Source organism: Zingiber officinale, chromosome 4B (genome assembly GCF_018446385.1).
Source record: "Zingiber officinale cultivar Zhangliang chromosome 4B, Zo_v1.1, whole genome shotgun sequence".
In the NCBI taxonomy this organism is placed as follows: Eukaryota; Viridiplantae; Streptophyta; class Magnoliopsida; order Zingiberales; family Zingiberaceae; genus Zingiber; species Zingiber officinale.
This window is the reverse complement of record NC_055993.1, coordinates 137501898-137573986: the sequence shown is the minus strand read 5'-3', so window position 1 is coordinate 137573986 and position 72089 is coordinate 137501898. Positions and strand designations below refer to the sequence as shown.

The 72089-nt window shown below is 37.8% G+C and overlaps 1 protein-coding gene across 2 annotated transcripts; it reads left to right on the top strand.

Annotated features, from left to right (window-relative positions):
• The first annotated feature begins 27316 nt into the window (after positions 1 to 27316).
• On the top strand, positions 27317 to 67928 carry LOC121976979 (aminopeptidase P2-like). 2 transcript variants are annotated; one of them, XM_042529432.1, is made up of 13 exons: positions 27317 to 27751; positions 28977 to 29102; positions 29217 to 29336; positions 30885 to 31160; positions 39854 to 40026; positions 45026 to 45283; positions 46014 to 46165; positions 54045 to 54235; positions 54985 to 55093; positions 55194 to 55348; positions 59606 to 59698; positions 61335 to 61415; positions 67612 to 67928. In XM_042529432.1, exons 1-13 carry the CDS (start codon positions 27386 to 27388, stop codon positions 67681 to 67683), a joined length of 2172 nt encoding a protein of 723 aa, XP_042385366.1. In that variant the 5' UTR covers positions 27317 to 27385; the 3' UTR covers positions 67684 to 67928. The 2 variants fall into 2 exon arrangements, 1 of the variants encoding a protein (XP_042385366.1); XR_006110719.1 differs by lacking the exon at positions 67612 to 67928 and having other exon boundaries at positions 59619 to 59698; positions 61335 to 61395.
• The last annotated feature ends 4161 nt before the right edge of the window (positions 67929 to 72089 follow it).

The window sequence follows — 72089 nt, the reverse complement described above, 5'->3', positions numbered from 1 at the left end:
CTGGACTATAGACATTAACTATTGCATAACATGGTTTGGAATATGCTGAGTCTCTCGACTCGTAGATTATACCTTTCTTTTTTAGGAAATGAGATAAACGAGCAGAAGGCAATGACCCGTGAGCCAGCTTGGGGCAATAATAGTCAGCCTAAAGACCTTCTAGTTTAATTTTCACATAGCTAAATGTTTCTTTCGTAGAATAAATTCTGGGATCATATGACCAGTACCAAATGTTCTAATACTTATTTATTTTAAGCAATTCATTTAAATTGAGAACATGCATGGTTGTAAGCACAATTCTGATTCGGGATGTTCACATGCTTGGAGACGAACATATTAAAAAAAACTAGGGATGCCACATATTAAATAAAAATAAATAAATTAAAATTTAAAATAAAATACAAATATATATATTAAGATTAAAAAATAAAGAAAAATAAAATAGAAAAACATAGAGTATATAGATTTTTAAAATCATATAATGAAATAAAATATAAAATATATTTTTATAATATAAAAAAATAATATATAGTATAAATTAAATAGAAAATTAATTAATTAAAATTAAATAAAATAATAAAAATAAAAATATATATTAAGATTAAAAATAAAATAAAGAAAAATAAAATAGAAAAACAAAGAGTATATAGATTTTAAAAAAAAATCATATAATGAAATAAAAAATATATATATAATCTAAAATAAATTTTTATGATAAAAAAGAGTAATATATATAATAAATTAAATATATTAAATAGAAAATAAATAAAACAAAAGTAAAAAAAATAATTTTTCGATATTGGGCCTAATATGGGGGGATATCATACCAACGTTTGAATCACAGCACAAGCTCACACTCTCTTGCTTCGGAGTGTCATTGTCTTCTTCAAGACAACATTTTTTTCTCCATTAGAGGCGTGCCTCTAGCATCCCCATCATTCTACCAATAGTTTTGTATGTAGTTTTATTGCTCATTTAGTGTTTATTTCTATAATGGTTTCACTAAGGGTTTGCGTTAGTATTTAGGGCATGTTCGAATTAGTGCACACCATTTTTTATGGAATCTAAGAGTTTTTTCTATTTGTAATTGTTGATTTATGGTTGCTAAGTTTGGAATGGCTACAAAAGGATCATCATCAAGTGGAGGTGTTACTCAACCTAGTTATCCAAGTTATGCCAACAGAGGACGAACTAAAAGAATAAACTAAAAAAGTACCTTTATCTATTCAACCGATCATAGAACAAGAACAGATGATTTGAGGCACAACTTTTTTATGGATCTTCAACCTCTCTATTAGTTCTTTTGTAAGAGTTTAAGTCCATAATATGTTTCAAAATTGGGATAAGGAAGAACACAACTTCATCTTCCACGGGGAAAAACTAAAATTTACAAAGGTATATGTTGTATTGATTCTAGGTCTATCCGACAATGTAGAGATAGTTCGTCCTAATTTAAATGAGGCCTCCAACCCACTATACATGGAGTTTTTCTAAGAGTCTGATTATTCCGCCAAGCATTTGGAGAAACTCATAAGGAAATCAAGATCAAATGACAAGTTGTACTATTAGTTGTGTATCCTGTATTTTTTTGTAATTGTTCTGTTTTGTGGTAGTAATGACTTTCTTAGAATACTTATGCTATTCATAATTGATCGTGTATATGATTTTGATAACTTAGCCAGGTTTAACTGGTGCAATGCAATATGTAGTTTCATGGCTCCTCAATTGGAAGCTATTGGTTTGGAACTTACATTGAGACCAAAACCATTGATGATTCAACTCCCAAGGCCCCCTTGCTCAAGGGATTTCCAAAAATTTTTGTGTAAGTTAGATTATATTTATCTCACAATATTTGTTATGAATATTATTTAATTTTATAATCACTTTGTAGGTATAGGTGTGTGAGCACATCAGTATCATATCATTGTTCCAGATCATCTTGAATAATTTCCTAAAATCATTTAGTGGAGTTGACTTAACTATCATATTGACACAATCAAAAAGTTGATAGACCATGTGACTGAATCAAAGTTAGATTTGGTATCACACTGGGCTCCTCCAACTCAAGCCCTTGAGTTGGTTGGCCAAGGATCTTCGCATCAAGCTGAAGAAGGTATACTGTAGTGCCCAGAGATGGTAGACTGTAGTGAATGCAAGGAAAAGGAAAAACAAATTGAAATTTTAAAGTAATAATTATATAGAGTTGTTAAAAGTTTGGAGGGTGTTATAAGGGCATGACAATGATCATAAATGAAAAGGATAGTCTCTTAACAACAAAGGATATTTTAACTACTAAGATGGATTGCCAACTTAAAGATAAAGATCTTCAAATAAGTGAACTTCTTGAGTTATGGGATAGGAGTGCCAAAATTGCTAACAATAAGAATGTTGAGGTAGAAAACAAAATTTTAATTGCAAAAGATAAAATCATATCTGATGCTGAAATTAAAATCAAAGAGCTCCAAAAAGTACTATAAAAAAAGGTCTCAGAAGAGCCATGAGTATCCCCTACCACGGATAAATAAGGCATAAATCCTAATCTGCCAAGGCTACTAATAAAATTTGATTAGGCTACAAAAGAAAGAGAACTCAGAGAAAATAAATATTCGAGTGTAAAGAGAAAGACAAACAGATTGTTCAAGATGTAGATCTGGAAGCTCTTGGCCCATCAAAGACTAAAGACACATGTTCATCAAATATAGAAATAAAATGTACTTAAGAAGCTCAAAACCAAAATAATAAAGGTAGGGTTGATTGTAGGTAATTCGTTCTTTTTGTAATCCTTAATGTCATGTTTGTATATGAATTTGCTCAGCAAGTGAAGATATTTTTTTAAAAGAATAAAGATGGTGTGATAGTAGATGGATTATTAAAGTTGAGTTAGTTACAATGAGTTAGTTGGTAGCGTAGTAAACCAATGATGATTATTGGATTTGAATAATAATTAATAGTGCTATTTTTTTATTGATTATGTAGGTTACTATGCTTCTAATATCGTCCAACTATATTTTCTCATTAGATATCCAATTGTTTATGACAATATTTGATTGAACTCAATACACCAATAGGGATTGCATAAATGCTTATTGGACAATACTATCTAATGAAGCCAAAACCTCTAACTCACCGTACTACCCATCTATATTTTGTGGGGTTGGATTTGAAGTAAGTATTTGAGCATATAATCTTATTTTTTTTATTGGATGTAGTCCACTAAAAAATTATCTTGTTTAAATAGGGATTGTTGGATTGATGCACGTAGACGCATTGAAACAAAGTGCTAAAAATGATAAAGACAAGTGCATTAGATATATTTTTTGTCCTCTAAATAATGAAGATGATCATTAACATCTAATGGTCATAGAGCTGGAGGAAGGTCATATAATTCATTATAACTCTCTCAGCGTGACAGAAAATTACACTGCTATTGTTAATAAAACTGTAAGTATTAAGTTCTATATATAGAAAAATACAATAAGCATTGGATATGTATTAATTACTAATGTCATTTATGTGTAGGTGTCATTTTTTAAGGACCTAAATTAGTCATACTATCACATATGGTATCGTGATTTAGCACATTTCTCCAGGAGAGATTTTAAATCGATTCAAGTAAATGACACTATACAAAGTAAATAGTAAGTATTTGTTTATGTTCCATCATCTTTACTTGAAAATAGATTCTTACAAGTTAAATATTTTTTTCTTGTAGGTTAGATTGTTTTTTTTTTATGATGCACTATGTAGAGAGTTTGATATTTCAGAGATCAATAGACTTTATACAAGCTGAAATGAAAACTTATAGATTTAAGGTTGGACATAAAATAATGACAGCCAAAAACTGGACGGGAAAAGTGGGATTGTTGTATATAGACTCTAAAAAAAATAACTTTAAATTATAAATTGTATATTTGTAATTAAAAATAAGTGTAATATGATGTTCTTGTAATGATATACTATTTGTTTAATGTAGATTTTGTTGTATTAAATTTGAGTTGAATGGTTGTAAAATTTTTGCTAAAGTTCTCTAAATGTAAACACCTAGTTCATACCAAGTGCCCTTATTGTAATTCTATCCAAATATCATCCTCAATATAAAATATCTTTGAGACTAAAAGAATTTGAAGCATAAAATAATTGGTTCATGTTTGAGACAACCTCAACCTCAAGTTAGATTTCTAATTGTTGGAACCACAAGGTTATGTAACAAAAATCTTGTGGCATGCCGATTAGCATGGAACAGTGTAACTAATGAATTTCAATAAACAACACACACTGTCGAGTTTTATTTTACAAAAACATCAACAACCATTTTTTTAAAGTCATAAGTTAGTTAGAGATGAAAGCAAAATTACAATACTATTTGTAATTTCGAAGCACACGCTGTAGACTTCAATCCCACTGTTGGGCTTTGCCTATTTAAATTACATATCTATGTTTCAAAGTTTGATATTCAGAGATTAACCGACTTTCTAAAAAATTCACAAGCACTAGCAAGTTTTTAGTTTCTAGAAAGGAGATATAGTGTGAAGTTTTAGATATCGGGATCAAAATCTCAGTTGTGATGAATGAACAAAGCAACCAAGGTCTCAACGTATTAGACCCATGTTGGGCCTGATATGGGATAATACCAGACCTAATGTGGGTATGATATCATCCATATCATGCCCAACATGGGCCTGATATGATCCCATATCAGGTCTACATTCATATTGGAATTTATTATAAGGTTAGAGCACCTCTAGAGAGCTTTAAATAAGTAATGAATAGCACCATTGGAGCCTTTGTTGTAGGATCGGTGCACGCGTGAGAGGGGGGATTGATCACATGATTTTATAAAAACAAACTTTTTTTCTTTTAAAATGAGTACGTAATGGAAAACTAAGAAATAATGACGGAATAAAAAATAAAAACTTGAAGAGTTACTTAGTTTGAAGCCTTCAACGACTCTTATACTCCAAGACTCACGATTTATCGGATCGCATCGACAGGCAATCCACTAAAAACCTTTTATGGAACCGTCGGAAGAGAGAAATTAATATAAGATATTAAAGAAAGGGAAGTGTAATTGTAAGTACCCCGTGATAGTTTTAATGTGCTTAACCAAGTCAAGTTAAGTCCTGTTATATTTTAATCCTTGTGTCTAAGTGTGTAAGAACTTAGGAGCACAAGAAGTCGAGCGAGAGATGCAACTAACAAGAAGGATGACACGGAAAGGAGTCAACAGGCTCGGTTGCGTCTAGGGATGAAGTGTTGCGGAAGAGTACGCTAGCGGACGAGAAGGAAGTGCGCGGTGTTTCCGAGGGACGAGAAGCTAGAGTGGAAGATTACTTGAGAAGACCAGAAGATGGATTCGGGTGAAACCAATTATGGATGGCCCAAATCACCTAAGCGATCGGAAGCCCGGACAAAAAGTTGACTCTTGTCAAGGCACTCGGAGTCTGAGCGCCCAGAGCTACTCCGAGGGCTCGGATCACTTTGGTTTAGCAAGGGCACCTCAACTCCTTGGCACCGTGGATGAGCATCAGCCAGGGTTGAGCATTTAGAGCGGAGCGGGTTCGAGCGCCCAGAGCAGGTTCGGGGGCCCAGAGTGGGATAAAATTTTATCTCGCATTCGTTGCGTAGCTGTTTGTGACAAGATGAGATTTGCCACGCTGGGGGGGCCTGAACCGTTGCACGTCAACAAATGGTCAGTTTTAACTAGTGAGCTATAAATAGAGCCCCGGGTTTCTCCTTTTCGAATAATACACTTTGTACTTCAAGTTTCTTTCTGTCTTTCATTTCCAATCGTCATTTTCATGTACGAGGCATCTCTACCTCCAACATTTTGTTTGAGAAGGAGATCTTCTTACTCAGCCAACTTTCCTTAGAGTAGCAATCCTCTGATTGCAAACAAAGTAAAAAATTATGTGTCTCGTACTCTTTTAATTTTATTATATTTTGATTAAGTGTGTAGTTAATAAAACCTGATTGTTTGAGAAAGGTGCTTGCTGTTTTATTTTGTGTAAAGTAATTCCCTCTCTTGCTAACCGTAAGGGACCTACAATTTGTATCAGAGCTTAACTGCTTCAGAATGATTAATCGTCGAACGAAGCACAAATGACGATGGTCGAAACAAGCATCCACCCACCGAAGTTCGAGGGAGACTTTGTACACTGGAAAAAGAAAATAGAAATATATTTCAAAACTGATTTCGATATCTTTCTAATCTTAAAGAATGGTTTTGCAGTATTTACTGATAGCAATGGTGAGTTAAAGAAAGAAGAAAGCTAGACAAAGAAAGAACAAGTCAAGTTCGTAGCCAACGGAAAAGCAGAATTCTATCTGCTAAGCGTGCTGCCACCTTAAGAGGTAAATAGAATCGGTGTCTACGAATCTATAAAAGATCTCTAGAAAAAATTCCTAGAATTTCACAAAGGATCCTCCGAAGCTAAGCTTGTAAGAAGAGATTTACTTCAGAATCAACTGACGAATCTACGAATAAAGGAAGGTAAAACAGTTCCTCAATTGCATGCCAAGCTAAAGGAACTAGTCACCAAACTCAAGAATTTTAGAGAAAAGATAATCAACTAAGATTCGCTAAGGTATGCGCTTAACGCTTTTCCTAGAACACCCGAATGTCATATCTAGTAGATGCATATGACATATTTAGAGACTTAGAGGTAAGTAATTTAGAAGAATTATTTTTCACTCTTGAAATTTATAAGTCTAGATGTGCAGTTCTAAAGAAGGAGTCAAAGTAGAACACTATCTTAAAGGCAAAAATGGATGAACCATATTTAGAAACATCCCTTGACGATGACAAAACGACATTTATGGTAAGGAAGTTAAATTTTTTTTAAAGCTAATAAATTCAATCAAGTGTAGGCCAAAAGAAGAAAAAGGAAAATGAGATGCTATTATTGCAATGAAGAAGGGCATGTCAAAGACAACTGCTTAAAATTGAAAACCAAGGATAAAAGATTGACCTAGACAAAGCACAAAAATGTGGGACGAAACGTCGTCATCAGAGTCGGAGATTGAAGCTCACGCTAGACTTGAGTTGATGTCAAGTCATGAAGAAGATGATAAAGCAAGCTCATCAGAGCATCGATGAAGGGGAAGTAATGTTAGAAGGAAACAACACTACAGGAGGAGCTTCAAATAATGAGATCGACAATGTAAGTCATGTACGGTTTCTTCCTCCTGACCAGTTATATAAATTTATTAAAATATTATCAAAAAAATTTCCGTCAATTAGAAAATAAGAAAAAAGAATTATTAAAAGAAAACCAAGAGCTAAAAGAAACTTTAGCAAAATTTTGTCGACTAGAAGATTTCGACAAAATAAAAATAGAAAATGAAAAATGAAGAAACGAAAGAACAAACAATAAATTTCAAGAATTCTGCATATTTCAATTTTACTACTTTTAGAAATTATCAAAGACCTAATTGATATTTTAGATATAATAAGAGTCAAATTAGAAAATTATCACCATAATATGTTTTGAAAAAAATTCTAATTAATCCAGTAGGTGTGAACCTATATTGAGTTTCAAAATCATATTTAGATTAACAATTATTATGCATGCTTTATTTTTTTAATATTTTTCTAGCTTAAAATTGTTTAAAATTTTTTGTTTCGTATAATTTTTGTTCAAAATTAATTTGATATTAATTTTTCCGAGAAAGAGAATTTCATTACTTTTATGTAGAAATAAATTTTAAATTTTTTTGAGTATTGTATTATTTTTTATAATTTTTTTTAACAAAAATCATATTTTTTTAATTTAAAATTATTTTGTAGAGTTATTTTTATAAATTTTATTTTTTATGTGATAATTAATCATGTTTTTTGTTCAAATAAATTTTCAAAATTTTTTTCTGTTATTAAATTTTCTATGAATTATTTATCCAAATACTAATTTTTAATATTAAAAATTCTCAAAGATTCAATTTTAAAAAAATATTTTTTTTTACAAAATACTTATTCTATTACATTTTCAGAAAATATTTCAATTTTTTTGAGTTTAGAAACTATTTTAAATATTTTTAAAGAAAATATATTTTTCTATAGAAAATAATTTATTACTACTTAAATCAATTTCATTTATTCGTGAAAAATTTGTCACAACTTTTAATATATATGTTTAATTGCTATAAAATTTTTAAAAATTTTTAATAATTAAAAATAATTTTAAAATTATTTTATCCAAAACTACTTTATAACTTGTAAAAATTCAAATTTTTAAAATTTAAAGTTCATAATTTTTCTAATTGTTATAAAATTTTTCCCTTAAAGACTATTTCAGATTTATTTTATAGTTATTTTCAAAATTTTCTCCTATTTTTAATGTGATCAAAGGGGAGAATTAGACATTAAGTGTAGGGGAGGGTACATTTTATTTTTGCATTACATGTTATTAATTGTAAATTATGTACTTGCTATTTTACTATTATTTATTTTTTGTTTATCCTAACTTAACTTGGATTGCTCATATCAAAAAGGGAGAAATTGCAAGTACCCCGTGACAGTTTTGATGTATTCAAGTAAGTCAAGTTAGGTTCTGTTGTGTTTTGATCCTTGTGTCTAATTGTGCATGAACTTAAGAGCACAAGAAGTCGAGCGTGAGACGCCGCAGCTAACAAGAAGGATGGCACTGGAAGGAGTCTACGGGCTCGGTGCATCCGAGAGACTAGGTGCTACGAAAGAGTATGCTGGCGAACAAGAAGGAAGCGCGCGACGTTTCTGAAAGACGAGAAATCAGAGCGGAAGATTACTTGAGAAGGCCGGAAGATGAGTTCGGGTGAGCCAAATTCTGGATTGTCAAAATCACTCAAGTGAGCGAAAGCCAAGAAAAAAATCAATTGGAAGTTGACTCTTGTTCAAGCACCGACGCTCGGAGCTACTTTGGGCGCTCGGACCACTTTGGTCCAGCCGGGGTGCCTCAACTCCTCGATGCTGTGGATGAGCATCAACTAGGATCTGGGCACCCGGAGAATTTGTGTGTCTTGTACTCTTTTAATTCCATTATATTTTGATTAAGTGTGTAATTGATAAAGCTCGATTATTTAAGAAGGTGTTTGCTGTTTTATTTTGTGTAGGACAATTCACCCCCTCTTGTTGACCGCAAGGGACCTACAATAATAACCTACACTTTCTTTTTGCAAGTAATAAGAAAATGTAGTAATTAATTTTGTTACCAACTCACAAAAAGAGGATCTAGAAGCGCTCAGGAGTTGGTGTTAGTCAGCTGGCGGCAGTTGGAAGTTACGGAGCAATAGCACATCAACAGTCGGACATATTCACAACAGCAGAAAGGTCTTTGTAGCTCATAGAGATGATCTATCTTGAAGGCTGCTCGAACAAGGCTTATATAGACTATTGAAGGCGGCTCCTATTGGGATGTATACTAAAAGCCTAGTTTTTGTAAATATTTATTTTGAAATAAGAATCACATTGGTCAAATGTTTGCATTTATGTTAAATGGAGTTGTCCATTTAATTTATATTGTAGATAACATGGTGTGTGGTGCCACACAGAAGATCATGTTATCAGTTCCTTATAAATTATAAATAGTAGCTCACAACCAAGATGGAATGGGGCAAACCATTGGAGTGGTTGTAGTGTAATTTGATATTAGTTTATCTTGACTATAAAATTACACTAGTACACTATGTGTGTATTGAGCAGGACCATTTGAGGTTGTTTCTTTTTATACTGACTGCATAAAAGAACAAAACCTTTGTTATTATAGATGTGCGTACTCTTAATCCCGATATAATAACAAACACGTATACTTAGTATTTATTTATTTAATTTATCAATAGTTGAGATTTAGTTTGTTAAATCAATAGGCCCGATAAGTTGGGAAATGATATTATTTATATGATGTGTTATTGATTATAGAAGGAAATTGTGTCCTAGTAATTTAGGTTGATGATGCCCCCTTGAGGAGCTCATAAGGATTATCATGTAAACCTTGTAGGTGGATTTAGTCCGGCATGACAATGAAGTTGAGTGGTACTATTCTCGGAGCTAGATATTAATTAAGTGAGTTGTCAGTAACTCATTTAATTAGTGAGCATTCGATATCATAAACACAGGGGGATTAATGCACTCGTGATAAGAAGGAGCTCATAATGTAATTTGAGATTGGTGCGGTAGTTCAATAATAACTCTATAGTGGTATGAGTTATTATTGATGAACTTGAGTTGGATGTTCAGGACGAACACAGGAAGCTCAAGCTCATCGAGAGACCAAAATCAATTTCTCTTCTCGGTCCCTGTTGTAGCCTCTATAAATTCTTGTATCCACAAAGTCCACTTCTTACCCAAGTAATGGGTCAGACACATTCTTGCTTGGAGCAAGGGGGCCGACCAAGCATTATTTGGAGCCCAAGAGGTGGTCGACCCCAAGCACATCTTGGTATCCAAGATGTGGCCAACCACATAAGTTAAAAGGAAGTTTTAATTTTTGTTTAAAACTTTCCTTTTTAGCTGCCACATGAAGAATAAAAGAAGTTTTTAATTTTGTGTTAAAAATTTCCTTTTATAGTCATCCTCATAGTTTTTGATCCTGTCCGAACGCTGAATCAACGAACGCTGGGCACGTGGCGCTCTCCGGGTTGCTGATGTAGATCTCCAGCTAGTCTCACGAAGCTCCGGCGAACCTGCACAGAAGTCGGGCCGGGAAGGGGTTCCCGGCGGCGACCCTCCGACGCTCAAGTCAGGTAAGCAAGTGGTGGAAACAGTAGCTACAAAGCTTGTATCTTGCGTACCTCCGGCGAAGTCTGCGGCTCTTTATATAGAGTGGTGAAAGAGCTTCTACACGCCCACCGAGGCGCGTACGTGTCCGCAGCCCATACCTCGGTATGAGTTTGTCAGAAAGCTTACCTGACGCCATAGTTCAACAGTCCCATCGCGCCTTCGATGGGACAACAGGACACCCCGTTGTCAGTCTAGGAGTATGGGCTAGTCATATGACTTGACGGCTGTCAGCAGATGTTCCTGTCCCTATTTATCCACCGCCGGCCAGGACATCCGCCCGGCCGGCTAAACGAAGAGCGCCGTCCGGACGGCCCTAATTCCCTGCGCCGGCCGGGCGGCGCGCCCATTACGTCCTACCTTCTCTTAGGCCTTCCGCTCGGCCATTGTTTACTATTTCATTGAGCGTCGGAACCCCAATCCCTGTCAGGGCGCCTTTTACTATCAGATGTTTACTGGCAGACCGATTGACCTGCCCTTTTCTCATGAGTCCGGTCGGCTCATCCTTCTTCGACAGACCATCTGGCCTTTTGACCTCCACGTGGCGTTGACCCCTCGTTAGGGGTCCCGGTCTCTTACCACCGGATCACTTGCCTTCCCCTCGAGTCTAGTCGAAGGAGGCGAAGTCCGACTGACTGGACTGCCGATCTGACTGAGCAATGATCACTGCATTAGGCCGCTCGGCCAGGCATAGGTATACTCATCCGTTCGGCGGTATCTTGTCCGTGCCTTGTGTTCTCTTGGAATCCATGTCCGATGCTCTTCCCTACTACCCATCACGTGCGCTGCGCACGGTAAGGGGAGCTCATTAAATGCGACCAGTATCCTGCTGACACGTGATGATCGTGCGTTTGTCAGCGTATGGCGGTGGCATCACTTCCGATGGGACAGCCGCCGTTTGAAATGAACGGCTGGATGATGACCTCGTTATCGACGACCTGGATCGGACGGTGTAAATTGATCGCGGCCGCCCTTATAAAGCTCTCGACCTCAGCTCTTCGCCGCATTTCGACCTTATCGTCTCCAACCATCCCTCTGTTCCTTTTTTCCGGCGACCTTGCGTTTCAACTCTCCGACGAATCTACAGCCCCCTTCGATCGTCTTCTTTGCCCGTAAGGATTCCTTTTCCTTGCTGCCCCTCCTTTTTTCTCTCTATTAGCTATTTCTTTCATCATCCCGCATTCTTTCCCTATTTTTACTTCTCCCTCCTTCCATCGCGCGTCCATCCCTAGCCTTATACCATGACCAGCACCTCACAGCCGACCGGCGGTACTCCGGGTCTTTGGTATCCGACCATGGAAAGCCGGTTCGACGAGGAGGACGCCTTGCGCCTCACTCGAACCTATGATCTGCCGACCGACCACCAAATAGTGTTAGCCACACCGGCCGATCGGCCTCATGAACCACCGCCCGGCACCGTTCTTTTCTTCTGAGACCAATTTTTGGCCGGGCTACGTTTTCCACCCCACAAGTTCTTCTTGCAAATCTGCAATTATTTTCGCATTCCGCTCAGCCAGGTAGTCCCTAACTCCATCAGGCTGTTGAGCGGAGTGATAGTTCTTTTTAAGCTGAACAACATCCCCCTCGACCCTAAGATTTTTCACTACTTTTTCTATCCCAAGCAAGCCGAGTGGGGGTACCTTTATTTTCCAATCTAGGATAGGTTTCGTCTTTTTCGATAATATGCCGAGCTCTAATAAACATTGGAAGGAGCACTTCTTCTATGTGCGTTTTCCCGAGCGACCAACTTTTCGTACCAAGTGGCAGACGGCGATGCCGGCGCAACCAGAGTTCGGCAAATTTAGAGGTGATGCGGCCTACCTTCATGAGGCCGAGCGGTTGGTGGGCCAGCGCTATCATATTGACAAGCTACTCCTCCCAGGAGTAATGTATATATTCGGCCTGTCTTCTACCCCAGCCGATCTGCCCTGCAGCATGAGTAAGCGATTCTCATCCCTCCTTTTTCTTTTGTTCTAACTGATTTAATCTTTGCTTCTGCAGCTGAAGTTATGTGGCGTGCTAAGGCGACCGAGAAGCTCAAATTGAAAGCCGCTCAGATTGAGGCGGTGAAGAACAAGGAGGTCGCCGGGCGGGGCCTTGATCCAGCCGATCCGACCGGCGAATTAGGCGAGGGGACTCAGGATGCCCCTGAAGCCTTAGCAGCTACTACCTCTCCTGACGAGGCAGCGGGCGACGCAGAACCTTCTACCCAAGCCGAGGTAGAGGGTCGTTCGGCCGATGATGTTCCGCTAGTCACTCGGAAGCGCCGACGACCGGAATCTGCATCTGCCTCAACTCCACTTGATGAACCACAGCCCGAGCGGGGCGCGGATGCTCCGGTGTTGTCCGGGACGGTTTCCCTGGAGAGTACCCCGACCCCACATGACTCTCCAAGGGCAAGCTCTGAGGTGCCGCCGTCCAGCCCTTCAAGAACTCTGCGTCGTATCAGGCGTTTGGGCGAGCGTCCTTCCTCGTCCACCGGTGGGTCGTCCGGTAAGGCCGATGCTTCTCAGAGCGAGCCGAGCGGCTCAAATTTGATTAAAACCGTCCTGCGCCTCCCCTCAGAGGAATACATGGCTGCTGCTGATCGGCCAGTGGTCCCCGAGCAGCAGATCACTTTGACGGGCCCTCTTGCAAAAGCTTGGGAGGACGCTCGGCGCCGAATAAAAGCTATGACTCCCGGGCAGCTCGGCGACAGCAACCTTCAACAGGCCACCGGGGTATGCTCTTTTTCTTTGTTCGTGTATTTGAATTAAGTTTTTAACCTGTTCACTTTTGCTCGTAGAACTGGGTGGAGCAGATTGCCGTTAGCAATCGGCTGGCCGAGCTGGAGGACGAATTGAAAAAACTCAAGGTCGCGGGAGACAGCCGACAGTCGACGGCCGATCTGGAGAAGGCCAAAAAAGTATTGGAAGCCGAATGGAAACGAGCTTCCGATCTAGCTAGCAAGGTCGTTCGGCTCGAAGCGATGATCAAACAACGAGATAAGGAGATCATGACGGCGACCACCCGGAAGCGCCAGGCCATTGATGACATGGACCGCATGAAGGTGGAGATCAGAGGGCTGGAGCAACGCATCAAGGATCTGGATGCTCTTCTGGCCACCGAGAAGGAGAGCCGCTCGGCCGATCTTCAAAGATTTGATGGAGATTTGAAGGATCTCCAAGCCGCCAGCGACGCCGCCAGCGACGCCGCCCACGCCGCGCTTAAAGAGTATCAAGAGGGGGAGTCGGCCCGCTCCGATGAGGTGAGGAAGGCATTCGTCCGCTCGGATGCCTTTGGGGAGAAATTTACTGACAAGATCTCCCTCACCTTTGAAGAGGCGATCAAAGCGGCTGTGGATCACTTAAAGGCCAAAGGCCACCTGCCCGCCGAGCTGACCATCACTCCCGAGGACCTCGCGACCGTGATGGGCGCCATCCCTGATGCTCTTTTTGATTTCGACGCATGAGTGTTTCTTATGAACTTTTTTGTATCCCCGCCGTTCGGCCAAACTTATTTTTGCTGTAACTTCTTTGGCTAGCCCTGCACTTAATAGATAATCTTTTCCTTTCCTTCAACTTTTGTTTTGGCAAGAAATTTTTCTTTCGTCATGTGTGAAGTGTTCTTTAAAACTCCTCCGCTCGGCTTCACGCTCTAACGTGGACCCAAGCCGCTTGCCTTCAACAACGTCTTTCGCCGCGCGATTAAGCAGTCGCTCGGCGCGCGAACGTCACTCGTTCACTTGTTCGCATTTTTAATTCTAATTAACCCTCTTTTGCTTTGCGCCTTACCTCAAAGGGGTTTTCCATAGATTTTGCTATGCGAGCCGCTCGACTACTCAGGGGTCTTAAAGCTCCCGACCTTTGTCGTCGATCGGCTTCTTACCGCCGGAATATATTACATGGATGGCTCTCCCGCTCGGACGTTTATAGACGCCGGCTCGTCTCTCGATATTTAACGTCGGAGCTCGACGGTCTTCCGCTCGGACGTTTATAGACGCCGGCTCGTCTCTCGATATTTAACGTCGGAGCTCGACGGTCTTCCGCTCGGACGTTTATAGACGCCGGCTCGTCTCTCGATATTTAACGTCGGAGCTCGACGGCCTTCCGCTCGGACGTTTATAGACGCCGGCTCATCTCGATATTTAACGTCCGGGCTCGACGGTCTTCCGCTCGGACGTTTATAGACGCCGGCTCGTCTCGATATTTAACGTCGGAGCTCGGCGGTCTTCTTCGGACGTTTATAGACGCCGGCTCGTCTCGATATTTAACGTCGAGCTCGGCTCGCTCTCGGACGTTTATAGACGCCGGCTCGTCTCTCGATATTTAACGTCGGAGCTCGACGGCCTTTACGGCTAACTTCGATACTGCCGATCGGCGGAACCCTTGGCCATCCTTTGAATTAATTTCACTTCCTACATTACAAGGACACGGGCGACTAGCATACACACAAAAATGAGTTACATTCGTGCACCTTTCATCCAGCTCGATAAGGCTGGAGATGATTCGCACTCCATGGCCGATCCAGCTGCCGCCCGTCTTCATCCTCCAAATAATATGCACCCGAGCGGAGCTTTTCAATCACCTTGAAGGGGCCCGCCCACGGTGCCTCCAGTTTGCCGACGTCGCCGACTGGCTTGACTTTCTTCCAGACAAGATCGCCGACCTGGAATGATCTGGGGATTACGCGGCGGTTGTAATTTTGCTTCATCCGTTGCCAGTACGCCATCAACCGGACGGACGCCTTGGCTCTTTCTTCTTCGACCAGATCCAGCTCCATGTTCCTCCGCTCGGTGTTGTCCTCATCATAGCTTTGGATCCGAGCAGATTCGACTCCAACTTCAACAGGAATGACCGCTTCGCCGCCATACACCAGGTGGAAAGGCGTGACGCCAGTCCCTTCCTTTGGAGCCGTTCGGATGGCCCATAAGACGCCCGACACTTCATCTACCCAACTCCCTCCCAAATGGTCGAGCCGAGTGCGTAGAATGCGAAGAATTTTCCGATTGGCTACTTCGGCTTGACCATTGCTCTGGGGATAAGCCACGGACGTGAAGTGTTGCTCGATGCCGTAGCTTTTGCACCAATCCTCTAGCATCTTCCCTGTGAACTGCCGCCCGTTTCGGAAACCAATCGGCGAGGGATGCCGAACCGACAGATGATGTGTTGCCAGATAAATTTTTTGACCATCTGTTCGGTGATCTTGGCTAGCGGCTCGGCCTCCACCCACTTGGAAAAATAATCCACCGCTACTAGCAAAAATTTCTGCTGCCCGGTCGCCATCGGAAATGGATCGACAATATCCATTCCCCATTGATCGAACGGACATGACACTGTTGAGGCCTTCATTTCCTCTGCCGGTCGGTGGCTGAAGTTATGATACTTCTGGCATGAAAGGCACGTCGACACGGTCCGAGCGGCATCTGCTTGTAAAGTCGGCCAAAAGTATCCAGCTAGCAGGATCTTCTTAGCTAGTGCTCGTCCGCCCGGATGTCCCCCGCACGATCCTTGATGTACTTCTTGGATGATATAAGCCGAGTCCTCCGAGCTCACGCATTTCAACAGCGGGCGAGAGAAAGCTTTCTTGTAAAGCTGATCGCCGATGAGTGTGAACCGACCGGCTCTCCTTCTTAGCAGTCGGGCTTCATACTCATTGGATGGTGTGGCGCCCGAGCGGAGGAACTCTATGATGGGTGTCCGCCAGTCGCTTGGAAATGTGAGGCCTTCCATCCGGTCGACGTGCGCCACCAACAGTACTTTTTCAATTGTCTGCTGAATGACGACCGGCGTTATTGAGCTCGCGAGTTTGGCTAACTCATCGGCTGCTTGATTTTCTGCTCTGGGTATCTTCTGGACAATAACTTCTCTAAAATCTGCTTTCAGCTTCTCGAAGGCTTCAGCGTAGAGCTTAAGCCGAGCACTATTGATTTCGAAGGTGCCAGAGAGCTGCTGCGCTGTGAATCGAGTGGAGCGTTACCCAACTGGCTCCCACATGCCGGGCTGCAAAGCCGTATGAGGGCCTCATACTGCCTTCATTGTTGGTAGCTTTATAATCCAATAGGACGGATAAGTGCATCTTTTCTTCCCGAGGGAGAGCAACAATATTCCAATCCCGCTTGAGTGGACGACCCATCCACGTATATTCTCCAAATAGCTTCTGGTTCACTTCGATTACAAAATCGGCCAAGGATTGCGCTTTGATCGCCGGCGGGATGGTATTGGATGTCGAATTCACTTAACTCTGTCGTCCACTTGATGAGCCGCCCGGACGCTTCGGGTTTAGTAACACACGACCGAGCGGGCTATTTGTTTTGACAATGATGGTATGCGCCAGAAGTATGGACGAAGGCGCCGAGCGGCGAGGACCAGAAAGCCAGCTTCTCGAGCCCAGTGTAACGAGATTCAACATCTTTTAAAATGTGACTAAGGAAATACACAGGCTCTTCTCCGCTCGCCATCACTAAAGCCGAGCCATTGCGTGCTCGGTTGAAGACAAGTACATATAAAGTGGTTCACCCACGGTCGGCTTGGCCAATACCGGAGAGAGTTCAGATATGCCTTCAAGTCTAACGCCCGGTCGCATTCTTCATCCCAGTGAAACTTAGTGGCCTTGAATTTTGAAGAAAGGAGGCTCGGTCGGCTTTGGAATGAACTACACAACGCGAACGGAAGTCAAACGCTGCACTTCCTTTGTATTTCTTGGAGGCGCATGTCTTGGAGACCTTGCTGGGATTTGCTTCAATTTCCCGTTCGGTCACTATGTATCCCGTAAAATGCCCTCCTTTGGCTCGAACAGGCACTTACGGGATTTAGCTTGACTCCATATTTGCGCTCGGAAGGTTTCCTCCATATCTTTGAAGAGATCGGCCGCTCGGACGGACTTGATGAGAATATCGTCCACATACACTTCCAGATTTCTCCGCTCTCTGAATACTTTATTCATCAAGCGCGATATGTGGCTCTCGCATTCTTCAATCCGAAGCGGCATCACATTATAGCAATAGGTGCCACCTTTTCTTGATCTTATCGGGCGAGCGGCACTTGATGATAGCCTTGGTAAGTGTCGAGCATACATATTAATTCCATGACCGTAGAGTCCACCGTTGATCTATCCGGGGATAAAAGTCTTCGCAAGCTTTGTTGAGATCCACGAATCTATCATACTCTCCACTTGTTGCGGCTTGGAGACTAATACTCGTTCCAACCAGCGGAACCTGCACTTGGCAGATATGGCGGCTTAGAAGCTTCTCCACCTCACTTGGGATGACATTCTTCTCTGAAATCTCTTTTTCTCTGCTTGACTGGCCGAGCGTCCGGTCGGACGTGGAGCTCATGCTGCGCAATACTTGGTGAAATTCCGGGCAACTCATGTGTCGACCAGACAAAGACATCATGATTTCTCCGGAGGCATTGGATCAACTCCTCTTTCTGCTTCTCCTCCAGATCGGATGCAATAAAAGTCGTGGCCTCCGATTGGGTTGGGTGAATATGCACTTCCTCTTTTTCTTCATAAATTAAAGAGGGTGGCTTTTCAGTGATGGCGTTTACCTCGATCCGGGGCACCTTCCGAGCGGAATTGGCTTCCGCTCGGACCATCTCGATGTAGCATCGCCGAGCTGCTAGCTGATCTCCCCGTACTTCTCCCACTTCGTCCTCCATGGGGAACTTGATCTTCTGATGGAAGGTTGAGACGACCGCTCGGAATTCGTCCCAAAATGACGTTGTAGGACGAGGGAGAGTCGACCACCACGAAGTTTGTTGTCCTTGTCCTCCTGAGCGGCTCTTCTCCCAGCGAGGTAGCCAGCCGGATCTGTCCGACCGGCTGAACTTCGTTACCCGTAAACCCGTAGAGCGGAGTTGTCATGGGTAACAGCTCGGCTCGATCAATTTGCAGCTGATCGAACGCCTTCTTGAATATGATGTTGACTGAGCTCCCTGTGTCAACAAATACGCGGTGAATAGTGTAATTGGCTATTACCGCTTTGATGAGCAGAGCATCGTCGTGGGGTACTTCAACTCCTTCCAAGTCCCCGGGCCCGAAACTAATTTCGGGTCCTTCCGCTCGTTCTCGGCTACAGCCGACTGCATGAATCTGGAGCTGCCGGACGCTCGCCTTTCTAGCTCGGTTGGAGTCTCCTCCGGTCGGCCCGCCAGCAATAACGTTAATCTCACCTCGGGAAGTATTGCTTATATTTTCCTCTTCCCGAGCGGACGGTCGGGACCGTTCTCTGGACGCTCGGCGATTCTCCCGCCTTGGAGAACGATGCCGATCGGGAGTCTGTTGTTGTTGTGGCCTATCAGCTCGCGTCCGATCGGCTTCATGAATTCTCTGTCGCCTGTCGACTAAGGGAGACCGTCGTCCGGCATTCCGGGGCACAGGATGAGTCACGAAGGGAAGACTTCGACAATCCCTTGTGTTGTGCGTATCCGTCCGGTGGAAGGAGCAGAACATCGGGGTCCATATCTTCTTTGTCTTGGGCCGGGCGGCAGCTACCTCTTGCACATGGGACCTGGCGTGGGGGGATCGAATTGTTTCGGGCCTCGGTCCTCTAGGCGGCTGATGAGCGGCGTGCTATTTCCGCTCGGCAGGGGGAGCCTGCTCGGTTGGAGTTTCTTTTTTCCTGGCCGCTTGCGCTTCTTCCACGTTGATGTATTCGTTCGCCCGGTGTAGCATATGATCATAGTCTCGGGGCGGCTTTCGGATGAGTGATCGGAAAAAATCCCCATCCACTAGGCCTTGTGTGAAGGCATTCATCATGGTTTCCGGGTGGCCGTTGGAATGTCCATCGCCACTTTGTTGAACCGCTGGATGTAAGCTCGGAGTGATTCACGGGCTTCTTGCTTGATGGCGAACAGGCTCACGCTTGTTTTCTGGTAGCGTCGACTGCTCGTAAAATGGTGGAGGAAGGCCGTTCGGAACTCCTTGAAGCTAGTGATGGATCCGTCCGGCAACCTCCGAAACCACCGTTGAGCCGATCCCGAGAGAGTGGTAAGAAAAATTCGGCATTTTACTCCATCTGTGTATTGATGGAGCGTAGCTGTGTTATCAAACTTACCTAGATGATCATCTGGGTCGGTTGTCCCATTATACTCGCTGATCGTCGGAGGCACATAGTGCTTCGGCAGAGGATCTCGCAGAATAGCCTCTGAAAATTGGCGATTAATTCTCTCGGGTGATGCGTCCGCTCGGAGGGCTTTCCCCTTTCTGTCATCCCGTCTAGGTATTTCATCCGAAGAGGATTCCCTATTTCTATGAGCTGGTACGGCTTCAGGGGTGCGGAATAGGGCTCGATGAAATGCAACGGTGGCTGGTGGTGCTTCCGCTCGACCACCGGACGCTGATGTTGCTTGCTGCTCCGGCCGCTCGGCTGTGGCTTTCTGACTTATCACGAGCGAGTCATGACCTTATTGTCAATGTGATATTTCGTTTGATATTGAGATGAGATTGGTTCCCAATGCAATTTGATCCTGTCCGAACGCTGAATCAACGAACGCTGGGCACGTGGCGCTCTCCGGGTTGCTGATGTAGATCTCCAGCTAGTCTCACGAAGCTCCGGCGAACCTGCACAGAAGTCGGGTCGGGAAGGGGTTCCCGGCGGCGACCCTCCGACGCTCAAGTCAGGTAAGCAAGTGGTGGAAACAGTAGCTACAAAGCTTGTATCTTGCGTACCTCCGGCGAAGTCTGCGACTCTTTATATAGAGCGGTGAAAGAGCTTCTACACGCCCACCGAGGCGCGTACGTGTCCGCAGCCCATACCTCGGTATGGGTTTGTCAGAAAGCTTACCTGACGCCATAGTTCAACAGTCCCATCGCGCCTTCGATGGGACAACATGACACCCCGTTGTCAGTCTAGGAGTATGAGCTAGTCATATGACTTGACGGCTGTCAGCAGATGTTCCTGTCCCTATTTACCCACCGCCGGCCAGGACATCCGCCCGGCCGGCTAGACGAAGAGCGCCGTCCGGACGGCCCTAATTCCCTGCGCCGGCCGGGCGGCGCGCCCATTACGTCCTACCTTCTCTTAGGCCTTCTGCTCGGCCATTGTTTACTATTTCATTGAGCGTCGGAACCCCAATCCCTGTCAGGGCGCCTTTTACTATCAGATGTTTACTGGCAGACCGATCGGCCTGCCCTTTTCTCATGAGTCCGGTCGGCTCATCTTTCTTCGACAGACCATCTGGCCTTTTGACCTCCACGTGGCATTGACCCCTCGTTAGGGGTCCCGGTCTCTTACCACCGGATCAGTTTTAAAAGAGAGTTTTAAAATTTTAAAATCTTTTATTTTATAGTTATCTACAAAGGATTAAAGAGAGATTTTAATTTTGTTAAAATCTTTTCTTATTTGTAGTTATCTAAAAGAGAGATTTTAATTTTTGATAAAACTTTCTTTTTTTGTAACCATGATTTAAAAAGAGAAGTTTTAATTAATCTTTACTTTTTTGTAGTTGTCTACATGTTTTTAAAGAGAGAGATTAATTTTAAAACTTTCCTTTTTGCCATGTACTATAAGAAATTTAAAAGAGAGATATTTTAATTGTTGTTAAAATTTCTTTTTTTAAAGGGATGTCATAAATAAGGAAGTTTTAATTATGTTTAAAACTTTCCTTTTTTGCCATAACCAAGGATTATAAAAGAGAAGGAGAGAGTTTCTCATGAGACACACAACCTAAGCCTTGCCTCCTCTCTTCTCTTCCTTGTGGTCGACCCTCTCTCTTCTTCTTCTCACTTTGTTTCTTCTCTTAGGCCGGCGACACCATCTTCTTCTCTTCCCTTTCTTCTTTCTAAGGTCGACACCTATCTCATCTTGGTGGCCGAAACTTGAAAAGAAAAGAAGAGATCCTTGGTGGCCGGTTGTTTGGAGGGGAAGAAGAAGAAGAAGGAAATTTCCTATTTTGGCATCCCTTGGTGGCTCGAGTTTCTTGGAGGCAAAGAAGTGGTTCGGGTGGAGTTATTTTGGTAGATCGTTGCCCACACAACATCCAAGAGGAGGAGAGGAATACAACAGAAGATCAAAAGGTCATTAGCTACAAAGAAAGATATAACTAATTAATGGTTTCCGCTTCGAATTAATTAGTTAGTTTTCTTTGCATGGATTATGAAACACCAACACAAGAGGCTAGCGATTTTATGTTTCGATTTCATGCTATTACTTTGTATTCCAATTTAGCATTTCGATCTTGTGTTTCTATTGTGGTCTCTGTAGTTAAACCTAACGTTACTGTAAGAAGTTAAATATCCAGTTTCTTTGAAAGGCTTTGTCTAGAAAGTGGTGGATGATCCCATAACCAAGAAGGTCTAGTACCTCGCCATATTTAACCTGGAAGCCAATCTTTGACATAGATATTTAATCAACTTCTGTAATATGATTTAACTTAGGAAGATCACATCGGTTAAACTTGGAGTAAAAATGTTATATATCGTTTCCAATCTAAGTTTAACTTCTGAAGAGCAACTTGAGTTAATAATGTTAAGCATCGTTTGCAATCCAAGTTTAACTTCAGTAGAATAGATGAGTAGCTAAGTTAAGTTCTGTGCTTGTACAAATTTTTGTACAGGAAAAACAGAATTGAATCCAAGTGTAGCAACCAACAGCTCCAGCTTTGTCCGAGGCACCTCCAGAAGCAACTCTTATCCCCTTATCTTCGGAATCGATAAAACCCACAACCTGTAGTTTTTATGCTCTTGAGGGTGCCTTTAAAGCTCTCTAAAGCACATCCAATGCCAAGCTTCAAGGCGTCTCTATCTGCATGGGAGGCACCTCCATGTGGGGACTTCGACCAAAGGCTTTGAGGCACCTCGGGTTACTGTTCACTCAAGGCTTGAGTAACTTTTTGCTCCTTTCATCTTGCAAAATGTGTTAGTCTAAAAAAATAGTGTAACTTGTAAAATAAAGTTAGCATAATAATAAAATAAGATATTATTAATTAGATCATGTCTCTCAAAGACCAGGATCTAGCCAAGATATCAGTTTAAGGATCCAAAATAGACCTAAATTGGATATGCGTCTAAAGTCTCTAATTGGGACTCGTCCTCACTGGAACACTTTCCTATATTGACTTACCTTACCTACCATGCAGAATCAGTCGACTCTTTTTCGGCCCACCAAGTCTTCTCGCTAGTTGACAGGTTCGTAGACCTAATTGGACTTCAGCCAGCTGTTAGGTCCTACGAACCTAGCCGGACTTCCCACCAGATATTAGGTCACTCCTTGACCTATCTGGACTTTTACACCAGCTATTAGGTCCTCCAGACCTAGCTGAATTTTAGCCTGGCGTCAGGCCCATCAAGTCCTACACACTTAGTATAAATGTTAGATCACACATAATTTTAATTCATTTATCATTCATCAAAACTTAAATTTAATCATTGGTGCCAACTGCACTAGCAGTTGCAACACCGGAAACTCACAAGTCTTGAAATGAGTGTAATCATACCTATCTAGGTCCATCAATGAGTTTTGATCGAAATCTACTGATGGACCTAGAGTTTTTGGTTATCTGAAAATTCGCCATCACTAGGAAGGGTTGAGCGAGGAGAACATAGATATGATATTAAAACTTAGTTCTAATTACTAATCATGAAGTTCTTGTCGTATGTCAGTTGGCACAGAACAATGCAACTTATGAATTTCAACGAACAACACATCTGTTAAATTTTATTTTTCAAAAGCAACAAGAACCATTTTGTTTAAGTCATAACTTAATTTGAGCTTAAACCAAATTTACAAGACCTTTTTAAATTCCTAAGCACACCCTATAGACTTGAATCCAACTGTTGGACCTAGTCTATTTGAATTTATGAAAAAAATCGCAACCACTACCAAGTTTTTAATTTACAGAAAGAAGATATGGTGTAAAGTTTTAGATATCAGGATCAAAATTTTAGTTGTGATCAATGAACAAAGCAGCCAAGGTCGAATTATATAAGGTCCACGTTGGGCCTGATATGATCCCATATTAGATCCACATGTATACTGAAATTCATCGTAACATTGGAGCACCTTTGGAGAGTTTTAAATAAGTAATGGATAACACCATTTTAGTCCTTGCAACACTAGAAACTCATAAGACTTAACGAGTGCAATTAAACATGTTTAGTTCTATCAATGAGTTTTAGTCAAAATTCACTAATGGACCCACGATAATTGAATTTAAGCAAACTCCGAATCATTATGAAGGATTGAGTGAGGAGAAAGTAGATAGGATATTAAACCAAAGTTTTGATCAAAGAATAAAGTGAGCCTGATATGATTGCATATCAGACCCAACGTGCTAATATCTATCATATCAGCTAAACGTGCATGAGCAACATCTAGCTGAAATCTAGTATCACATTGGAGCACCTCACAAATCGATTAAGTAATGGAGGACATCATATTGAATGTGTTGTCCCATAATTCTTCCCTAGACATCCATTGACACCATAACACGATTTTTGTTATCACCTTTTGCTACAAAAGTGTACATTATTTTTTTACACTACAAATTAATTTTACAGTAGCAAATTGATACATACATCACTAAATCTTCATTCGTCTTCTTCTACCAATTTTACTCTTGCTTGAAATTTATCCATCAACGACAATGTTCTTCAATGATGTTGTTCTTGAATGTTGTCGCCCTTTGAAGTCTCCTCTTGAAACCCTTATGACAATATCCCAGTACTCTAATTACTCTTTTGCAATTCCGCTAAATTGTAGGAGGAGATTTGGTAACCGGAGGAGGTTCATGATGGTTTCGTGCTTATAAGAGAAGGAAGAAGATATGGACGAAGAGAGAGGGTGAGACCATGTGCATCCGAACTATAGAAATGATTTTCAAATAAAAATTTGATTCGGATGCCTTGGAAAATGGGATGGGGAAATAAGAGGTTGGCTGGAGGGGCAAAAGAAAATTTTCATATATTTTACTGTGCCTTTTAGTAGATATAAAATCATGATATACTTTTTGATAAATTCTATATTCAGCGTACGACATTTGGTAAATTATCACTCAAAATATGATAGCACAATCTAGTGCTAAAGCCAAATGTAAAGCAACGACAAATGCAAAATTATGAAAGGATATGAATATTTTTAGGCAAAAATCAAAAGATTTCTCATGGAATTATGTACCTATTTATTTTCAATAAAAGGATGTATCATCCACCCATCGGTATTATATATCCTTTTATCATCCACCCAGCGGTATTATGTACCTATTTATTTTCAATAAAAGGATGTATCATCCACCCATCCGTATATTGTTTCCACATTATTACCTATTTATTTTCATTGTTGTATGAACAATGATGGAGATAATTTGGGTGATTTACCAGGATTGATCCTAAGCTATGGGCTATAAACGTCGATGCTAACTCGGATTGTTTTTCTCTTTTTCTTATTGATATGAGTTATGATAAGTGGATCCTTTGTAAGAGAAGAAAAGGGGATAATAAGGATAGGGAAGATTGAAAAGGGCGAGACGAGGGACCGTCTGAAAAAAGTCTGACCAAGTAGGGGGGTCGCTACACATACGACAGACAGAGATCAGTCGAACATAATAAACCGACCGAGCATATAAGTTCGGCAGACAAAGGCCGGCCGAGGGAGGGTCGATCGGGCGAGAAGGCTTATATACGCCTGATTGATTAACTTCGGCCGATAAGGCATGACCGAGCGAGCTCCACAGACTGGTCGAGCATAGTGGATCTGCGGAGCATATGAGACCGGCAGACGGAGCCCAACCGAATATATAAGATCGACCAAGTAGGTATAGTCGGTCGGGTATAAAGGATTGACTCAGTGTAAAGAAAATTTATCCTTAGGCGGTCCGAGATATGGTAGAGTCATTTGAGCATATGAGTTTGGTAGGCAAAGACCGATCGAACATAAGTGCTTGGACCAGCATAAATAACCGACCGGGCATAGAGAGTCGGCCAAGCATAGAAGTTCTTAACCTTGTGCACAACAGACAGAGATTGGACAAACGTAATAGACCGACCAAGCATATGTGTTTGGTAGGCAAAAATCGGTCGAGCACAAAGACATTTAGTAACATACGACCGACTGAAGGAAAGACTACCGGGCAATAGTACTTTTATACGCCCGACTGATTAATCTCGGTCGATAAGGTGTAACCGATCGGGCTCAACAGACCGACCGAGTATGAAAAGTAGATCAAGCATAAAGGTCTTCAACCTTGCACGATTTCTGGCATCTTTATAATAGTAGAATCCTGGTCGGGTATAAACAACCGATCGAGTACAGAATATCGACTGAGACTAATACAAGAGAAGATATTTTTCATATATACAGAATGAACTTATGCGACTAACTAAATGTATGTAACAAGTTAACCATAAGAATATGTGATCATATGACAGCTTAATTAATTTGGCGGCAAATAGCTTCTAGAAGTCTTTACAGGTATGCTAAACGATAAAGAAGGTACATCTGGGGTAAGAAAAAAATTCCTTAAACTATTATGGCAGTTTCGACTTACGTCATCTCTTAACAAACTTTAACAAACCGGGGTTCACCTCATGACTGTGGAGGTTAGATGAGGTGGAATAAAAAGGAGAATCCTCTCCACTGGCAAGGTACGTAAACATACACATAGCATCAAAATCAAACCCTAATTTTCATCTTCTTCCACACTGCTTCCCTTTTTTCTTATCGAAAACTAACTTGAGCGTCGGAGGGCCTAGCCAGGGATTCTCACCCCGGTCTTAGGTCACTAACGCTTTGTTGGTTAGTTTCATTGTGCGTAGGAAGAGGAGATCATCCATTGGATTGCTGAGTCTTCACTGATCCACGGAGGCACCTCGTCGGAGTTCATTTCTGCGAGGTATTCTTCATAGATTTGTTTTGGTTTTCTCGGGTCTATCATTTCACTTTTAGGCTCTCGTGAGATTCGTTATGGTTTTCTTGGATCCTCTCTTGTTTATCGACATCAGGGTCATTATTTATTATCGCTCATCGTTACCCAGCGCTTCATCCCGCAAACTCTAAGACAGGAGCACTTATGTTTTTCCTTTCTCTCGCTATAAATCCGAGCTTATATCCTTCCTAACATCATCGGAAGCTTGGGTAGATGTTAATGTGACTCTACCCTTATGTATGAACAAGATAAACCTGTATTATAATAATTATAATAGTTATAACAGATACACTACTGATATATATATATATATATATATATATATATATATATATATATATATATATATATATATATATATATATATATATATAAATTCATAGTTACAATGTGAATATATATATATATATATATATATATATATATATATATATATATATATATATATATATATATATATATATATAATATAGTAAGAGGAAATAGTAATAATATTTTTTTTGAGTTATATGTCTATTTACATTTTAAACAAGTTATATTATAGTATTTATAAATATATAATTATTTTTCTTCACGATAAATGAAAATTTACAGAATAAATTTGTATGTGTATTTAAATCCAAAACTTATTACTAAATTACATAATTATTGCTGAGTTTAGATGGTGAATATTTAAATTAATATAAATTTCGGGATGTAGCTAAAATTGTGGATATCCGATCCAATCGACCGACCCAGCTGGCTGCCCCCTTAACGGTGGAAATTCTCCGGTGCTTTTATCCGGTTGACTGACCTGATGATCGTCCTTCAATCCAAGACCTTCGGCGTCCTGCGCCCCGTCCGTTCCGCCGCCATGCAAGCCACGGCCCTGTTCTCCTCACCTCTCTACTCCTTTTGCTTCCACGCCCGCGGCTTCCGGCTCTATCGGCCCTTCGGGACTGTCCCGCCGCCTCCACTCAGATCTTGGCGCCGCCGCTTCTCTGTCTCCTCTTCGAGCTCCGGCGATAGGGTCGTTTCCCGTCCTCCCTCCGAGCTGCGAAAAAAGCCCATCGGTGGCAGCAGCGGCGTTGGAGATGAGAAGCTTCGGGCTCTCCGGGAGTTGTTCACGAGACCAGATGTTGGTATAGATGCTTACATCATCCCCTCTCAGGATGCTCATCAGGTAAGTGTTCGCCAAGGCAAGCAGGATTCGGGTTTGAGTTTGTTTTACCATATGGTAGTGTAATTAGATTCAGTTCGAACCTCGAGTTGTGGAGAAAAACTTCAAAAACTAGAGATTTTAATATACGTGGAATAATACTGAATTCATTGATTGTAGCTTCAATAATAAGAAATAAACAATGGAAGAATTAAGGTCAATCAATATGAAATATCTGTAATAGGTTCAGGACAATGTATGTTGGTTATCTACTCATTCGAAAGGAGAATTGAGGATCTCATGCCAATTGTTAACATAGGAGTAGTATGTATGAAATTTCAAGCCTCATCGTAACATGAAATTTCAAGGCTTAGCGAAAGCAGCACTTTGATGAATTATTTTTGGTAATCTTCATGTTAAGAAAACAAAGAGTAGCATGATTTCTGGAAAGTTTGTCTCCACTCATACCTTGCATCCATTAGCTCTCCATTCTTCTCGTTTTGTCTATTTCATAGTTTCACCATCTCTCTTCTTTTCCTTGTCTTTTTTTTCTCTTTTCCTTTTTTGTGTGTGAGAAACAAACAAGGTCAGTGTTACACATGATTTGCTTAGTCTTGTACCAGTATGAATTAGTTTACTTTAGGTGCATAACTTAGTACTCTACATTTTTGGAGAGAGTATTTTAGTCAAAGCATTTGCAAAGAAGTGATTATTTCTTGCTATGCAATTAAATGAAACATGAATATTTCAAACTAAGCCTAAAATTTTGTTGTGCACACATCCAGTCCTTTGTTTAATGAACTTTCTTAAAGATTATGTTCCGAACACCAACATTCTAATCAGACAGTTCCACATTGGTTGGTACATACTAATTTAATTATCTTGTTCCGGAAGATATGAATTCATATCTCTTTGTTAACCATTCATTAGTTTGTTTGCTTACATACAGTAACGGATTCTACTTCTTCGATTGTGTACCACTTCCATACTTTATATGTTGTGTTGATATTTAAAAATTGGCATAGTTCCCTTGGAATTAGTTTCAATGTGAAGAGCATTGATTAACTCAGAGTCTCCATAGAGCATATCCAAGGTTCATTTTCATATTCACCGTATCTAGAATTACTGGAAACAATCAGTCAAGAAAGATAACACCAGTGTATTCCACTAATGATGTCATATCATCTGAAGTTGCTAACCAATTTCAATAAAACCCCCTTACAGTATCTATTTGTTTTGGAATTGGCAGAGCGAGTTTATCGCTGAATGTTTTGAACGACGGGCCTTCATAACTGGCTTTACTGGTAGTGCTGGTACTGCCGTGGTAACAAAAGAGAAGGCTGCTCTTTGGACTGATGGACGCTATTTTCTTCAGGTAGGTTATTCTTCATGCCACAATGCATGTATTATCTGCTCCTAGTTAAAATAGTGGGTGTTCACACTTAGACAAATACGTGCAAATTTCATAATCTGTTTTATCGACAAATAGGCTGAGCAGCAACTGAATCACAGTTGGGTCCTTATGAGAAGTGGCAATCATGGTGTTCCCACCACTAGCGAATGGCTTAATGATGTCTTGGCTCCTGGATGCAAGATTGGCATTGACCCTGTGAGTTCTCTTTTCAACCTCTACAAGGCTAATTTACAATTTAGAGAATTTGAATGTTAACTGATCATTTTTACCTTATCAATAACTACACAAGATTTATTTTTAAATATATGAAAGCTCTATGGGTTACATGATATAACCAAGGTACCAGGGTATTTGAAGCTATAGAAAGACATAAATCCTTTATTGTAGGCTTATTTATTAGTTGTTTCTCATGCTGTGTAACTAGGGTACTTAGGTATTCGACCAATAAAAAGACATAACCAGGGTACTAGGGCAAGACTGCTTACAATAGATCCAATATGGTGGTAGGAGTTTCGAGCTGCATTTTATTTTTAACCTTTCCTCTTTAGGTGGGGTACACCACAAGCAAGAACCTTCTTTATGATGAACAAGGCCACTTTTAGGTTAGGGATATAATGATGCAAATGGGTTGTTTCTCTTACTGATTGATGACATGCATTAGATTGTTGTGTTTTTTTGAGGGAAAACCTATCTTAGAAAATTTGAAAAGAAGAATGTAACGGCTAAATCAATTGTTGAATAAGGATATAGAGACTTGGCCTCCATATATTGGTCTCAAGCAATTGATAACAAAAGCCAATTAAACACTATGATAGTCAAGCTTCCATGCACCTTACCTCTAAGTCAATCTTCCATAGAAGAATGAGAGAACATAATATATAAATTACTATGTAAGAGAAAAGATGTATTCTATAGTGATTATTACATCATTTGTTAGTTTGAATAGCTAGTTGATAAATAAAGTTTTTGACATCTTAAATATGAAATAGTTTTAACATGTTTAATTCTATGATATTTTTTGAGCTAGAATCAGATGGAAATGTTGAGGAGCTGTTTGCAATTATGCAAATATGCAATAAACATCCTTAACCTAATACAGTATAGGTAGAAAGAGACTAAAGTTTACTTTATTTTACCCATTATCTAGTGGAGACTAAAGTGGGCTTTTACACTTTTCCCTACTTTTCAAAGCCTGTTGTTCCTAGTAAGATTCTATATGAGGTCAAGGAATGGAAAAAATTAGAACTCTAGACTTTACTAAAATATAATATACAACTATCAATTAATTGAATATCCAAAAATATTTATACTATTTATTTTGATTTTGTTAACATAACTGACTTTGTATTTCAGAAAATTCCGGAGAAATTCTTTCTGATAAATGCCTATGTGCATCTATGGCAGTCTTACTCTTATAAACCTGACCTAATATTTCATTTTGACCATTAGATTCAGATTGATTCACCGGTCCATATGCAACATCTATCATTATCATAGTATAATTGCATGTATGAATCTTTGCTCTAGCCACTTATCTTTTTTGTATTATGTTTCTTGATTATCACACTCATTTATTGCAAGGTGTTATAGTGTATTACTGTGTTTTTTTTTATTAATTTATGAAATCATTAATTTTGTTTTTTGTCAAATAATTTGTACTTTTGGTCATTGTAGTAGTATCTATTATTCTTTTGGCCTCGTGGTGTATAAAGTTTAATGTCTTTCACTTTTTGAAGGGAGCAGTTTCTTTTTTCGTCTACTGCAGCAAAAGAATTGAAAGAGGAAATAGCCAAGAAGGATCATCAGGTAGTTTTTCTCTATGATATCAACCTCGTTGATGAGATCTGGGGAGAATCAAGGCCAAAGCCTCCAAGTAATCCAACTAGAGTTCATGATGTTGAATATGCTGGGGTTGATGCCTTGTCAAAGCTTTCGTTCTTAAGATCTGAACTAATGGAATCTGGCTGTACAGCTATCACTATATCTATGCTTGACGAAGTTGCTTGGCTTTTGAACATGGTAATTTCTCTCACCTACTGAAAATTATTTAAGGAGTTACTTGCATTGGACGCATTAAACCAAAATCGAGATATATACCATGGCTTTTGTTAGAGTGTTCAGGCATGCTGTAGAAGATAGATAGTGTTAATTTCAATTCTCTGAATAATTGGAATAAGGCATGAATGCTAGCATAAAGGCATGCTGATATCTGATTACAGTTAAATATACATGCCAGGCTTTGATACCTCAATTGTCAATTAAATTAGGAAATAAGTCAAGTTAGAAACTAAGAAACAAAATTAAATTAAATTGAACTTCTACCAAAACTTCCCTGCAATCCTAGATAAGATAATTGCCAAATTTGAGATTTTCTTTAATTATAATTCTTGTAAAGAGAAGAACTTACCAAAAAAATGTCTTATAAATCTGAAAGCTTTTTGAACTCAAATTCCTAATTTGCATTACCTTCTTCATCTATCTCCTCAACTTCTTTCCTTCCTGTTGCTTGGTCCTAGTTGGCGCCACCTCGTATTGACACATGTATGTCAATTGGTACTTAAACCATCATCTTGTTCTGGCCATTAACCAAAACCTTATGGAACGAGATTCTAAGCATTGAGTTGAATCAATCTAAATAGCCATTTTATACGGTGGTCCATTAAAAGTTTTAGCATCTTGTTGGGTTACAAACAAAAACATAATATTCCATGGTAGTTCAAAACTATGGTTAAAGTTAGTCAATTGCGTCATTTTTTCTCTTATGTTTATATGATGTTATAATTTTCTTTAAACTAAAGTTTTATGCATTGTGCTATGTGTTGGTCTTGGTGCGGCTGACAAGAGGGGGGTGAATTGCCTGTAGAAATAAAACAACCTCTTTCTCATTCTTTGGGACTTTTATTAGTAAGCATAATTGATTTAAATAAAAATAAACTGAACAACTAAAATAAAGAAGAGGTGAGAAATTACTTGGTTACAACCTAGGTGGTTGTTAATCCAAGGCTTTGAAAATGCTCCACTAGAAAAACTCCTTTGTTGAAGGCGGAGTAGCCTCTTACAAACGTTGACAGCTCACAAGAAAGATTAGGAAGTGATTACAAGACTTGTAGTTCAGTTGGTGTTAAATTCCTAGTTTAGAGACCTTGAAAAAACCTATCCATAGCTCAGAGGCACCTCCAAGGCGCCTTCAACAAGATAAGTTTTATCCGCCGAAGATAAAATTTTATCTTCAGCTAATGGCTCTTGAAGGCGCCTCCAAAAGTCTTGAGGGCGCCTTCCATGAGCTCAAGAGCGCCTTCTATATCGTTGAAGGTGCCTTCTATGACCAGGTATTGAAGGCGCCTTCTATCCTCTTGAAGGCGCCTCCAGCAGCTACTGTCAGACTTTAAAATCAACTTCGGAGTTGACTTTTCTTCGTGCGGGTGATACTCTGGTCGTCCGAAGTTGAGCTCACCCGAACCCAACTTCGACCTTCTCCTCGAGCAGGCTTCCTCCCGGCTTCTCGTTTTTCAAACGTCGCGCACGTTCTTCTCGTCTATCGGTGTACTCTTTCGCTGCATCTCGTCCCTCGGATGTACCGCCGAGCTCATCAATTCGCTCCCCATGCCATCCTTCTCACTAGCTACGTTTTTTGTTCGACTTCTTGTGCTTTTAAGTTCCTGCACACTTATACACAAGACATCAAATACAAACATGACCTAACTTAACTTGATTGACCATATCAAAACTATCACGGGGTACTTACAATCTCTCCCTTTTTGATGTGCATCAACTTAAGTTAAAGTTTGGGTTAACCCAAAATAAAATAACTGGTTCTAAGGAAATGAATTTGCAATTATCCAGCGTCAAACTATGACAAATATTCAATGAATGAATCCATTAAACTATTGTGCTAATGCTAGGTTGTTCCCTGGAAGGAACGCGTTGCAGAGTCCGACTGTAACGTCTCGGCAAGGACCGCTACATCTCCAGAACTCGGGTGTAGTGCTAAATATGCAAGAGTTCGCGTTACAGAGTCCGACTGTAACATCTTAGCAAGGACCGTTACATCTCTATGAGAACTTGGGTGTAGTGTTAAATAGGCAAGAGTTCTCACACCATAGGTTGGATAAGAACAAATATGATAGGAAACCTAATAATCTAAGATTTGGAACATGGAACATAGGAACTCTCACTGGTAAATCAATGGAGGTAGTAGATATGATGATTAGGAGAAGAATTAGTATTTTGTGTGTACAAGAGACAAAATGGATAGGCGAGAAGGCAAAGATGATAGAGAACTCGGGTTTTAAGTTATGGTACACTGGAAAGAGTAAAGCAAGAAATGAAGTGGGTATTATTATAGATAGTTTGTTAAAGGATGAAGTTGTAGGAGTAGTTAGAAAAGGGGATAGAATTATAGCCCTTAAGATAATAGTGACAAAAGAAACTATGAACATAATTAGCGTATATGCACCACAGGTAGGATTAGATGAAGCTACCAAATCAAGGTTTTGGGAGGACTTAGATGAAATATTACAAAATATTTCACCAAATGAAATGATTTTAATAGGAGGTGATTTAAATGAGCATGTCGGAGTGAAAAATGAGGAATATGAGAGAGTACATGGGAATTATGGGTTTGGAACGAGGAATGAGGAAGGGAAATCTATATTAGATTTTGCGATAGTATATGACCTTATATTAGTTAATACGTTTTTTAAGAAAAGAGAACACTTAGTCACATTCAAAAGTGGGAATAATAAATCACAAATTGACTTTCTTATGATTAGGAAGAAGGATAGAAAGATTTGTAAAGATTGCAAAGTCATCCATGGAGAAAGCTTAACTACCCAACATAGGGTAGTAGTGTTGGATATACGCCTCAAACATAGTATCAACAGAAAGAAAATATATACAATTCTAGAATTAAATGGTGGAAGTTAAAGGATGAGATGTAAAATATATTTAAGGAGAAGGTAGAAGTACAAGTATTAGGTGAAATATACGATGACTTTAATACAACATGGGATAAGATGGTATCAAAGTTGAAAATAGTAGCTAAAAGTGTACTCGGTGAGTCAAAGGGACATGCACCACTAAGTAAAGAATCTTGGTGGTGGAATGAGAAAGTACAAGAGAAAGTAAAGGAAAAACGAATAGCTTATAAAGAATTATATATTTGTAAGAACGAAGAAAACTTAAAAAAATATACACTAGTCAAGAAAGAAGCTAAAAAAGTAGTGAGTGAAGCAAAAAATGAAACTTTTGAACGGTTATATAAAAAATTGGATACAAAAGAAGGAGAAAGAGACATTTATAGAATAGCTAAAGTGAGAGAAAGAAAAACAAGAGATCTTAGCCAAATAAAATGTATTAAAGATGAATGTAATAGGGTATTAGTAAATGATGGAGAAATAAAAGAGCGGTGGAAGAGGTATTTTCATCAACTTTTTAATGAAGGTTTAGGTGATCAACTTAACTTAGGTAATTTAAATAGATCAAATGAGCATAGAAATTTTAATTTTTATCGTAGAATTCAAACTTCAGAAGTAAAACAAATTTTAAATGATATGCACAATGGAAAAGTCGTTGGACCAGATGATATTCCGATAGAGGTATGGAAGTGCTTAGGGAAACAAGGTATTGAATGACTTACAAAATTATTTAACATGATATTGAAAACGAAAAAAATGCCTGATCAATGGAGGATAAGTACTCTAGTTCCCTTATATAAGAACAAGGGAGACGTACAAAATTGTGCAAACTATAGGGGTATTAAACTAATGAGTCATACTATGAAACTTTGGGAAAAAGTAATAGAAAAAAGATTAAGAAAGGAGACCACAGTGACAGAAAATCAATTTGGGTTCATGCTTGGAAGGTCGACAATAAAAGCTATACATCTTCTTAGACAATTAATTGAAAAATATCGGGAGCAAAAACAAGATCTACACATGGTATTCATTGACTTAGAAAAAGCTTATGATAGAGTCCCAAGAGAAATTATATGGAGAATTTTAGAAAAGAGAGGTGTTACCTTAACATATATTGGACTAATTAAGGATATGTATGAGGATGTAACGACCAGAGTAAAGCGTAGTAACTGAAGCATTTCCAATAAAAATAGGGTTACATCAAAGATCAGCTCTAAGTCCCTATCTTTTTCACATTAATTATGGACGAACTCACTGCGCACATTCAAGACACAGTACCGTGGTGCATGTTGTTTGCAGATGATATTATTTTGGTAGATGAAACACGTGAACGAGTAAATGCTAAACTAAAATCTTGGAGGGAAACACTGGAAGGGAAATGTTTTAAGCTTAGTAGATTAAAGACAGAATATATGGAATTTAAGTTTAGCAATATTAGAAGTAATGAAACAATTGTTAAGATCGGAGAGGATGAGTTGCCTGGAACCGAGAGATTTAAATATTTAGGGTTATTTTTGCAAAATGATAGAGGGATTGAGAGAGATGTCTTACATAGAATACAAGCAGGATGGGTGAAATGGAGGGGAGCGTCGAGTGTTTTATGTGACCGTAAAGTACCTCTTAAACTTAAAGGTAAGTTTTATAAAACCGAAGTTAGACCTGTTATGTTATATGAAGCTGAATGTTGGGCTATAACTCGAGCACATGAGCAGAAGATGAGAGTTGCAGAGATGAGGATGTTAAGGTGGATGTGCGAACATACTAGGATGGATAAAATAAGAAATGAGAGCATTAGAGAGAAAGTCGGAGTTGCATCTATTGAGGAAAAACTCCGAGAGACACGTTTAAGATGGTACGAACATGTATTTAGATGACCAATAAATGCTCCAGTTAGGCGATGTGAAACTATGATAAACATATATATCAAACGAGGAAGAGGAAGACCAAAAAAGACTTGGTTAACAACAATAAAACAAGATAAAATTTATTTAAATATAGATGATGATATAATAGGAGATAGAGCTCAATGGCTTAAAAGGATTCATACAGTCGACCCCACCTAGTGGGAAAAGGCTTTGTTGTTGTTGTTATTGTAACAAGAATTTGCAATTAAGTAAAAAACTCCTTAACTTACTTCCTATTTCTCCCACTTTGATCACATTAAAAAAATAGAAAAAAAATAGCAAAAACAGTTAGAAAAATTTGAAAAATTTTCTAGGGATTTGTGAATAGAATTAACAGTAAACTAATATTTTTCAAAAATAATTTTTAAAAACTTCTCAATTTTACTAATTAATTCTCTGTTTTAACAAAAAAAATTTAAAAATTATTTACGGTTTCAAAAAATTCTGAAAATTTTATCAAAGTTAAACGGAAGTAGTTAGATCAGTGGAAAAATTTTCCACGACAAAAAAAATTTAATTTTGATCAGAATAAAATTTTTGAGCAGAAATATTCATTGTAACAATTAAATGCTTAAAAATAGAATATAATTACAAAAAATTGTGATAATTTTTCTGAATATGTAAAATTTAATGTTTATCCACAGAAAAAATTAAAGTTTTCAAAAATAATATTTGATAATTTTTAATAATAAAAATTTTATTTTCAGCAAAAAAAATTTGTTATAATTCGGATAATTTTTGAAAAATGTTGAAATTTTTTATTATGATAGTGAACATCATGTTTTATTGCAGAAAAAGTTTTTAAAAATAAGTCTGCAAAATATTTTTAATTTTCAAAATACGATTTTCGTTGAAAATTCATAGAAAATAACTTAACAATAAAAAAATTTTGAAAATTTTTCTATTTGTAGATAATATTTTCATTTTGCACCGATAAAATTTTGAGCTAGAAAGTTGACAAAATAATTGATTTTACCAAAAAGAATAAATTAAGTAAATTAATTTTCTAGCATGCATAGAAATTAATTTATTGAGCTAAGCATGATTTTGATATCTAAAATAAATTATTTCCTACTGGATTAATCAAAAGATTTTGTAGTATATGATTTCTAGGGATTTTTCTAATTTAGCCCTTGGGAAATCTAAAATACCAATTAAGCCCTTCATAATTCTTAAAATTTGAATTTCGTAGAATATTCAAATTTTCACCATCATAGTTGTTTTTCAATTTTTCCTTTGTGCTTTCAATTTTTCATTTTCAATTTTCAAATTATCAAACATTACTAAAGGACATGAATTTGCTAAGTTTAATTTTAGCTTAGCATTTTCATTTTCTAATTTTAGCATGTTTTTGGAAGGCATTTTAATAAATTTAAAAGATTCTTCAGGCAATAAGACTTATACCTCACTTACCTCGTGGTCTGATGCTTCATCTTCATTGCTACTTTCTTCTAAAGATTCTTTCCCTTCGTCGATGCTCATTTCTGAGGAACTTTCATCGTTCCTTTGGTAGTCTGCCATCAGGGCTAATCCGGCGTACTCTTCTAACTTTGATTTTGATGACGACGAATCGTCTTATGTCACCTTCAGGTTCTTGTGTTTCGATCTTGTTTGTCTTTTACCCTTGTCTCTCTCCTTCCTCTTTAATTAAGGACAGTTGTAGCATTGAACTTTTCTTTTGCTCCGAAGGTGTTTTTCGCCAACAACTTATTAAATTTATTAGCTTTAAGAAATTTACTAAAATTTCTTACCATTAAGGCTGTCTCGTCTTCGTTGATTTATGATTCGGAGTTTGAATCGTCCGTTCTTGCCTTCAGGGCAATTGTCTGACTTGGCTTCTTCTTTAATTCTGCACATCTAGATTCGTGAAGTTCTAAAGTCGAAAACAAACTGTCTAATGAACTTACCTCTGAATCCTTAAAAATATAGTAGGAGTCAACTATAGACGTCCATTCTTGTGTTTTAGGGAAAGCATTCAAAGCATACCTTAATGAATCTCGGTTTGTTACCTTTTCTCCGAGACTCTCCTTCTAACCGGAGGTTCTTCAGTTGGTTTCGGAGTAGGTCCCATCTTGCGAGCTTTGCTTCGGACGTTCCTTTGTGTAGCTCCAGGAACTTCTCCCAAAGTTCCTTTGCTGATTTGTAGGTGTTAATCCTGCCAACTTCTTGAGGTGGTAGCACACTTAGCTGGTGGAATTTGGCTCATACATTTATCACAAAATCTGTTTGCTCTTTTGTCCAAAGCTACTCTTCTCTTTCTTCGCCTTTTTGATCTTTTGGAGCTACAAAATCGTATTTAATTACTAATAAAATCTCAAAGTCAGTTTTAAAAAATACCTCCATTCGCTTTTTCCATAGGGTGAACTTCCCCTTGAACTTTAGCGGGTAGATACTTGGTCCAGCTATCGTCTTGTTTGCTTCGGTTGTCTTTGCTCTGATACCACTTGTTGGTGTGTGACCGACAAGAGGGGGTGAATTGCCTGTAGAAATAAAACAACTCCTTTCTCGTTCTTTGGACTTTGATTAGTAAGCACAATTGACTTAAATAAAAATAAACTGAATAACTAAAATAAAGAAGAGATGAGGAATTACTTGCTTACAACCTAGGCGGTTGTTAATCCAAGACTTTGAAAATGCTCCACTAGAAAAACTCCTTGTTTAAAGGCGGAGTAGCCTCTTACAGACGTTGACAGCTCACAAGAAATATTAGGAAGTGATTACAAGACTTGTAGTTTAGTTGTTGTTAAATTTTTAACTCCAGGGGTTTTTTCTGGAGAAACCTATCCGTAGCTCGGAGGCGCTTTCAATGAGATAAGTTTTTTCTGCTGAAGATAAAACTTTATCTTCAGCTAACGGCTCTTGAAGGCACCTCCAACAGGCTTGAGGGCGCCTTCCATGAGCTTGAAGGCGCCTTCTATATCGTTGAAGGTGCCTTCTATGACCAGGTCTTGAAGGCGCCTTCTATGACCAGGTCTTGAAGGCGCCTTCTATCCTCTTGAAGGCGCCTCCAGCAGTTACTGTCAGACTTTAAAGTCAACTTCGGAGTTGACTTTTCTTCGTGTGGGTGATACTTCGTCCGTCTGGAGTTGAGCTCACTTGAACCCAACTCCGACCTTCTCTTCAAGTAGGCTTCCTCTCGGCTTCTTGTCCCTCGAACGTTGCACACGTCCTTGTCATCCACTAGTATACTCTTCCACAACACCTTGTCCCTTGGATGCACTGCCGAGTCCGTCAACTCACTCCCTGTGCCATCTTTTTCGCTAGCTACGTCTTCTGCTTGACTTGTTGTGCTCATAAGTTCCTGCACACTTAGACATAAGGCATCAAACACAAACAGAACCTAACTTAACTCGATTGATCATATCAAAACTACCATGAGGTACTTACGCTATATTGCCTTTGCTGGTAATTTGTATTCATTTGAAATTTGAAGGATCTAGCTGGCCAAATTCTTTTATTGTTCTGTATTATTGTTTTTTCTTAACCACTGGAAATGTCTCTATTTTTTCCTTTGTGAATCAATTGAATAAATTTTGAATCTGAAATCTTACACGGCTTAGTTTTTAACAATATAATTATACCAGAGCTCAACGGAATGCGTGGTTCTCACAGCAGCTAAATAGGTTAAGTTCCTTGTTCTTTTTCTTATAGAAAACTTTCATTTATTTTGCTTAAGATAATGCAATCTGTTCAAAATTTCACGGGTTAAGTAGGTTAAGTTCCTTTTTCTTATAGAAAACTTTCATTTATTTTGCTTAAGACAATGAAATCTGTTTGAAATTTCATGTATTGAATGTTTTTTTTTACTGCCTCTAACTTCAGTTTTTTCTGCTTCGACTTCAATAATGTTATAGTGCCTTGATTAGATGGACATCCTATTTTACCTTTGTAGAGGGGAAGTGATGTTCCACATTCACCTGTATTCTACGCCTACTTATTAGTGGAGCTTAGCAGCGCCAAATTGTTTATTGATAATTCTAAAATCACCAAGGAGGTGAAGGACCACTTGAGTAAATCTGGAGTAGATCTCAGACCATATGGAGCTATTCTTCCTGAAATAGAGAGGTAATCTGAAGCATTTAGGGACCTTTTTTTTTTAAAAAAAGCTATACATTGTCTGAGCATGTGCATATTTTCTCAAGATACTTTTAATTAAATTTTGCATTATTTTTAAATATTATTTTAAATTTAGAGTGCACTTAGGACCAAATATCCTGCTATTTAAATGGCCTACTTCTATAAATGAAAATGAATGGCTCAGATATTTATGATGCTTTGCTTTTATGTAATATTTTAAAATAAAGAATGAAAAGTTGAATTTGATATGATAGCTTATTCATATGTCAATTTAATTTATTATTCATGTGCATCCATATACTTGTGGTTTTCTTGACTCGTTGAGATGAATTAGTCACTACAGAAGTAGACATTCGTTTAGGAGACATTCATAGTGACGCTGGGCAGGATAAGGAGGATTTGAGGAGAAAATAAGAAGAGAACCCGCCATCCTCTCGATTTTGCCAAAACAAGGAAATTTTATTTAATAACTGAGGATAATCCCTTAAACAGCTAAACAAACTTCAAACCCTAAGACACACACAAAAAAAAGAAAAGAAATCCTAACATATAGACCCCAATTCCTTGTAAAAAATGAAAGAAATCAAGGAAATTTTTTAAAAAGATTTACAATCCTAAAATCCCTAAACGGACTCAAAATTCCAAAAATATAAAAAGATAAAAATTATCAAAAATACCTAAAATACAAAAAAATCCAAAAATTACAAAAAAGAATAATTTACTAAAAAGAATAAAAAGACCCAACAAATCCTCCTACATTCTTAGGTTGAAAGAATTCGTTCTTGAATTCAGAGTAGTGTCAGGTGGCAGCCCGAAGACGATCATTTGGTATCAACTCGACAAAACTCCCTAGCAACTGTTGCACTTATGTTGATAAGTTCTTATTATAGCTTTTTTGCAAAGTGAAAAGCTTCGGCTAGGCATATGCATAATAAAGATTTCTATTTGAGACCAACAAATATCTGTTAACTTTGCATAGTATACCACCATTAATAATGGCTTCGGAATACTCATCAAACATGGATATCTTCAACTGCGCCAAATGCTTCCTGCCACAGCTCTATCTCTTTCAGTTATTCCCGTTCATGAAGAATTTCCTTCTCCACCAAGCAATGTTTGAAGGTTTGCTCAATGAGTTGGGCCTCTTCTTCCCTCTTTGCCCGTTCCATGTAATCCAACGTTTTGGCAAGTTTCAACCACTTCTTCAACTCGTCTTTCCTTCAATTGCTCACTTATAGCCATCTTAGTCAATGTCTGCTTCGTGACCTCTTCCCCTTCAAGTAGAGGTTTCTTTCCTTTCTCCCAATCCCCACCTTTAGACTTGACATTGAATTCTCCCGTTGCCCGTAGCCAGGGCACCCGACCCTCCTCTGGACTGACTGTGCTCCTGTTGTATGAGCACTCGGCCAACTTCTCGTCTCCACTGGATGAAGGATCCGCCGTATCGTCATCTTCTCTGTCTCCGTCAATCGCCGTATCTGGCTTCAGACCATCCTCGTCGGGTTTTTCCTTTGGATCCGCTGAGTCGGACTGTTTGAACAAAGGGTCAGATTCACCGTCAGAGGAAGTCGACTCTCCGATGAGGCTTTCTGTCTTTAAACCTGGTGGGGCATCCTCCTTTCCGTCATATGTCTTCTCATCTTGAGTGTCAAAAGAGTAGGAGCTAAGATTGCTTTCGAGCAAAGGCAACTGAGTCTCATCTTGAGTGTCAAAAGAGCAGGAGCTGAGATTGCTTTCGAGCAAAGGCAACTGAGAAAAGTCATTTGTACCAATAATTGACGTGTCAAGTTTTGGTTTGTCAGAATTGTTTGTTGAAGCTAACTTTGTATTTTCCCCTCTATTGATTGACAAGCAATAGAACCACCACCAGCATTACCATGATCCCAGTGAATAGATGTTCTTGTGTCCATGTCAATTTTTGGATTGCCAAAGTTTGACACGACTTTTGATAGACTATCACCAGTATCTTGGTCAATCATCGGGATCAAATTCCTCCAAATCATCTTCAAATCCGTCCCGGTCATCTTGGGCGTCGAAGCTGTCGTCCTCTATAGCGAAACATGATTGTCCCTCGAACAAAGTTTGAGTGTAACTAAAGGGAAGAAAGCGACCTTTCGTCTTTTGCTTCATCTTTTCCCAATCAGATATTGGTTTTGCCCTATCTGTCTTGTGAATGCCGTAAGTGCTCCCACCACGTTGATGCTAGGCCCTTGAGTTTGACGACAACAAATTTCACTTTCATACGATTGGATACTTCCTCATAATAAAAAATTATTTCCACTTCGTTAATTCAATCAACAAAATTCTCAGTTTGTGACGTATTAAAAAATTTGGGTAGAGATCTCAATGTCGATCCTCTCGATCATGTACCTTACGATTTTCAAGATAAGTCATCACCGCTACACACGGTTAAATATGCTATTTGTCTCTGGAAATCCTCAACATCATGTCCTGAATGTTAAGATTGCGGTGCTCAGCTTCCTCAGTCAGAACTTGCTTGTTCCGACCACGATCATGATGACCTTTCCATTGGATCTGATGCTCGACTTCCTCAATTGAAATATGCCTGCTCTAATACCAACTGACGTAGAGCAGGATAGCGATTATCCTATGGGCTAACGAAAAGGAGGATTTGAGGAGAAAATAAGAAGAGAAATCATCTCTAGATTTTTTCCAAAAAAAAATAAATTATTTAATAACTGAGGATAATCTCTTAAATAACTAAACAAACACTTATTTAGACTTCAACCCCTAAGAAAAAAAAGAAAAATAAAATTTAACATATAGACCCCAATTTCTAACGTGCAAAGAAAGGCAAGAAATTCTAATAGAAAGGAAAAATTCTTAATAGACTTACAATCCTAAAATCCCTAACGGACTCCAAATCCAAAAATATAAAAGATAAAAATTATCAAAAATATCTAAAATATCAAAAAATATAAAAAAAATAATTTACTAAAAAAATTGAAAAGATCAATCCTCCTGCATCACATAATTACACTAGAGTGTCATGCCCTAATAAAACTGTTAGCTCAAATAGAGCTTGTTTTATCCTTTTTTTTAAAACTAGGCCTAAAAGCTTAATTATGTTGTTTGCTTCTTTTATCTCTTGTATATTCCTGTTGGTTAAAAAAAAAAGACAGCCCGGTGCATGAAGCTCCCGCCATGCGAGGTCCCGGGGAAGGATCCATTGTACACAGCCTTACCCTGTTTTTTGCAAGAGGCTGCTTCTAGGATTTGAACCACCTTTTGGTCACATGACAACAACTTTACCGTTGCAAGAGGCTGTCTCCATTGTATCTTCCTGTTGGCGATTTAAAAAATTAATATGTATATTCTTTTATTTAGTCACTTTCCCATTTGGTAAATTAGCTTTCGTACAATATAATACAGACTAGTTTAAGTATTTTTTTTTAAATTTATTTTTAAAAAAGAGAGTATTTCTTTAAGCTTTCAATGTTTATCTCCTCTTTCTCCAATGGTATCATGCTTATTCTCTCTCTCTCTTTTGAGTGGATCACGATAATCTTCCAATCCCACTTACCTTTGCTTGTGATCACCCACTAAGTGGTGCTTGGGCGCTTGGATATGCAACTGATGCTGGTGTGGCAAGGTGCAAGAAAGGTTTCAAGATTCTATCCTTGTTGCTTGAGACATGACATGCCAAGCATATGTGGAGGCATCATATGCTAGTTGGGTGCTAGATGGATCTTCTACCATGTGATATAACTAGCATGCCACTCTAGATGAGACTTCATGCTTCACGTGCTGATCAAGATTATTCCCAATAGCTCAGCATAGTGCTATGACTTACAAATTGTTATTTTGCAATTTTTTTCTCACCTTGCCTGCCTCTATTCAATCACCCAGCAACCTCCTCTCATTCCTTTGAGAGATTCTAATTCTGCACCTCTTTAATTCTGAAACAATTTAATTATGACATGATATAAAAAGGTGTTAACAATTTCATATTTATATGATAATTTAAGGTGATGTTTGATGGCAATAGATTACGCATTCTTTCTCATGTGGCCGCAGATATAGGTACACTTGCTGAATCATACAAAATGCATCACTCGTTAGATCCTATTTCTTTATTATTTTTGTCTTTTCTTCTTCATTGTTTTTGTTGTTTTTTTTTTTGCTTCCATGATTATTTGTTCCTAACAATCAGTGAGAATAACGCGCTAGATAATTTGGTGTTTAAGATTATTTCAAAGTTGTCTTAAAATTGTCAAAGGTTATTAGTGCTTTTATTGGGTATTATGAACTGGATAAAATTTAACCCAATCTTATACCTAATTTACCAATCTTAACCTGGCTTAGTTCAGCTCAATTGAACCACCTGGTTCACCTTATTTTGCCTTGGTTCAGCTCCTATTCAAATCTGTTTCAAGCCCAGATTGCATGAGAATCCAACACACGACAAACTTCGTTACAGATTAAATTTGCAAAAATAATGCGAGTTGAGCATCAATCCAGAAATTTTCAATCATCCCTAGTTTATTTTATTTAAGATTAAGGTATAACATCATCCTTGACCAAAAGAACCAAAATACTTCTATAACCACCCAATTTGAACTGATTCAATTCCAAAATTTAAATCATCAAATGAAGAGTGACTATTAACATGAGCTTGCCACGGAATTCATATCTCAACTCTCAACCTCTCTTTATATGGAATGATGCACTCCATTTCCTGTTTCATTAGTGTGTTGTATTACTATGCACTTGCTTCTCCATAGGAAAGTATGTGTGCAAATTTTACATTGACAAATATCCACGTAGAAAATTATAATAAACAAAACATTAAAAGATTGTTTTTTTTATTTCTGAAGGAGATTTGTACTAAATTCTTCTCAAAATGGACTAAAACATGGTTGTAATTCATTCCAGATCATATTTTGCCTATCAAATGTAGTCACTCATGGCAATAACCAGGATATCTTTTGCTTACTTGCCTTCTAATTCCATCTTTTTCTTGTAGGTTGGCTGGAAATGGTTCTAAGCTCTGGTTAGATCCATCAAGTATAAATGCTGCAATTGTTAGCATCTTTGAAGCAGCATGTGATAAACATAATAAAATGACTAGAAAAGGAGAAAAAACAAGAGATGGTTCATCAACAAACAGCCAGGATGTTTATAATAATGAGTCATGTGGAGTGTACAAGGTTTCACCAGTTACCATAGCTAAAGCAATAAAAAATAGAGCAGAGATAGAGGGGATGCAGAATGCACATTTAAGGTAAAGAGTATCTTGTTTTTGATGCAGCCACTTTATCAGTTTATTATCTTGACCAGCGAGAGCTATGCTGCAAAGACACACATCTAAGCATTACTTCATAGTTCATACTTCATATGAAAGTTTTTGAATGTAAAGTGGATTACATAGGCAATTAAGTGGTTAAAAAGACATCTATGGACTTCTTAATGATAGTAAAGAAATAGTAGACTGAAGACCCAATGCTAGGCACTTCTTGTGACCTAAGGTGGGATCTAAAATGGTTCAACTATGGAGGAGGGAAATTATTGAGCTAGTTTTTGGAAACTTAAGACCCCATGCACATGGTTAGGGGTGGGCATCTATAACTTGAAATGAATAAAGCTACATGTTTCCTTCCTCTGCCTTTGAAAATCCAGGATTCCTCCTTTCGTTTGAGATGTCTGTTTGGTTTCCCTTCCTGCTAGCCTTGCTAACACACTAAGCTTACTTGATGTTCTTCTGCTATATATAGACCCGTTTTCATATTTTCAATACAATCATGTGCTCTTTTATTTTTCAATTCCTTTTACTAGCTGCAAATTTCACATTTCACTGGAAGAATTATATCATTACATCACTTTTCAATTTTCTCAGTGAAATAGTTAATTTTTATATTGTTGTAAAGGGGTATGCCATCATATTCAGAGGCACATCAGCATTTAATTCTGACTTTGGTTGTACATAGATTTGGCTAAATGTCCACTTCTTGTAGAGATGCTGCAGCTTTAGCTGAATTTTGGGCTTGGATGGAAGAAGAAATCTCCAAGAAGATGCCACTTACAGAAGTAGAAATTGCTGATAAACTGCTTGATTTTCGAAAAAAACAGTCTGGCTTTCTAGATACAAGCTTTGATACTATTAGTGGTAAGTGTTTTTCTAGATGGATGTTGATATATATATATATATATTATCTATGATGCACCATAATAATGAGCAGCTGATCAGGAACATTTCTCAAGATCAAGGAAATACCTCATTAGATATTATTATATAGTATAACGTTCTTAGGCTTTGACCTCTTTTTTCATCCACTAATATAAATTTTTAGATGAGTTTATAGTTTGGAAAAATTCCCAAATCACACGCATATCTTTGCTTATTTCTTAAATTGCATCCCACAGTTTCCGGTCACTGAAATTATGCCTTCCAGACTGAAGTTGCAAAATTATCCCTCCTTTAATCCAAACAGCAGAGTATGTAATATTAAATTCTCATTGCCACCGTTCTAAAATTTATCACAAAAGGGCACTAATTACATGGCAGATAAAAATAGTTTTCTGCAATCTTGTCACCATTTCTAGAAAAGTGAAAAACAAATGTTAAACTAAAGTGTAAATAAAATTATAAAACTATTATAAATATAAATTGTTTCTAATTATAATATATAAATTCTACATAAATAGGGGAAGCAAATATTGTAGTGCATTTACAGAATAGGGGAAAGAGATATTTATAGAATAGCTAAAGTAAGCGAAAGGAAGATAAGAGATCTTATCCAAATAAAATGTATTAAAGATGAATGTAATAGGGTACTAGTAAACGATGGAGAAATAAAAAAGCGATGGAAGAGGTATTTTCATCAATTTTTTAATGAAGGTTTAGGTGACCAACTTAACTTAGGAAATTTAACTATTTAAGTAGGTCAAATGAGCATAGAAATTTAAATTTTTACTGTATAATTCAAACTTCAGAAATAGAACAAGCTTTAAATGGGATGTACAATGGAAAAACCGTTGAACCAAATGATATTCCGATAGAGGTATGAAAGTGCCTAGGGAAACAAGGTATTGAATGACTTATAAAATTATTTAATATGATATTGAAAACGAAAAAAATGCTTGATCAATGGAGGATAAGTACTCTAGTTCCCTTATATAAGAACAAGGGAGACGTACAAAATTGTGTAAATTATAGGGGTATTAAACTAATGAGTCATACCATAAAACTTTGAAAAAAAATAATAGAAAAAAGATTAAGAAGATCACGATGACCGAAAATCAATTTGGGTTTATGTCTGGAAGGTTGACAATAGAAGCTATACATCTTCTTAGACAATTAATTGAAAAATATTGGGAGCAAAAATAAGATGTACACATGATATTTATTGACTTTGAAAAAGTATAATAGAGTCCCAAGAGAAATTATATGCGAAATTCTAGAAAAGAGAGGTGTTAGCGTAACATATATTGAATTAATTAAGGATATGTACGAGGATGAAACTGTTGGTCCCTTTGGAGGCCGGCAAGAGGGGAGGGGTGAATTGCCCTACAAAATAAAACTAGAACCTTTCTCGGATTTCAACTATATAATGAACACTTGTAATAAGTAAATAAAAGAGACTAAGTAAAGCAAAGCAGACACCAGAGTTTTACTTGGTTTGCAATCAGGGGATTGCTAATCCAAGGAATGTAAGCGCACTATCTGATTCTCCTCTTTACAACGTTGACAGCACAAATGAAAAGAACAGAATTGAAAGAACAGAAGGAATTGATTACAAGTGAGTTCTTAATGTGCAGACCAGTACTATATTTATAGTACTGGTCCGGGCGCCTGGAAGGAGTTCCGGGCGCCCTGGAGGGGATAAAATTCTATCCCCAACGATCAGATCGCGTTTGACGCGATCCTGGTCAAAATCCAGCTCCGGGCGCCCGGACCCTCAATAGCGCCCAGGGCGCCCGGAATGATTCCGGGCGATCGAACCTCTTAAGTCAACTTTGTTGACTTTTTGTGGTCCGGTTCCACTGCTCCGGTTTAGCTCGTTTCGGTCCGGGTCTGTTCGCTCCGGCTCCGTTAGCTTGGGTGATCTCGGCCTTCCGGAATAGGGCTCACCCGAACTCATGTTCCGACCTTCTCCTCGGCGGCCTTCCTTCCGGTTTTCGTCCCTCGAACGCGACGCGTTCTTCTCCGGTGTACTCTTCCGATCACCTCGTCTCTGGACGCACCGAGCCCGCCGGCTCTCTCCGTCCTTCTCGCTAGCGTCTTCCGCTCGACTTCTGTGTTCCTAAGCTCACTCAGACACAAGGGTTAAACAACGCAGACCTAACTTAGCTTGTTTGATCACATGAAAACACCTTGGGGAATCTCCCCTTTTTGATGTGAGCAACCCAAGTTAAGTTAGGGTAACCATATGCAATAAAAATAATTTTTATTCAAATAAGTCCAAATATTTTTCAATTGAAAAATTATAGTACCTCCCTCTAGACTTAACATACTTCTCCCCCTTTGATCACATAAAATTTGGGGTTATAAACAAGTTAAGGTTATTTCAAACATGAACTTTCAAGTGTAAAATAATGTCTTTAAGGAAATACACTCTTCAGACTTTTTTGTTCGAAAAAATATTTTTCAGATAAGATCAGTCATAAGTGTTAAAAAATTGAAGTTTTAAAACTTATCTCAGCATTCCCCAAAAAAAAAATTCTAAGTGAATATTCATAAGAAACAATTCTAAGTCAATTTTTTTTAAAAAAATGATAAGGCAATATTATAAAAAAAACTCTAAGTTTACTTTTATAAAAATCTAAGTCAATTTTCATAAAAATTTCTAAGATAATAAAAAATTTCTAAGTTAAGTTAAAATTTTTTTTAAAATATTTTCTAACACAAATTGAATAACTCTTTTAAAGCATTAAGTAATTTAAATTAATACTTTTTCAGTTAATCAATTAAATTTTTCATTTCGATACTTGGCTTCCAGGTCGTGGCGAGGCACTAGGCCTTCTTGGTTATTGGAGCAACAACCACTTCCTTAGACAAAGCCTCATAAAGAAATTAGTTGTTTAATTTTCTTGCTGAAAATGCTAAGTCTAATTTTAATTTTAAATTAAATAGGTTTTTGGAACCCAATAGAGGTTCCTACCCACAGGATTGACCAAGTATTTCCTAGGTATATAGATTTTTGATATATTTCTAATTTGACTTTGATGAAATCTATAATACCAATTTAAACATTTATAATTTCTAAAAGTAGAAATATTTGAACAATTAGATTTTTTCAATCTTTCTATTTCTTCTTTTAGTTTTTCATTTTCAATTTTCAATTTTTCAAAATCCTCTATAAGACATGATTTTGCCAAAATTCTCTTTGTTTCTAAAATTTCATTTTCTAATTTGGCATTTTTATTTTCTAATTTATACATGGATTTAGTCATAGCTTTGATACCAAAGTAAAGTTCATCAGGGGGTAAGAGGCATACCGCACTTACCATGTCAGACTTGAAGCCTGAATCTCCCCCTGCTTCGCTACTTCCATCTGAGGTCGCTCCCCCTTCATCGATGCTGGGTTCTGATGTACTTTGTCCTTTGTGGCTTGCCATCAGTGCAATCCCCGCATATTCTTGAGCTTCTGATTCAGATGAAGAAGTGTCATCCCAAGTTGCTTTTAGGTTGTGTTTCTTGGGTGTCTTCATTTTGACCTTCTTGAGTTATGGGCAGTCTTCTCTTAGGTGTCCCTCCTTCTGACACTGGTAGCACCGTACCTTTCTTCTACCTTTTTGATTCTTTTTATTCTGCATTTTAAATTTATTAGATCTAAAAAACTTTTTAAAGTTTCTTACCATGTACGCTTCTTGATCGTCTTCGGAGTCTGACTCGGGTTCATCCTTGTTGGTTATAGTCTGGGTTGTGTCCTTTGATATCTCTGCATATCTAGTTTCGTGTAATTCAAGAGTAGAAAACAACTCTTCTAAAGTACTTACCTCCAGGTCTTTTGAGATGTAGTAAGCATCGACGATTGATGTCCACTCCTGAGTTCTTGGAAACGCGTTGAGCGCGTAGCGTATAGTGTCTCGGTTTGTTACCGTTTCACCAAGGTTTTCGAGACCAGTAACTAGTTCTTTTACCTTTGCATGTAGACCGGCTACTTTCTCACATTTCTCCAGACGGATATTCATCAGTTTGTTGCGGAGGATGTCCCTTCTAGCGAGCTTTGCTTCGGACGTGCCTTCGTGGAGTTCCAAGAACTTCTCCCAAAGTTCTTTAGCAGATAAATAGTTTCGATGTGGTTGACCTCTTCGAGGCGGTAACACGGCAGTGATGTTCCGCATTTGCTACCGACTCATTCTGCTCCTTCTTTGTCCAATCGCTCTCTTCTTTTTCTTTTCCATCTTTATCTATTGGAGCTAAAAAAACCATATTTCATAATAAACCGAATTTCAAAATCTGTTTTTAGGAATACCTCCATACGACGCTTCCAGTCTGCGAAGTTCCCCTCGAATTTTGGTGGGACGATGCTTGGTCCGGCCATCTTGTTGCTTCGATCGGCGGTTAGTCCTCCTGAAGTGAACCTTGCTCTGATACCACTTGTTGGTCCCTTTGGAGGCCGGCAAGAGGGGAGGGGTGAATTGCCCTACAAAATAAAACTCGAACCTTTCTCGGATTTCAACTATATAATGAACACTTGTAATAAGTAAATAAAAGAGACTAAGTAAAGAAAAGCAGACACCAGAGTTTTACTTGGTTTGCAATCAGGGGATTGCTAATCCAAGGAATGTAAGCGCACTATCTGATTCTCCTCTGGGCGGAGTAGCCTCTTTACAACGTTGACAGCACAAATGAAAAGAACAGAATTGAAAGAAGGAATTGATTACAAGTGAGTTCTTAATGTGCAGACCAGTACTATATTTATAGATCGTCGCGCTGGAAGGAGTTCCGGCGCCGGAGGATAAAATTTATCCCCAACGATCCGATCGCGTTTGACGCGATCCCGATCAAAATCAGCTCCGGGCTCAATAGCGCCCGGACCTCTTAAGTCAACTTTGTTGACTTTTGGTCCGGTTCCACCGCTCCGGTTTAGCTCGTTTCGATCCGGGCTGTTCGCTCGGCTCCATTAGCTTGGGTGATCTCGGCCTTCTGGACTACCCGAACCCAATTCCGCCTTCTCCTCGAGCAGCCTTCCTTCCTCGCTTCTCGTCGCCACGCACGTTCTTCTCGTCCACCGGTGTACTCTTCCGCGGTCACCTCGTCCCTCGGACGCACCGAGCCCGTCGGCTCTCTCCCGTGCCGTCCTTCTCGCTAGCCGCGTCTTCCGCTCGACTTCCTGTGTTCCTAAGCTCCTGCACACTTAGACACAAGGGTTAAACAAACGCATGACCTAACTTAGCTTGTTTGATCACATCAAAACACCTTGGGGTTCCAACAGAAACGACTAGAGTAAAGACTTCAAGCGGAGTAACTAAAACATTTCCAATAAACATAGGGTTACATCAAGGATCAACGCTAACTCTATCTTTTTACACTAATTATGGACAAACTCACTACACATATTCAAAACACAGTACTTGTAAGTATCCCGGGTTGGTTTTGATATGATCAACCGAGTCTAGTTAGGTCCTATTGTGTTTGATCCTCACAGGAGCTTAGGAACACAAGAAGTAGAGTAGAAGACGCAACTAGCGAGAAGGATGGAACAGGAAGGGAGTCGACAGACTCAGTGCATCCAAGGGACAAGGTGTTGTGGAAGAGTATATCGGTGGACTAAAAGGACGTGCGCGACATTCGAGGGATGAGAAGTCGAGGAGGAAGTCTGCTCGAGGTGGTCGGAGTTGGGTTCGGATAACTCAACTCCGGTTAACTGAAGCATCACCTATGTGAACAAGATCAGCTAAGAGGCTAATTTGCTTCATGGAAGGCGCCTCCAAGAGGCTTGGAGGCGCCCTCGCGCCTTCGTATGGAAGGCTGATCTACTTTATGGAAGGCGCCTTCAATAGTCATGCGAGGCGCCTTCCAGTCGGTTGGAAGTGCCTTCAATAGCTGTTCGTTGAAGATAAAGTTTTATCTTTAGTGAATAAAACTTATCTTGCTAGAGGCGCCTCCGAGCAACAGATAGGTTTTTTCAGGGGCTATAAAAAGACCTAGAACTAGGAATTCAACAACAACAACTTCTGTAATCACTTTCTAGTCTTTTTCTAAACTGTCAACATCTGTAAAAGGCTACTCCACCTTCAACAAAGGAGATTTCTAGTGGAGCTTCTTCAACGCCTTGGATTAACAACCACCTAGGTTGTAACTAAGTAAATCTAGCCTTCTTACTATTCTCTTAAAAGTTTATTTTATGTATTCTTATTTTGTTCAATTACTTATGCATAACTAATCAAATCCAAAGATCGCGAAAGGACTTGTTTAATTTTTGTAAGCAATTCACCCCCTCTTGCGAGTTGCACCGGGACCAACAGTACCATAGTGCATATTGTTTGCAGATGATATTATTTTGGTAGATAAAATACCTGAAGGAGTAAATATTAAACTAAAATCTGGGCGAGAAATACTAAAAGGGAAATGTTTTAGGCTTAGTAGAATAAAGTCAGAATATATAGAATTTAAGTTTAGCAATATTAGATATAATGAGACAATTGTTAAGATAAAAGATGACGAGTTGCCCGGAACCGAGAGCTTTAGATATTTAGGATCATTTTTGTAAAATGATAGAAGGATTGAGAGAGATGTCTTACATGTAATACAAGCAGAATGATTGAAATGGAGGAGGGCATCGAGTGTTTTATGTGATAGTAAAGTACCTTTAAAACTTAAAAGAAAATTTTATAAAACCGCAGTTAGACTTGCTATGTTGTATGGAGCTGAATATTGAGCTATGACTCGAGCACATGAGCAAAAGATGAGAGTTGTAGAAATGAGAATATTAAGGTGGATGTGTGGACATACGTGAATGGATAGAATAAGAAATGAGAGTATTAGAGAGAAAGTCGAAGTTGCATCTATTGAGGGAAAACTTCGAGAGACACGTTTAAGATGGTACGGGCATGTACTTAGACGACCAATAAATGCTCCAGTTAGGTGATGCGAAACTATGACAAATACGCATATCAAATGAGGAAGAGGTTGACAAAAAAAAGATTTGGGTAGCAAAAATAAAACAAGATAAAATTTATTTAAGTATAGATGATGATATAATAGGAGATAGAGCTCAATGACGTAAAAGGATCCATATAGCCGACCCTCTTGGTAGAATAAGACTTGGTTGTTGTTGTTATATCCAATGAAATAACTATTACATTCGTATATATAAAACTAATCAAATTGGAAGCCTAAAATCCTAGTGTAAGATTAAACGCACGGTACAATACCCTGTTAACCTATACTGTTAACACTTCACCTACTGAGCTGGATCAACTTTTATTTGCATTATTCATTTTGCATTTGAGTTGGCAACATAGAAGGCATCTTCAGCAAACTACATCCACATTGAAATTCATTCCTTTTTATATTTGGATGGAACAAAATATTTCCTAGAAAAAATTATCGAGTTGAATTATTCTTTTTGGAACCTTTATTTTCCCTCTCTTCTTTCCCCTGCCCTTTCTCCTCTTCTCTATCCTGTCCTGCACATGCTACTAACAGAGCCTTCTAACTTTTGCTTGTTGGTCTGTTGTAACTTGCAACCTGACCAATCCGATTTGATTGCTTGTATCAGTTCTGATTATAGATTCAGCAACCGATACTTTACTGGGATGCTGATCATGCAGATCAGTGCTTTCATAACGTTGCCTAAGCTCTACAAATACTATTAACTTTCCAATAATGAAGGATGAGTTCAACCTTACTTCAAAATACTTCATTAAAATGTTCTCTTTTGAATTATATATGTGTGGGGAAACAGGTGTTGCTAATTTTGAGTTTACTTTCACATCAATGAAGATATCTATTGGTTCTCATAGATAGTTTTGTTATAATATGATTTTTGGAACTTATTTCCATGTTTGGTGAAATGCAAGTGAATTATTTTCAGGATACGGTGCAAATGGTGCAATCATACACTATAAACCAACTTCAGAAAATTGTAGCGTTGTTGATGATAAGAACCTATTCCTGTTAGATAGTGGTGGTCAATATGTTGATGGTACCACTGACATAACAAGAACAGTGCATTTTGGCGAACCTTCAGCCCGACAAAAGGAATGCTTTACTAGAGTCCTCCAGGTGTCCATTCAACTTTTTTACGTTGTTTGTTTTTAATGGTGGATTTGAGTCATTGACATTACATTTGCATTATGAGCAATCTACATAAGTGCATCCAAAACCAATTTGTTGGTTATGATGCCTAATGAGAAAGTCCTTTTGTTTGTGCAATGAAAAAAGAAAAGCAAATACAATAATAACTGGATAGCCCAAATTATGCAATTATTTAAATAATGCATTGAATTACTAAAATTTTAAATATTGATTTAAAGATAAAAAAAATGGTGATGAAAACAACCTGGCGTATATGTTTTAGTGTTAACGATTTTTACATAATATTTTTTTGTCTCTTCATTTTACTAGTTGGAATAAAATGAAAATTTTATAGTTTTTGTAATAACCAATGCAAGTTATCAATATAAACTGGTGATGACAGAATGTACAAAAGCAATAAAATTGAATTGCATGAGAATTTGATCTTGTTCTTATTGAAAATCATAGAGTTAACTCTGCATCTCCAAAAGGTTTATAATACAAGCTCTTATATCATTTGAATATGTAAAGATTTAACTCTTTTGATAAAAGTCCTTTGGGATGAGATTTGTCAAACAGTTAGTTTTATTTACCTCTAAAAAGTGCTTCGAATCTAAAAAGTTATCGCTTCCAAACACACCCAAAGTATATAAACTTGGGCAAGTTTTTAATATCCTTCTCCCTTTTCAACAATAGTATTATGCCACATTGATCTTAGTAGGTTTGTCTTGTTATAGGGTCATATAGCTGTTGATCAGGCAATTTTCCCCGAGGGTACACCTGGTTTTGTTCTTGATGTATTTGCACGTTCATCTCTTTGGAAAATTGGACTTGATTATAGACATGGTAAGTCTATTGCATTTTCTTTTTGTAATAAATCAATCATACATATTAGTTGTGAAATACCAGTGGTTAAACAGTTAAACTTCTCCTTCTATGGTTGCAGGGACAGGTCATGGAGTGGGAGCTGCATTAAATGTCCATGAAGGGCCTCAAAGTATAAGCTTCAGATATGGAAATACAACAGCTTTGCAAAAGGGCATGATTGTTAGCAATGAACCTGGATACTATGAGGACAATTCATTTGGTATCCGGATTGAGGTGAAACTCTTTCATTGTTTTACATAAAAAGGGTAGCTCGGTGCACGAAGCTCCCGCCATGCGGGGTTCCGGGGAAGGATCCATTGTACACAGCCTTACCTGCTTTTTACAAGAGGTTGTTTTCAGGATTCGAACCCGTGACCTTTTGGTCACATGACAACAACTTTACCGTTGCGCCAAGGCTCCCCTTCTCTTTCACTGTTTTACATAAGAAAACATAAGTGATTTACTGATTTGCTGAAGTTTGAGTATATCTTAAACATAATTGCTGTTTATCTTCACATGTTTTCATATTAATTTCTCTATAACAGATATCTTAAGTAGTAATTTCTGTGAAAGATAGTATTATGCAACATGATGGGATGAGGGGGATAAATCTTTGTCCTTAATGCCCTGTTTATTTGGAGGTGCGGACAAGAGAAAGGATGGATCCTTTCCCGTGCTTACATATTGTAAAATAATTACCTATTGTAAAATAATGGGTGGATGGGATCATCTTTTTGGACCTTTTTTGGACTCATTTTTTTTTTAAAAAAAACTGGACTCTGAATGATAAGCCAACAACAGATGCAAGATTGTTAATCAATAATTAATGCAACAAGTTAAAGAAGATGATGGATAGATAATAGTCCGCTATGAGAACTAAATCTACACCTCTGGAGTAGTAGAAGAGGAAAAATGTGGAAAAGAAACAGCTCATATTAAAAAAAAAAATTACAGTTAAAAGAGGGGAAATAGGGTAGAGAAGATGATGGAGGAGAGGATCAGGGATACATTACTGCAAGGAGGATGAAGCTTGAACAGAATAGTGGTAAAAGATGAGAAAAAACTACGAGATCGGCAAAAAAAACACAATAAAAAGAGGAAGTATAGTGCTGAGACTAAATGAGGAAAAATCTACCAATGGGTGCAAAAAAAAGTCAAGCTAAGATGGAGAACTAATCTATAAAAAGAGAAGGGGAAGGTGGCTGGAGGATGGCCAGAAATGGTTGCTAGTCAATGGTGCCCGGCAAAAAGATTGTCCAAAGATGGCTTTCGGGGAAGGAGTTATGCAAAGTAGAAGCTGGGCGACCAGTTAGGTAATTAGGGTTTTATTGTTTTATTTAAATGAACTTTTTTTCTCTATTTAACACGATTATACCTCCTAGGCAGATTGACTTAGCGGTCCCCATGAATTGCTTTTCGGAAGAACTGTTTAATATTGTAAAAGTTTTGATGTTACAAAAGGTTCTGACTTCTAAAATCTTTGTGCGATCAAGATCTTGCTAGAAAGGCTGAAATATGATGGCAACTCTGCCTGGAGCCTTGAAAATCCTAAAGAAGGGTTCCTATGTTATGAGCACTTCATTTTCTGTTGGTGATTTACTTAACCAAAACTGATATAGCTTTGAGTAAATCCTTCTGCAAATAACATTTACTGGAATGAACTAAAAAATCCTAACAGCTTAGCTAATGGATAAAGGTTGTTGGTGCAAAACCTTTACATCATTTATATTATTTGGGCATGTCGGAGTGAAAAATGAGGAATATGAGAGGGTACATGGGAGTTATTGTTTGGGACGAGAACTGGAGATGGAAAAATTATATTAGATTTTTTAATAGCATGTGACCTTATATTAGTTAATACATTTTTTAAGAAAAGAGAAGAATACTTAGTCACGTTCAAAAATGGGAATGAAAATTGCAAATTAACTTTTTTATGGTTAGGAAAAAGGATAGAAAGATTTGTAAAGATTGCAAGGTCATCCTTGGAGAAAGCTTAACTATCCAACATAAATTAATAATGTTGGATATATGTTTCAAGCATAGTATTAATAGAAAGAAAATATATACAATCATAAAATTAAGTGGTGGAAGTTAAAGGATGGGAAACAAAATATATTTAAGGAAAAGGCAGGAGTACAAGCATTAGATGAAATATATGGTGACTCTAATACGACATGGGATAAAATGATATCAAAGTTGAAAATAGTAGCTAAGAGTGTACTCGGTGAGTTAAAGGGACATGTACTACTAAGTAAGGAATCTTGGTGGTGGAATGAGAAAGTATAAGAGAAAGTGAAGGAAAAACGAATAGCTTATAAGAAATTATATATTTGTAAGAACGAGAAAAACTTTAAAAAAATATACAACAGCCAAGAAAGAAGTTAAGGAAGTAGTGATGAAGCAAAAAATGAAACTTTTGAACGATTATATCAAAAATTTAATATAAAAGAAGGGGAAAGAGACATTTATAGAATAGTTTAAGTGAGAGAAAGGAAGACAAGAGATCTTATTCAAATAAAATGCATTAAAGATAAATATAATATGGTACTAGTAAACGATGGAGAAATAAAAGAGTGGTGGAAGAGGTATTTTTATCAACTTTTTAATGAAAGTTTAGATGACCAACTTAATTTAAGTAAGTATAGAAATTTAAATTTTTATCATAGAATTCAAATTTCAGAAGTAAAACAAGCTTTAAATAGGATGCACAATAGAAAAGTCGTTGGACCAAATGATATTTCGATAGAGTTATGGAAGTGTTTAGGGAAATAAGGTATTGAATGACTTACAAAATTATTTAACATGATATTGAAAACGAAAAAAATATCTGATCAATTTAGGATAAGTACTAGTTCCCTTATATAAGAATAAGGGGGGCGTATAAAATTGTGCCAACTATATGAGTATTAAACTAATGAATCATACTACAAAACTTTGGGAAAAAGTAATAGAAAAAAAATTAAGGAAGGAGACCATGGTGATCGAAAATCAATTTGGGTTTATGTAAGGTCGACAATAGAAGCTATACATCTTATACAACTAATTGAAAAATATTGGGAGCAAAAACAAGATCTACACATCTATTCATTGACTTAGAAAAAACTTATGATAGAGTCCCGAGAAATTATATGGAGAATTTTAGAAAATAAAGGTGTTAGCGGAACATATATTGAACTAATCAAGGATATGTACGAGGATGTAACGACCAGAGTAAAGTCTTTAGGTGGAGTAACGGAAGCATTTCCAATAAAGATAGAGTTACATCAAGAATTAGTTCTAAGTCCCTATCTTTTTACAATAATTATGGACGAACTTGCACACATTCAAGGCACATACCATGGTGCATGTTGTTTGCAGATGATATTATTTTGGTGGATGAAACACGTGAAAGAGTAAATGCTAAACTAGAATCTTGGCGGGAAACATTAGAAGAGAAATGTCTTATTCTTAGTAGAATAAAGACGGAATATCTAGAATTTAAGTTTTAGTAATATTAGATGTAATGAAATAATTCTTAAGATAGGAGATGACTAGTTGTCCGGAACTGAGAGGTTTAAATATTTAGGATTATTTTTACAAAACGATGGAGGGATTGAGAGAGATGTCTTACATGGAATACATGCAAGGTGGTTGAAATGGAGGAGAGCGTCGGGTGTTTTATATAACCGTAAAGTACCTCTAAAACTTAAAGGAAAGTTCTACAAAATTGCAGTTAGACTTGCTATGTTGTATGGAGTTGAATGTTGGGCTATGACTTGAGCACATGAGCAGAAGATGGGAGTTGCAAAGATGAGAATGTTAAGGTGGATGCGTGGACATACAAGGATGGACAGAATAAGAAATGAGAGCATCAGAGAGAAAGTCGGAGTTGCATCTATTGAGGGAAAATTCTGAGATGCACGTTTAAGATGATACAGACATGTACTTAGACGATCAATAAATGTTCTAATTAGATGATATGAAACTATGACAAACACGCATATCAAATGAGGAAGAGGAAGACCAAAAAAAGACTTGGTTAGCAACAACAAAACAAAATAAAATTTATTTAAGTATAGATGATAATATAGTAGGAGATAGAGCTCAATGGTGAAAGGATTCATATAGCCGATCCCACCTAGTGGGATAAGACTTGGTTGTTGTTGTACCACCATTATGGCTATTTACTTATGTTTTATTTTGGTTGCTTTATACCTACATTGTCTTTCTTGCTAATTATCATTAAAGTAATCTTTCCAAATTTATCACACTTTTGCTTGCTTATGATTGTACACTTAGCTTGCACTCCTAATGTAACCTAATTCTCCATTATCATCTAGTGAATAATTAAACTGCAAATCATCCGTATCAACAGAAGGAACCAATGAAGTCATGAGTCATGACCATTGTAAAACAGAAAATTGCATTGGTTTTCTTATGTGAATAGCTGTATATGTAAAGTAGAAAAATGCATAGGCTTTCAAATGATTTTGAGGTTAACTTATTTTTCAGAATCTCCTTATAGTGAAAGAAGTTGACTTGCCAAACTACTTTGGTGGCTTCGAGTATTATGGTTTCGAGAAACTTACCTTTGTCCCAATACAGGTAAGTTATATACTGTACTTCAATCATGTTTTTTATTTTTGAACTTATGAGGTAGAATATAATTGATTGAATTTTGTGTCAACAAAGTTGCGAAATCCAAATTTTTGAGAAACTTCATAGAGGATTGATATGTTATTTTATTTTATTTTTGTTCTTGATAAGTTGAAAGGTTCACTGAGCGCATAATCATTTAGTTACACTATCCTATTTAGTTATGGTTTTTATAGTAATTTTGTTTATGCAATTTGTGGAGTCCTTGACTTATCAGCCTCCATAGCTTTAAGAAAATAAATATATCAAATATACACTGAGATTATGATTACAAAGTCATTTTTCTCCTGCTTTAATGTGGATTTTTATTTATTCTTTTTTGCTTAGAATTGTGCAAATTCCAAGCAAACCAAGCATTATCATTCCAAATTTATTGATCTTTGTATAGCTATTTAGGAATTGGTTAGAGATTTGGGAACCTATATAAGAGAATTGACTTGCTAACTTGTTAAATATAACCATTAACCCAAAATGTTAAGTCAAAGTTAATGATACTTCACTCATCTAAATCTTACAAACTCCTCATTAGTCCACAACTTTTTCATGCAGGTCTAGATTAGGTTCTTACATTCTCTCTTTCTCTCACTTAAAGCTTGATGTCAACCCAAAAATATATTATCAAATCAACTCTCATGAGATCAATTGACATGTACATCAACCACACCATATATGACCAATCTATATCTTATAGTGTCAAGTCAGCATTCACAAGGTCAAATTATCATCTTAACTAATCTACGTAGAAGTATTCTCCACATGGTTCTGGTTAGAGCACCCAATTCCTTATTATGGCGTCCAAACTTTCTCAAGGTACAATTCAATGAATTTAACTTGATTGGCCAACTCAACTTGAGCACCCAATCCTTGATGGAGAATCAATTTCTTAGAGAATATTGGATTTGTGATTGTCCATTGTGATTTGAACAGTCAAATCCAGATTGGCGTGGATCTTTTTCAGGGCATGAAACCATCATAGCAAAAGGACTGTGTACACTAGTTTATCATGCTCTTTTCCTTCGTCCAATCCTCAGTAAACATACATTGACCGTCTCTGCCAGATCATCCCACTGCTGCCCTCCGTCACTAGTATGTCATCCTGATCCAGATCTCCACCATGATCCACAGCTGCTTCCTTCCTCCACCATTTGGGGGTGTTCACCACCATAATTTGTTTCAGTGCTTCTTTCATTGCACAATCTATTATATCTCATCATGCTCAATTAAGGTTCATTCTCCCAGGAAATGCTTTTTCCACTATTCTGCTACCAGGAACTAGCATTTCATCATCACTGACCTCACCTTATTTGCAAAGCCACATCACTACATACAGCTGCCATTGTAAGCCTCATCAAATCCATGCTGGAATCACCTGTGTTAATTGCATAGCATCTTTGTTGATTCTATTACTAACAAAACGTAGCTTCATAGCAAAGCAAAAAAAGTAGCATAATCTTTGTAAATAAAAAAATATCTTTGTTAGTTGCATAAAATTCTCTTTTTAGAGTTTTGAAATTGATCCTCCAATATATACATCCGACAATAATTCTGTCAATTTTTTTTACTTCCTGAATGACCTGTGTTGCAGGCTAAGTTACTTGATTTGTCTTTGTTATCTCATGGGGAGATTAATTGGCTAAACGATTATCATGAACAAGTCTGGCAAAAGGTCAGTTACGTGAAACATCTTCAAGTTAACTTAGTATTTTTGTAGTCAAATAATTGGGTGAATTTACAGTTTAATCCCATGTTTTTTTTTCATATCAGACAACTCGTTTTACTTGTTTGCATTTAGTTCCTGCTCCAAGTTTATACAAAATTTCTTTAGCATCCTAAATTCCTAGATGCTAATGGGTCCACCTAATGGTTCAACCCTCATGCTCGTGGTGTTCAAACTAGACTATAAGTTACTTCCATTGATCTAGCCTCTTGTCTTAAACCTAAACTTTTTTGTTGTATTTCTCTTTCTATTGGATCGATTGGAAGGTTTCCGGAGTACAATTTACCATCATTTCAGGATCTTGTAATTAAAAATTGTGTACCGGTCTTATTTTCTCGTGACTGAATCACCCTTAGAGAGCCATGTAATCGAGGTTCTCCAGGACAACTTCCCTCTCCTTATTACTATTTTTCTTGAGAGAATGCAATACAGTGAGACAATATAAATTCTGTTTTATCAATAAGTCAGTTACTCAATGATCACAAGAAAAATAGGATCAGAAAGTTAACCTTCTAGTTAACATGGCAGTCAAAGTTTGAGGTAGGTCAACCAAAGTGAGGACCTCGATCTGGGCACCAGAGACTACCACCCGATTGGATCTCCGCCTTTCGGGGCTCTGCTCCCCTATGTCCTTTTTGATTGGATCTCCGCCTTTCATGGCTCTGCTCTCCTATGTCCTTTTGCTTGGATCTCCGCCTCCCGGGGCTCTACTCCCCTACATCCTCCCGATCGAATCATAGGAACCTAGGGCTTTGTTCCCCTATATCCTTCTAGTCGGATCACATGAACCCGGAACTCTGCTCCCCTACATCCTTTCGATCGGATCACAGGAACCCGGGGCTCTGCTCCCCTACGTCCTCTCGATCGGATCACAAGAACCCGAGGCTCTGCTCCCCTATGTCCTTCCGATCGGATCTCTATCTCATAGGGGTTCTCCCCCCTACACTCCCTATAAGATGGACAGGTATATAAGCAAACTCGTCAACTCATGATTAAATATTGGGCCCCTTTCTGTTAGCCCATTAGCTCATTATGTGTGTCAGGCCTAGAAAGCCCAATGGATCTTTCAAGTTAGGAGCTTATCCCACAATTAATGTTGCGCGTGAGATTGTCAGAGGCACATGGGACCATATCTTTGTATAGAATATAGGATACCGATGGGACTGCACACTACAGTAGAGATACACAGATTTGGCATATCTCTTACGCTATATGACATTTAATTAATGTGGGAATTACAAAGGCATTATAAAAAGGTCCTGCGTAGGTATATCTTTGGTTTCTCAAACATTTTCTACTACTATCCATCTTTTACTTTTTCTCCACCTCACTAACTTGAGCGTTGGAGTGGTTGTGCCAGAAACCCCTGCCTGCTTGCTAACGCTCCTTCCCTTTCACCTTGTGATCTTACAGGTCCTTTTACGGTAAAACTCAAAACCCTCTTGCGGTGATCCCCCTGTTTTTCTTCTCCTCCAAGGTCTTTGTGCGGTCAACTTCGAAGCCATCTCGTCCATGGTCCAACTTTTGCCGGTTTCAGGATCACCATGGGTTTCCCATAGATGGGTGAGGAGGATAACAAAACCATATATATATATATATATATATATATATATATATATATATATATATGCGGACTCACTGCCGCATGACCCTACGGACCCCGGCCGCCTGGGTTGAATCCAGGCACCCTAGATTCAATCAAAATATTTTTTTTATTTTTTGTTAATTTTTAGGGGTATATTATGTTGGATCGTTATGAAGCTAGGGGGGTTGAATAATGTTCGTCACTTTTTTTAAAGAAAAAAAATCGAGAATACGCACCGGAAAAGAAACACAAATGTACAAACGCTAATACAAGTAATTTTTACTTGGTTTGGAACCTTCGACGACTCCTACTCCAAGGCCCACACTCGTTGAGTGCTTTCATTGGACAATCACTATTAGTTCGAAAATAAGTTGCACAGATTTGAGTACAAGAATTGAAATGTAATGTTACCGACAAACAGAAAGGAAATTGAAGAAGTCTTCGTTCTTCGAACTTCGGAGCAGTCTTTCGATGTCGTCGGAGCCTTTTCGGACCAGCGCACAAATGTTACCGATAAACAGAAAGGAAATTTGAGGAAGTCTTCGTTCTTCAAACTTCGGAGCAATCTTTCAGTGTCGTTGGAGCCTTTTGGACCAGCGTGCGAATATGAAAGTTGTAGCAAATGATTATATGAAGCTGATGGTCGAAGGCCTTTATATAGACCTATTCCAGGCGCCTGGAACCCCTCCGGGCGCTTGGACTGTTGCTGATGTGACGATCTCTCGTCGAAACTTAATCCGTTAAGTTTATCCACCTTTGAGCGCCCGGACCCCCTCCGGGCGCTTGGACTGTTGACGTGGGTTCAACTAGTCGTCGCGCTCCAACTCATTTTCTGGATGATTTTTTCGGTTCAGGCGCCTGGATCAACTCCGGACGCTCGGACCGCCTGGTGCCTAGCCTGTCTAGGCACCTGCTTGGGCGAAGTTGGTCCGGGCGCCGGACATTCTTTTTCAGCAACTTCTTTCCTGCAAAAAAGAGTTAGTCCAACTAATAAAAAATATGTTTATCCTGCAAAACAAAGTTAGAATAATACAATAAGATAGTAGCAGTAATTAGATCATGTCTTCCTGAGACCAGGATCTAGTCAATGCCTTAACTTAGGTTTTCCAAATGGACCTTATCTGAACCGACGCATACTGTTCCCTCAATCGGGAACATGTCTTCACTGGATCTCTCCTTCAGTTGCTTACCTCCACTTACCTGCTAAACATTTGGTCCTTCAGACATATTTGGACTTTCTCAGGCCTTGCTTAGTATCTGACCAAGCTAATCTACTAAGATTTGCTTGCAATATTGAGTTAACACAATAGATATAAAATGATAAAGAAAAACAGTGTTAGCATTATTAATAATTCGCTAATCCGGTCGACCGCGCATGGTTGACGGAAAACCAGTCGGTCACATATTACCTAGGGTTAGCTCCCTTAGGGTTGCCCAACTTTACTCGCTAGGACTTCTATTACCTGACTTCACTTATCACAGGACTTCCACTACCTAGTTTCACTCACTAGGGTCCGACTTCACTCACCAGGACTTCCACTACCTAGCTTCACTCACTAGGGCTCGACTTCACTTACCAGGACTTCCTCTTGCCTAACCGTTAGGACTGGTCACTCGGTAGACTTCTCTCCTACCTATCCTTCGGTTAGGACTTACCCTTCCTAGTCATCTAATCTGACTAGACTTCTCTCTTCCAAACATCAAGTCCCTTTTGGATCAACCCTGGGTCAAACTAATCAGACTTAGGTACATTGTCAAACATCGAAACCCTAGAGATCGATTGCACCAACATATTATGTGTATTTAGGGTTCAAAATTTTAAGATTTAGGAGTCGGGTTATAATGGATTTGAGTTAATAAGATTTTCCCTCTAGGATTATAGTGTTCAAAATTAAAAATTGTAGATACTCACAGGGTATATTATATGTATTTAGGGTTCAAGATTTTAGAATTTAGGAGTTGGGTTATAATGAGTTTGAGTCAATAAGATTTTCCCTTTAGGTTCAGGCTTCCCTCTTAGTTTATATTATTTAAGATTAAAAATTTTAGATGCTCACGACTTGTGCTGGCTTAGAAAGGACGACAACGAATAGCTACATTCCTACCTAGCCGAGGCACTGGCCTTCTTGTAGCTCACTAGAGGACATTAGAAAGCGGTAAGGAAGCAACAAGTCTTAGACATAAAAAAATATATATATAAATACCCACCCACTACTATTTACTGTTTCTGCTATTTATTAGTGTAGCGTCGAAAATCTTCTAAGAAGCATAACCATAAAATTTTGGTATCAGAGTCATAAGACCTTTGGACCTAATACTGTATGAACAAAATCCAATTCACAAACACTCATTACGAAGAAGTCTTTGATTTTTCTCAATAGTTTGATAAAAACAAAGACATTGGCTACAGTAATTCCGCTTTAGTAAGCCAAGATGATCAAATCCTAGCACAATAAAACAACACCATATTAGCTTTATTGACATCTTTACATTATCGACTTATAGACTTAGAAACTCAACTCCTTACTCTTGAAAACCATATACATAAGAACAATAAGACAAAGCTATAAAAGAAATCTTAGACAATTTAAACAAAGATGTAAGTAAGCTTTCGTTAGGTAAAACCATAAGTAGACAACCACCAATTCCTACAAATTCCTAAAGATCCAAGACATCCCTTCTGATGGCCCTACGAACAAAAACACAAACTGAAAGTTTTTCTGGATTATCACACACTTTAAAACAACCCAACAGAAACCTAGTTATGATACCTAGAAGGTCTACATCCAATATTGCCACGTATCAATTAGAAGAACTCATAGATATTGAACAAACTTTAGACACATTTTCAAATGAACAATTAAATATGCTACACCCAAAAAGAATATACAACCAAGGTTTATTATCTTTTTCTACAGCACTTTATAGACATCACAGAACACAACAACTCCATCTATCAGACGAAGGAGAGGAAAGATTTACACTTATGAATGAAGAATCTGCTAACACATTATTACAACGTAAACATAATTACATCCACTTAGGATTAATTGTGTTCGGATTAAGAAGACTTACTAGAAAAAACATAAGAATTAAGGTATTTTTAGTACTTTATGACTCTAGATTTTCTGATAATGATAAAGCAATTATTGGACTCACTGAAGTTGATATGAATAGCAACTTAGCAATTACCTATTTCTGCCCAAATTTTTATATGACCATTCCAGACTTTATTAAATATATTAAAATCTCGGTCCAAGCTAGGGGATATGGCGATTTTCAAAAACACAATATTCAAATATATATTATTTTTCTAGGCAAAACTATGAATAATATCAACAATAGTTTCAAAGTCCAAATCAATAATATTATTGAGACTCTTACCACAAAGAGAATTTATTTTATGAAACCTAAAGATTTCTCCTCTAATCTACTTTTTGGACTAGATTAGAATCTTAATCTAGATTTAAGCATGAAACCACAAACTTTACAACCAACCGACTCTATTATATAGCAATAAATGCTTCTGCCATCTTTCATGTGGCTTCATAGTAGGGTTAGTTTACCTAATTGTCGGGTTGAAGGGTTATTTGTTGTCTTTCGATGAGAGAGAGGAGAGAGTTCTTCACCAATGTTAGAGGGTGTGATCGAAAGTTAGGAGTTCAGAAATAGATTGGGGATTGAGGTAGGATCCTAACTTCCCATTTGGATTCCATGGCGTTCTATCTTTTTTTGATAGGTAAATAAGCGTGCTCATATAATGCAGATCAGAGTCTAATGTAGGCCGTGGGAGTAACTCACATCTGATAAAGCATCAGATCAGAAGGCCTAGGGACCGATATATATGTATTCGCACCAATCTAAACTCTCTCTACATCAAACTTCACTCCCTCAAACATGGATGAAATTGCAAGGGACGACTTCCTCTGTAATGTCTCTTGTAGACTTTGAGCATCCTTCCATAAGTGGACATCTCCTTATACATGTAATGTTTTGATCCTCCTCCATACCTCTGCCACAGCTCTATATTTGAAAAATATGTGCTCTTGTGTCTTTGTCTCTTGTCGACATATGAAGCAGGTGTCATCGTCACTTGATGTTGATTTAGAACATGGGTAACCTTTTTTGGATTCCCAAGTCTAAGCTCTTGGCTTGTTTAGAGGTTCAAACCGCAAGAATCTAGAAAGAATATCATAGAAGGATTTCATTGTCAAATAGATGATGGTTCACAAATGATGACAATCACAGACGTGGTTGACCAATCAAACAACGGTGTTGACCGATTAATCTGATCTCACGTAGAGGTAGAATATACAGAGAAGAAAAGAGTAAGAGGATGAGATCAAAGGGAGAGGTAAAGAGGGCATATGTACCATGTCTTCAGTTATATAGTGGTTGTCATAGATTATTTGATCGCAGAATAACTACTGTAAATTTTCTTATATTCTGGTTTTTTTGTTTTCAGAATCATATGCTACTAATATCCTCTTATCTTTTTATCGAATTAACAATAGTAAATTATGAACTGACGTTGAGATTTTAACATTTGTTGATTCATAGGTTTCTCCTTTGTTGAATGGCCGCTCTCAGGAATGGCTTTGGAATAACACGAGGCCTTTGCTACAAAACTGAACGTGCTCGTGTTCTTCTCATGTCCCCAGATGCTTCATGAAACACCATTGATTCCTCCCGTCAACAAGGAAGCTTACTCGTAATTACAGGAACAGAGGAGGTCCAGTATCACTATGTGAAATATGAAACTTGTTGGGGGTTGTAAAATTTTATTGATTATTCAGCCATGCCCATTTAAACCCAGTTACAATCAATTGTAAAATGCAGCTTTATTTATCTGAAAATTTTCTCAATTTTAAATTTAATGATATTCATATAAATTTCGGATTGGAAAAAAAAAAAAATTGACTAGCTACTATGAACTTATCAACTATTAGTACAAATCGATGAGCCTTGTGACGTATGAGACATAGGCGCAGTACATATATCAAACATTCATAAGTTAGGTATATCAAATGTTTATAGTAAGTTTGGTATTTAATTTGGTAAGGATTTATTTATATTTGTTCAATTAAATAATTAAATAATTAAATTTAAATAATTTATTAAATTAAATAATCATGTTTGAATATATTAGTATTCATCTTGTTTTAATATTTATGAACATAGATTGTCAATTGTTTATGGATAATGTTCATTAATAAATTTTTATCAATATGATAAATAAATAAAATAAATTTAAAAATAAATAAATACATTTAAATTATTAAACTCAACCACCCATAAAAATGTAAAAATTTTAAACAAGCTAAGTTTGTTATTAAAAAAAATTAAGTTAAATTTGAATTATAATTCTAATGGTTTGATTCATGTTAGATTGAATTCAGTTTAGCTATTTTATCAGATAAATTTGAACCACATGTTTATCCTTAGTTTTTTTTTTCTTTTTCTTTTAGAAAATAGTAGTTTAATTTTAATAGGACGAATGATGAAGATATCCACATGCTTTTGTAGTTGATTATAGTCCCGAAATAATAGTGTCACGGTAGAATATTCAGATTATTATCTAGATATTTATAGTTTGAGTTCCAACTACAACATATTTATATAAATTTTTTCTTTAAATGGGGGTGTAATCAAAGGATGCTGAGTTTCTAGGTTGATCATCACGTGTGTTTTTTTATTTATCCTGATGATCAATAAAAAATTTTCATGTGATCGAACACCTTTAGAAATAATCAATTCAATAAAATTAATTGAAATTATCATTTTATTTAGTTGATTATAGAAATAATTAATTCAATAAAATTAATTAAAATTATCATTTTATTTAGTTGATTATAGTTGAAGCAATTCATCGTCTCTGGTCTACTTTTCTCTCCACTATCCACTTTCTGCCAAACATCAGCCTCTGGTTGTATTCATGGTCTGGACGCGGTTTGAGTCGGCGTCGCATGCTTTGTCAAGCATCAGACCGGTCGATGTCAATACAGTTGATCTTTCTGCCTCTCGCTTAAGATGTTTACATCCCAACCTCCCATTTTCCACAGTGGAGAGCAGGGAATTGCGTGGGAGAGCCAGTCAGTCCCATTTTCTACAAAGGAGGAGAGCAGGGGATTCGTCTATTGCTTCTTCTTTTTAGCATCATTAAATTTCGTGAACGACTTTAAGATAGATAGATGATGACGATTTCGTTGTATTCAAGTCACATTTATTTAGCCATCGTCGCTATCGTTTAATTGTTTTTTTTTATATAAATTTTCAATGTTAATAGATCCTGTACATAAATCTGTTGTTAAGTTCATATATTTTTTGTTAGAATTTTACTTTAAAATTCATAAGTAAGAACACTCAGCATGTACTATAAAGTTATTAAATCTGAGCAGCAATAGCATCACATTAACTTTCCTAAATATAAATTTTATTTTAAATTTTAAATTTTACATTTTAAGTAAAAAATTTTTTACATCATTTACCTTATCTATTTTTAAAATTTAAATTTAATGAATAATATCTTTTTAAATTTAAGAAATAAAATTTATTCACTAAATATTAAAATATGAGAGAGAAAAAATAAAGAGAATGGATTAGATAATGAAAAAAGATATTACATATGTAAAGAAAAAATAAAAAAAAAGAGAAAAGAGAAGAAAATAATAATGAAAATTTTAAGATAATTATTGTAGTATGTAGTGAAAAAATGATAGTCTATATTTAATAAAGTAGATGATTTATTTTAAATTTTAAAAATATTATAAAAAAAATATGGATACTCTAAGAAAGTATGGTGGTTGAGCATAGTGTGACATGCTCGTTAGAACTCCATAAGTTCCTTGCCTTTAATTCTACTCGATTTTAACCCCGGGCTAATCGTAGAGTGGTAAAGTATCTTTTTAATTTCTTAATTATCTAAGAATTGAGTCTCAGGTTCGATGAATTTATAGATGAAAGTTTATTAATGGATGGTTACCCTAAGTACGTTGAGTTTATGGGTCATTTGTCATGTGCACTTCCTTATTTATTATATTAGCCGATGAAAAATTTTATAAGACTAAATCAGTCATCTCAAAATTAACCGGCGTAAGTTAGATAAATAATAATAATAATAATAATAGGAAGGAAAGTACGGCAAAAAGAGAGGCATGGGATCTTATTAGAATCGTTAATTTGGACTAGGTCCGTCGAATTGATCCATCCTACCAAATAATTTAAACAAATTGAATTAAAATTTTATCAATTCATTTAAAAATGGATCAAGACGGATCGTTCCACATGAGTCAACCCACAGCAGTCTTGGATTAGCCAATAGATTAGGAAAAAATTATATGGATGAGTTATCCTGAAATTATGATTTAGGAGACATCATAACCAAATTAAATACTACATAATACATGAATCAGTAGATATCATAGAAAAAATTCAAATTCAAGTTGACAACTAATTTAACAAATACAAATTATTGAGCAAGGAACATTTAGATTAGAAAGCTAGAAAATAAATTTCTCATTCTAGCAGATTCATTAACTTGACTTTATTTTTTTATATAATTTTTTATTCTTTTATGGGCTAATAGATTCTAACGTCAAGATGATGGATCAGTCTGTTTCATCCCACTAAATGGCTTGCTTGTCCACAATGGGTTGATCCTCCTTGCCACGGTCAGCCGATTTGACAGCTTTAAGCCTTATTCAGCAGAGGAATCACAATCACTTTGATTGTGTGTTTACTAGGACAGTTACAGTCTTGTGGCGCAAGACAAATCATCGGGTCCACAAGGGTGCAGTGCCAGTGCGGCATCCACTCTTGACCTTCCCTAGAATTACCGCAGGCAGCCAGGGCATCAGAGGAAAATGCATGCACAACTGCCAAAAGAAAAGAAAGGGCTTATGTGAAGAAGCACCGAGAGCCAGCCAGGGCAGAGTCACGTATTGTCCTATCCGGACTTTAGCTCGGGGTCCGACGAGCTGAGAAAGAGAAAGAAAGGAAGAATATAAGCGAGGGAGGAAGGAAAAAAATTAATCAATAGATTGTCAATCCGAAACTTTTATTTCGATCAACTCGAATCGACCCAGATAGAACTGCCCGGATATAGGTCAGTCCTTTCGACTCTACCGCTGGGAGCCCGCAAAGAAATCACGTGGGCAATGGCGATAAACTAAGCATTGCGGAACAAGGTTAATGGTGGAGATGAAAATAGCATGACTGATCTCGCACTGCTGAAAATCAGTGTGATCCAGTTGCAGCGACATCTGCTGGGCGCCTTGGGATGAGGAAGTCGTTGGAGACTGTTCCCATCAGCTCCAACAATTATTGCAAAAAGACGAAATTGTTTGCTCCTAACGCCTCCGTGGCATCCAATTCAAGATCTCATGAATAAGGTAAATTACTATAATCGAGAAAACAAGTGAGGGGTGGAATGAGGTATATAATATCCGGAGATTTACGTTTTAATATCCTTATAATTCGATTTTACATTCTCAATTATAAATGTAATCATCATTTACCATCTCGAATAATCCATGTGGGGTTCCCATCAGCTCCAACAATAGCAAGTGGCAAAAAAAAATGATTTGCTCATCCCAGTACCTCTATCAATCTATCCCAAAATTAATAAAAAAAAGTAAATCATAATAATTGAAGAAACTAATGTACAGTACAAAGAGATACACAAGAATTAAGAAATTACGTCATGATTATCCCGAGATTCAAATCCACGTTATCACGTGACAAGATTCTACAAACTATCCATTCCAGTTAAACCCATGAGGGCCCATCAGCTCCAACAGTGCATGTACTTTGAGTGGGTAAATATTAAAGTAGTTTTCTATTTTTTAATTCAGGTGTAGTTAATCATATCATCAAAGAATGTGGAGCTACGTCCAAAGATGATTGATCCGGATATAAGTTAGGGCATGAGAGGAATTAAGGAGATCAAAGGGGGTATTTTCGTCTTTTCTTAGGTTAAGGCCTTTAGGGTTTTAGTGCTTAAAGCACTGTTCAGAGGGGATGCTTTTGGGAGGCCGCCA

Excerpts from the sequence above, each read along its gene's own strand:
- LOC121976979 (XM_042529432.1), top strand. The coding sequence starts at position 27,386 with ATGATCGTCCTTCAATCCAAGACCTTCGGCGTCCTGCGCCCCGTCCGT. Across the intron at positions 46,166-54,044 it reads AAGCTTTGATACTATTAGTG|GATACGGTGCAAATGGTGCA; the intron begins GTAAGTGTTTTT and ends AATTATTTTCAG. Across the intron at positions 59,699-61,334 it reads TTACCTTTGTCCCAATACAG|GCTAAGTTACTTGATTTGTC; the intron begins GTAAGTTATATA and ends CCTGTGTTGCAG.